The sequence below is a fragment of the Chelonoidis abingdonii genome, chromosome 2 (assembly GCF_003597395.2).
Source record: "Chelonoidis abingdonii isolate Lonesome George chromosome 2, CheloAbing_2.0, whole genome shotgun sequence".
In the NCBI taxonomy this organism is placed as follows: Eukaryota; Metazoa; Chordata; order Testudines; family Testudinidae; genus Chelonoidis; species Chelonoidis abingdonii.
Window position 1 is genome coordinate 131,571,904 of NC_133770.1, and position 56,336 is coordinate 131,628,239.

Consider the following 56,336-nt stretch of genomic DNA (forward strand, 5'->3'; position numbering starts at 1 on the left):
TTAAACTCTCCTCATACAGAAGCTGTTCCATACCCCTAATCATTTTTATTGCCCTTTTCTGAACCTTTTCCAGTTCCAATATATCTTTTTTGACCTAGGGCAACCACATCTGCACACAGTATTCAAGATGTGGGCATACCATGGATTTATATAAAGGCAATATGATAGTTTCTGTCTTATTATCTATCTCTTCCTTAATAATCTCAACATTCTCTTTCCTTTTTGACTGCCGCTGCACCCTGTGTGGACATGTTCAGAGAACTATCCACAATGACCCCAAGAGCTCTTTCTTGAGTGGTAACAGCTAACTTAGATCCCATAATTTTCTATGTATAGTTGGGATTGTGTTTTTTCAGTGTGCATTACTTTGCATTTATCAACAATGAATTTCATCTGCCATTTCGTTGCCCACTCACCCAGTTTTGAGAGATCCATTTGTAGCTCTTCACAGTCTGCTTGAGACGTAACTATCTTGAGTAGTTTTGTATCATCTGCAAATTTTGCCATCTCATTGTTTACCCCTTTTTCCAAATGGAACACTCACAGGGCCCCAAACTTCACTAGCTGCTCAGGTAAACAAGCGACAACAGCATGTTTGTGAAGTGCTTTGAGAAGGTGCGAATGTTATTTTATTATTAATTTATTATTATTATTATCATTATTTCCTTAATATAGAGAACACCTGTCCCTAGGTCAGCTATGCCCTTATTACTAAACTAGGAAAACAGTTACACACAGTGAGCAGCTCTGAAGAACCACTGCTGTTGTCATCAGAGGTGGTAGCAACTACAGTGTGATTTTTGTAGGAAAAAAACAAACAAACAAACAAAAGCTAAAACAAACAAATACCATGCACCATGCTCTGAAGTATGCTAGTCTTATGCTCTGCCAAAGGGAATGAATTCTAAAGGCAAGGCTCCTCAGTAAGTCCAAACAATAATTAATTCATTATTATTATTATTATTATTATTATTAATTTTCATTATTGTTTCTTGCAAGGGCAGATATCATGGCCTTCACAGTACAGTGCTTAGATGTTTCATTTCACTCTAAACTCTTGGAGCATTTATATAATACTAACTTCTAATAAAGTATGTCTCTCTCAAAGCTTGCTACAATTCCCATAAGTAAAGCTTTAAATGAGCTAGTTATTAGATGAGGGACTTGAATGAGCTCTGAAGTGAATTTCCCTGAACATTCAAATGGTATTTTAGATGTAGGGAGCAGTATAGCTTCATCCCCAGTATGAAGTATAGAAATGGTTATTCTTCCTTTAACAGTACTGGTGTTAATATTACTCATACATTTCTATGCTTTATCTTTATCTTCCTCTTCCCCAACCCAGGGAGCATCAATGTCACCTAAAATGATCTTTTTTGTTCCACAACAAAGTCATCATTCTATAAAGAAAACTAAAGGTGAATTGAAAAATTGTGTTTTGTTTTCATTAGTCCAATATTGAAGGACCAAGATCAGTAATATGATATATGTCCAGAAGTGTATTATTTTCACAGAGATAAGCCACATCTGGAATACTCTCATGGGCCATCCAGAACAAGCCAAGCACATGACTGGAATCACAATCCCCTCTAACAGTTAGGGTCATTCACTCAGGAGGTCATGGAAGCTTTGACAGTAGTAAAAGCCTCTGACTGACACATCCCTTTTTGTATAAAAGAGAGTAGATAACACCTGGGACTCCTACTAACACCGCCTTTGAAGAGAAGGTTTTACCACTACTCTAAAACATATAATAGTGCAACCAGAACTAAAGAAACCATCATTCATCACTCAAGACTCACAGACTATCCCTCAGTGTCTAATCTGCCTGTCAGAAGCAAGCTAATAGAGATACCAGCAAACAACTGCTTCCTTTACCACGTCAGCTACCAGATTTGTAGATCCCTATGAGTCAGGGTTTATGTCAGCGAATGGTAAAGAAACAGCCCTCATTCTGGTGGCTGACCTCCTCCTGGCTATGGACAAAGGAAGTATATTCATACTCATCCTACTGGAGCTCTCTGTGCCATTAGATACCGTTAGTCATAGATTATTCCTGTCCTGCCTCCAAGAGGCTGCAGGGGTAAAAGGGGGTACCTCTCAGTTTGAATCCAAAAAGTCATTATGAAAAACTGTTCCTCCACCTCCAGACATCTCACTTTCAGAGGCCTACAAGGCTCAGAACTCTACCTCATATTATACAACATCTGTGTGGAATTGCTGAGACGCTGGTGAGACAACATGGGCTGAAGGATAAGCAGAACACCCAGCATTACATCTCCTTACCAAGTCATGGTCCTGAAAGTGTTCCAAGCCAATAAGACGGAAGCTTCATGGGAGGGGCCGTTTATAATCTGAGAGCTCCTGGGAGCTGTTAATTACCCCCATAGCATTCCCATACCCTACCCTAGAACCTAAAGTATATCTTATTAATTCTCTAAATCCCTTTTATTCCTGAGAAATCAAGGTTCACCAGTTTACAGCCCAAGAGAGAGATGACGCTGAGTGACCTGAAGGAGTCTACCATGAAGGAAAAAGCAATGGTGGCATAGAAGATATGAGCCTTTCCATCACCTTGGGCATAAGCAGTAGCAAATCCAGGAGCTGTGCACCAGCTTCGCAGCAATGTTTTCAGCCACTCCAGGACGGACCCCAGAACAGGCATACCACTCCATTGACACAGGTGATGCTCACTCAATTAGAGCCCAACCCTCCCAGATGGCTCCACAAGCCAAAACTACAATAGAAAGAGAAATCAAGGACATGTTGCAGATGGGTGTAATCTGCCTCTCTGAGAGTGCTTGGGCCTCTCCAATGGTTCTGGGTCGCAAACCAGATGGGGAAATCCCCTTTTGTGTGAACTACAGCAAGCTAAATGCTGTGACTCACCCAGAAAACTATCCAATACCACATACAAATGAGCTATTGGAGAAACTGGGACATGATAGTTCATCTCCACCTTAGACTTAACTAAGGAGTACTGGCAAGTGCCACTAGAAGACCCAGCCAAGGAAAGGTCAGCCTTCATCACCCATGTACGGCTGTGAATTTAATGTGCTCTCTTTTGGACTGTGAAATGCACCCGCCACCTTCCAGAGACTGGTCGATAACCTTCTGGCTGGATCTGGGGAATTTGCAGTCACCTACCTTGACAATGTGGCCATATTCTCAGATTCATGGGCAGAACACCTGGAATGCCTCCAAGCAGTCTTCCAGCACATAAGGGAGGCAGGATTAACTGTTAAGGTCAAAAAATGTCAAATAAGCCTAAACAGGGTAATGTACCTTGGACACCAGGTGGGCTACAGGCTAAAGTAAATGTTATCCAAAATTGGCATGTCCCTAAGTTGAAGAAGCAGGTGCAATCCTTCTTGGGCTTGGCTGAATATTACCTATGATTTGTACCACACTACAGACAAATCGCCACCCCACTGACTGACTTGACCAGGAAAAAACAGCCAAATGCAGTTCAGTGGACTGAGAAGTTTCAGAAAGCCTTTAGCCAGCTCAAGGCAGCCCTTACATCTGACCCTGTACTATGGGCCCTGAACTTCGACCAACCATTCGTCGTAACCACAAATGCATCTGAGCGTGGTGTAGGAGCAGTTTTAATGCAGGAAGGACCAGATCAACAATTCCATCCTATCATATTTCTCAGAAAAAAAACTTGCTGAGAGGGAAAGCCACTGGTCAGTCTCAGAAAAATAATGTTATGCCATTGTGTATGCTCTGGAGAAGCTACGCCCATACATTTGGGGACAGCAGTTCCACCTGCAAACTGAACATGCTGCACTAAAGTGGCTTCACATAGTCAAAGAGACTAACAAAAAAACCTTCTTCGGTGGAGTTGAGCTCTTCAAGTTTAATTAGCTGGTGGCAACAACTGATTTCCTTTGGGGGTTTTTTCTCAGCTATTCCCTGGAGGGGGCTTGAAAGGGCTTGAGGGCACCCCACAGGGAGGAATACGCAAGTGCGCCATTCTGGTTTCAAAGGGTTTTTTTGCATTTGGGTGGTGGCAGTATCTACCCATCCAAGGTCAGAGAGAAGCTGTGACCTTGGGAGTTTAATACCAGCCTGGAGTGGCCAGTATTAATTTTTAAAATCCTTGTGGGCCCCCACCTTCTGCACTCGAAGTGCCAGAGTGAGGAATCAGCCTTGATGCTTGTGTTATGAGAAGGAGTAAATAACAGGTCCCTGTTTACTTTTTCCACACCAGTCATGATTGTATAGACCTCTATCATATCCCCCCTTAGTTGTCTCTTTTCCAAGCTGAAAAGACCCAGTCTTATTAATCTCTCCTCACATGGAAGCTGCTCCATATCCCTAATCATTTTTGTTGCCCTTTTCTGTACTTTTTCCAATTCCAATGTTTCTTTTTTGAGATGGGGCAATCACATCTGCATGCAGTATTCAAGATGTGGGCATAACATGGATTTATATAGAGGCAATATGATATTCCCTGCGAATGTATTGCTTCTATTCCAGTACACAAAAAAAGATACAATTTTTTTCTAGAGTGAAATTTTTTGTTTTGGAAGGTTTTTGAATTTTGTGTGTTTTTCCCCAAACAAGTATATAACTGATTCTCCAGTTATGGGAGATAGATAAATAGGACCTGGAAAAGTAATTTTATTGAAAACTTGTCATCCAAACTTATTAGCAATTCAAATTGAATATATTTTATTTTTTGGCTTTTTTCTGGGAAGTAATTTCTAAATAGAAATTAGAGAGAGAGAAGCTGATCTAGTGATCAGCGCACCAGGTTTGAAAGCCAGAAACTCTTTGAGTTCTAATCCCACTGCTCTCAGGCCACATCTATACGACGCGCCATATCGGCGCGTTACAATCGATTGCTCGGGGATCGATATATCGCTTCTCATCTAGACGTGATATATCGATCCCTGAGCTCGCTTACATCGATTCCTGAACTCCACCAAAACCAACGGAGTTCTGGAATCGACATGGCGAGCCGCGCACATCGATCCTGCGCGGTGAAGACGGGTGAGTAGATCGATTTTAGATAATCGATTTCAGCTACGCTATTCTCGTAGCTGAAATTGCGTATCTAAAATTGACTTTCGCGTGTCGTGTAGACCTGGCCTCATACACTCACTCCTACCTCTTATGTAGCAGCAGCCCCTATTAGTTGCAAGAAAAGCTTTTTCCTCCTTGCTTCTAGCTGCTTTAACTGGCTTACAGGCTCTTAGGAAGCAGCTGGAAACAAGTCAGAACCTGTGATCAACCAGCTCAGGGAAAACCCGCTTCTTCCCCTCCCCCTTCCCCGGAAGTGACCAGAAACCACAATTTGGGAGCTACTGCTTTAGCATATGAAAAATGAGGAGTGCTAAATAAATGTTAATAATTATCTTGAAACGTATCTTAACCAAACCTTATCGGAAGGTTGTTGCTTAATGTGTGTTTGTGTGGGGCTCCCAGTAAAGGTGGCTTCTAGTAAACATAATATTTAGTTAGGGCATCTCTGAAGACAGTTGGTTGGATAATAGAAAAGTGATCTCTAGTACAATGAAAACCATACATTTTATTCATATTTCAAAATCAGGTTCAGTGAAGAGTGTGATATGATTGAAATAATTTCTATTTAAGGATCTTTTTACAGTAAGGAATATTTCTATTTACACTATGTCTGAGTTAAATCCCAACACAACTGGGAAAACATCTTTTGTTAAAAAAATATAAAACAGCATTTCCAGAAATTCTCTTGTACTTCTAAAAAAGTTGTTGAAGTGATTTAAACTCAATGGCAGTGAAGCCCACTGGCAAACTTGAACAAGCTTCTGGCACCTGCCAAGAAAAATTATACATCAACTCCATCTTTATTACCTAAAATCTGTAGTAAATTGAGCCAATAGACAGCAGTCACTGAATAGTTTACTGATAATAACCATTCTTTATTAGCTGTCTTGCTCAGAAAGCAAAGCAGCAGACCTTGTCCAGAGGGGGCAGTAATGTAGAACAGGCTTCTGATTAAGACAATCCAAATTTGTTGAAGGGGAGTAGGCAGTTCCCTGACAAGTTAATGGCATTGTGGAAACAAAGTCATCTTAGCCACAGGGTGCGGTTAGACTACTACAGTGACTGAAAGTCTGAATCTTGGTCTCTGTGGCCTGAGAGCTAAGGAAAGTTTATACTTTCTGTCCTTTGCTCTCAGATGACAGAGACTAAGATTTTAGGCCTTCAGTCCCTGTAGTATGCTAATAACAAACCTGGCTTGGGGGACTGAGGTTCAAGTTCCTGCTGTAGAGCAAAGACTTGAACCTGGATCTTCCACATCCTGAACTATTCTGGGCTTCCTATCCTGAGAAATCTTCCTGATAGAAACTTGGCTCAAAACCAACAACTCTTTTGTTGAACATTTTAGTTTAAATGAAAAAGTGGCATTTTCTGATGGTCAAAAGTTTGCTCAAACAATTTCAACCAGCTTGAAAGCAGCACAATGTACCCTTTAACAGTATGTTGTGTACACTCACTGCCTCTCATCTGGCTCAGCTCTGTGAGCCCGTGCAAAAAGAAAGTGGAACTCTGTCATGTTGGGGTTTCTGGAAACACCACTGGCACTGGGCCTTTCAAATCCTTGCATTCAGAAAGCTAGGCTTTGAGACAGCTAGGAAATGGTGTGTGCCACAATTCACTTCAACTGCAACTCTATTTCCCCTTACTGGCCCAGCAAGGACACGCACTCTCGGGGTTTCAGTTCCTCAGCTGTTGCTACTCTTGAGTGGAGATATGTATCCCTTTCCCAGGCTGCTCTCTTCCCTGCCTTCCCTATGTATTTCTAAGCATATGCAGGTTGCCCAAGGACACCTGCTTGCTTTCTCTTCAGAGATGTTTAACAGGTGTTATAAGGTACCACACAGTTCTTTCTAAACAAGACTACTTTAGTCTTAAAGTAAAAAGCATTACAGAGACAACCTATTAAAACAATGATAGAATGTGTGCTAGTAAGCTTAACAGAGTTAGCCCTAACCCTAACATGGATTCTGGCAGGAACAGTCCTTCAAACCCCCACCCAAGAGGAGTCCTTGTGGTAACAACTTCATCACAGTTTCAGCTCAGAACAAGCATCCAGTCTTATGAAGCTTAAGTAGGCCAAGTCCTTCCAAACTTCCCATAAGGATTAGGGCCCTCTGTGGACCAGAAGTCCTATCTATTTGATGGATTAGAAAGAAGGGCCTGAATCAGCTTAAAACCAGGCTAATTATCCAAAAACCCTTTCTGTGGATAGTGGTCCCTGGGGAATCCTATTTGAACTAGTATAGCCATATCTTTCCAGGAAGGTGGCTTCAAAGTGCTGATAATGAAGGAAATACATTAGCATCCCCCCTCCCTCCTAGAGAAGGTACCTACAATAACACAATTGCATTTTAATTCGATGTACCACAAGGGTATCAACCCTAATTTGATAAAGTTTAACTTAATTCTATAAAGTTCATCTTATTTTCATAAGGTTTGTTCAGGATATTACAGGATAGTGTGCAATGTTTATTATACCAGGCCTTTTGCTCTTGTTAAGCATTCTGTAGGTTTTCTCAAGCAAGGGCTAGAGAGTCCCTGAGGGTGTTTTGCAGGTTGGTTACAAAGTCCAAAATGTTAGTTCCTGGAGAAGATGTAACCCCCTCCCATAGCTGTTTCACCAACTGTAATGTTCCCTTAACTTCATGGCCATAAACGAGTTCAAAGGATGAGAATCCCAGACTGAGATGTGGTACAGCCCTGTAGGCAAAAAGCAACTGCTGCAACACTAGGTCCAAATCATTGGTGTGCTCATTCAAGAATTTACATATCATAGCCCCAAATTCCCATTAAACATCTCCACTGGGCCATTCATTCGATGATAGTAAGGGGTGGCAACCAAGTAGTTCACCCCATAAGGTTCCCAAAGATGTTTCATGATCCCTGCCAGGAAGTTAGTTCTCTAGTCTGTAAAGATGTCAGAGGGCCAACTTACCCTGGCAAAAATGTCTGCCAATGCCTGGCTCATGCTTTTAGCCTTGGTGTTGCTTAGAGCTATTGCTTCTGTGCATCGGATGGAAAAATCTATGAAAGTCAATATGTACAGCTTTCCTCTGAGTGTCTTCTTAGGGAAATGACCCAGAATACCCACAGTTACATGCTGAAATGGAACCTCAATGATGGGAAGTGGCTGGAGAGGGGCCTTGACCCAGTCTTGAGGTTTTCTCACCCTCTGGCACACCTCACAAGACCGGACATAGGCAGAAACATCCTTGCCTATTCCATCCCAGTGAAATGACTTCCCCAAATGGTCCTTGGTTCTGTTCACCCCAGCATGGCCACTAGGGTGATCATGGACTAAGCTCAAGAGCTTTTCCCTATACTTAGTTGGAACTACCAGCTGTCTCTGAGGATGCTAGTCCTCCTTGTGCCCACCAGAAAGGGTTTCCTTGTATAATATTCCTCTTTCTACAACAAACCTGGATCTATTGGACGAGCTGAAAGGTGGTGGGTCACTCTGTTCTGCCATCCAAGCTTCGCTGAGGCTTTCATCTGCTTCCTGCTCTGCCTGGAACTGCTCCCTTGATGCTGGAGACATTAGTTCCTTGCTTGGTTGTGGACTTGGGCTGGGTCCCGTGGAAGTTCATGGAGCATAGCCATCCATTAGCCAGGACGGGCAGGGATGGTGTCCCTAGCCTCTGTTTGCTAGAAGCTGGGAATGGGTGACAGAGATGGATCATTTGATTACCTGTTCTGTTCATTCCCTCTGGGGAACCTGGCATTGGCCACTGTTGGAAGACAGAATACTGGACTAGATGGACATTTTGTCTCACCTGGTATGGTCATTCTTATGTTCTTATTGCTTCTCTGTTGGTATGGATGGAACTAGGAGAGTAGATCTGGCAGTGGGCAGACTTTCTATTTCTATGTTTCTTCTCAATACTCAGCGTACAGCACAAGTCCTTTCTTTCTTTCTTTCTTTCTTTCTTTCAAAATGTGCTTTAATGTGAAGACAGGATATTATGCAGAAAAGGCAGAAGGATGTTAAACCACAGCTACTAAAGTTAGACATTTTTAAATCAACAGGTCTGGATAATTTGAATCTGTGAGTTTTTAAAGAGCTGACTAAGGAACTCACTGGACCATTGATGTTGATTTTCAATAAGTCTTGGAGCACTGGAGGCGGGGGGGTTCCAGAAGACTGGCTGAAAACTAATGTTGTGCCAATATTTAAAAAGGGTAAATGGGATGACCCAGGTATTTATAGTCCTGTCAGTCTGACATAGATCCTGAGCAAGATAATGGAGCAGCTGATACAAGATGTGACGGAGTGTACCAACCCCCCACTAGGCCTATGGAAGCTGACCAATTGTGGGCCCAGGAGACCACCCCCTTGTCCCTGCTGTTCATGCTCCAGGTGGAAGGAACAGACAAAGGGAGGCAGCCTAGCTTAGTCTGGGCTGGCTGAGGAGGAGGAAGGATGTGTGCTACAGGCTCCTGCAGAGGTGCCTGTGACTCTCCAAGCAATGGGAACCGTGGATCTAGATGATGCTGCAGACAACCAAACCACCTGACTGAGTTGCTGAGCCGCTGCCAGCTGAGATGCCTAAGGAAGATACCAAGGGAATGTAGTAGAAGCTGATGCTTAAACCATTAATGGGGAATTTCCTGGCTTCCTAGGGCCCTAGGTCGGAACAGGTGGAGTTACGTGGGCCCAGGTTCCTCTACCCACTCCCACTTGTCACTAGGTGTGACTACTGTTTGTTTGCTCTGCTCTGCCCTGGGACTACAAACAAACTGGTTGTTCTGCCCTGCTCTGAGGGTCAGAATCCCAATTCCTATTGCCTGCCCCATCCAGGAGGCTCAGCGACTGCAGATTGATTGTTTGCTCAGCCCCACCAGGGGTCCTGAGCCCTCCTTGTTGCAATTATCTAATCCCACAGGGATTCCAGACAGCTGCGTGACAGGGTGTAACAACTCCATACTGGGCCAATGGGGTCAGCCCCCACTTGACATGCAGGGCAACCCCTCCCCATGCCAATAAATAATTAAAGGAAGATAATTTAATTAATGGCAATCAACAAAGGTTTATGGGAAATAGATCTTGTCAAACTATCTTTTTTGATGAGATTACAACTTTGGTTGATAATGATAATAGTGCGGATGTAATAGACTTCTGTAAGGCATTTTGACTCGGTACTGCATGACATCTTGATTACAAAAATAGGAAGATATAAAATTAATTTGACACACATTAAATGAATTAAAAGCTAGGAACTGATAGGTCTCAAAACGTACTTGTAAATGGAGAATCATCATCAAACAGGTATGTTTGCAGTGGAGTCCTACAGGGGTCAGCTCTTGGCCCTATGCTATTTTACATTTTTATCAATGACCTGGACGAAAACACCAAATCATCACTGATGACATTTGCAGATTACACAAAAATTATGAAGACGACAGGTCACTGATATAGAGGAAGCTGGATCTCTTAGTAAACTGGGCACAAGTGAACAATATGCATTTTACTATGGCAAAATGTAAGTGTATACTTCTAGGAACAAAGACTCTAGGTCATGCTTCCAGGATGGGGGACTCTAGTCTGAGAAACAGTGACTTTGAAAAAGATTTCGGATGTGTGGTGGATAACCAGATGAATTTCAGCACTCCGTGCAACACTGCAGCCGAAGGGGCTAATGTATAACAAGGGAATCTTGAGTAAGAGTATACAGGTTATTTTACATCTGTATTTGGCATTGGTGCAACTGCTGCTGGAATACTGTATCCAGTTTGGTGGTCCACAATTCAAGAAAGATGTTGATAAATTGCAGAGGGTTCAGAGAAGAGTCACAGGAATGATTAAAGGATTAGAAAATATGCCTTATAGTGGCAGATTTAAAAAGCCTAATCTAGTTATCTTAACAAAGAGAAGGTTAAGGGTGCTTTGCTTTCAGTCTGTAAGTATCTACAAGAGGAACAAAATATTTAATAATGGGCTCTTCAACCTACTAGAGAAAGGTATAACATTAGACAATGGCTGGAATTTGAAGCTAGACAAATTCAGACTGGAAATAAGGTGTACATTTTTAACAGTGGGGATAATTAACCATTGATCCAATTTACCAAGGGTTGTAGTGGATTGTCCATCACTGAGAATTATTAAATCAAGATGGGATGTTTTTCTAAAAGCTCTGCTCTGGGAATTATTCTGGGCAAGATCTGTGGCCTGTGTTATACCGGAGGCCAGACTAGATGATGGCAATAATCGGTTGCGGCCTTGGAATCCATGTATCTATTCATCTATTCTCTAGTACACATAAAATTATACTGGCCCTAACACACCAGTAAACTGACTGAGGATGGCTTTATGGAAGCAATACAACATTTACCGCTGAAACTGTAGGCTCCAAACCACTTACCCAACACAGAAGAATGTGATATGTATAAAATTTGCTATCATTTCTCATATCCTATGCATAATTGATGCAATCACAAATTTTACATATATCAGCAATATTATATACTTTATTCATATGTACAACAACACTATGCAGTTTGTAATGCGACATTTCATGCTGCACAGCACATATCTCTGTAAAATGAAAGGCAAGTCACATATGCATTTTTGACTGGCACCTATGACATTTTTATCAATAATTCCAACTCACTAGTTTCTACACACACACACCTCTACCCCGATATAACGTGACCCGATATAACACGGATTAGGAAATAACACAGTAAAGCTGCGCTCTGGAGGGGCGGGGCTGCACACTCTGGCAGATCAATGCAAGTTTGATATAACGCGGTTTCACCTATAACGCAGTAAGATTTTTTGGCTCCCGAGGATAGTGTTATATTGGGGTAGAGGTGTACATGTTATGACATAGTTAAATTAGTATGAAGGCTGTTTCTAATTTAGTTTAGTGAATTGTATTTAATTTTACTTGGATTATATTAAAAGAAAATCAGTAGCAGTATTAAATCATATACAAAATATCTATATATAGATGATCCAGTCATTTATAGTCCTCCAGAGAGTATTATAAACCCACCTGCTGTCCCCGATTGCTAAATGCAACATTTAGATCTCTAAGTTAGCTAGAGGATGTATAAAGTTACAAGTAGGCAGAAAACTCCTTGCTGACTGTGCCTCAGGGGAGATCCTAGTGCATTGTTCTCACACACAAAAAACATCTTTTGCTTATGACATTTGAGATAGCAACACTTGTTTTCAGTGAGAATATGTAAATTACTGGTGCATCTGAAAGTTCCTGCTTATGCCTGCTTTTAGGAACTGTTTGAGCACAAGCACATTACACACACATATTCATCCTAATGTGCTTATGGGCGAGGAGGAGAAGCCCAGTGAAAACTTTGACAAGCACAAACTGCAGCAAGACCCTCAAGGGTTGTTCACTTTGTTTAGCTACCAGTTACACTCACATGAGGACCTCGGCTTTGAATCAAGTCCTTAATTTTTTTTCTCAGTTTACAAAAATTTCCTTACTATGAAATAATGATGCAGGCAATATTTATAGAATAAAGGACAGATATAGCTGGACTACTGTATAGATATTTTTAATCATTGATCTATGAATTCTCACAGGATTGTCTAATACCAGTTTTATTTTAGGAGGAGGAAGCAGCAGTAGCATAGACTCCCAACAACTGAAGAATAGTTGGGTTGTTTATATATGTATGAACATGAGTATGTGTGGGGAAGATGTTTGTGGGGAATGCCAGGCAGAAGGGAGTTGTGCAGAGAATTCATGTGAAGAAAATTAGGAAGAAAGTGGAAAGAAGTTGTTGGGGTTTGAGGCAGAAGAAGACAAAAGAAAAACCAAAGAAAGGAGGAAAATAACACAATGAAATAAAAAGAGAAAAGTGGGAATAAAGAGAGAAAGAGAACAGAAGCAGGAAATACAAAGGAAAGAGATAAAAAATGAAAAGGGAATAATAGAGGCTGGGAGGTAAAAAGAGCAGAAGCAAAAAGTACATTTTGGGGAATGGTGCAAAGGAGAGTGTGAGAGGAGAACAGAGATTGGGAGGGAGGGTTTCTGGGAGAGGGCTGGTGGGGAAAGAAAAATGGAAAACAGTCATTGAAATGGACTCAGGAAAAGAAATGAGTGAAGGAAAAGACAGAGAAGGGACAAAGAAAAGGGGAGATTTTGAACAGAAAGTTTGCTGGTAAAGTTATGATCAAACATATATTACTAGTGATCTGTAACACACACAGGCAGCTGCACATACTATATATGCACAATATTGAAATACATATTTTATTTTATCTGTGGAGGATAATACTGGGGACAGACATATCTGGAATGTTGCCTTGAAATGCAAAAGTAAATAACTTTTTCTGTTTGATATGGCAAGTCATGTCAATGCAAATGTTAAGTATGTAAAACATTTGGTATTATAGTGAACTATGTACCACACCTGTTCTATGTTTAATAGATGGTTTTGTTATTTTGGTATAAGTTATAAAATATGACATACATGTATTTTACTTCCAATATTTAATCTGTTTAGTGTTTCTTCACCTATCCTGTGCAATTTTCAGTAAGAAGCAGAAGAATCTTCTCAGGATACATACTTCAATCCCTGCAGTTAGACACTGAGATGAGTCAGTTTTGTGTTCCTACTCTCAGACATCAAGCCACCTCCTCTCTCCTTCTGGACTCTCTTTAGGCCTATATGTCTAATTCCAGGCTTTGCAATTATTGGCTGCTGCGACATTAATTAAAATAATATCTGTACATAATTATTAGATAAGTAGGTTTGCGCAAAAACACTGAAAATACTGCATTGTCCTTGCAGCATACAAGCTTCCCTACCAGGTTCAGTCAGTGCACAGATGAATGGGGATGTTTTTTTTTCTAACTTGGTTTTGAGTCACCATCATAAATCTCTCATTCTAAATCATACGACTCATTATACTGAATTCTTCTCTTCATATAGTCCATTATCCAAGGATATGTCTACATTATGAAATTACTCCAATTTTACAGAAGTCGATTTTTGGGAACAGATTGTACAAAGTCGAGTGCATGCGTCCATACTTAGCGCATTAATTCTGAGGTGTGCGTCCATAGTACAGGGGCAAGCATCGACATTCTGAGCAGTGCACTGTGGTAGCTATCCCACAGGTCCCACAGTCCCCACTGCCCATTGGAATTCTGGGTTGAGATCCCAATGCTTAATGGGGCCACAAATTTGTCACAGGTGGTTATGGGTAAATGTCATCAGTCAACCCTCCCTCCATGAAAGCAACGGCAGACAATCATTTCACACCCTTTTTCCTGGATTACCCGAGGAGACGCCATAGCGCCACAAGCATGGAGCCCGTTCAGCTCACCGCAGCAGTTACGAGCATTGTAAACACCTCGTGCATTATCGTGCAGTTTATGCAGAACCAGAAGCTGAAAATCCAGGCGAGGATGCGACGGCAGCGTGGTGACGAGAGTGATGAAGACATGGACACAGACTTCTTTCAAAGTACAGGCCCGGCAGTGCGGACATCATGGTGTTAATGGGGCAGGTATGCTGTGGAACACCAATTATGGGCCTGGGAAATGAGCACAGACTGGTGGGATTGCATAGCATTGCAGGTCTGGGATAATTCCCAATGGCTACAAAACTTTTGCATGCATAAGGGCACTTACATGGAACTTTGTGACTTGCTTTCCCCTGCCCTGAAGCACAAGAATACCAAGATGAGAGCAACCCTCACAGTTCACAAGTGAGTGGCGATAGTCCTCTGGAAGCTTGCAATGCAAGACAGCTACCGGTCAGTCAGGAATCAATTTGGAGTGGGCAAATCTACGTGGGGGTTGCTGTCATGTAAGTAGCCAACGCAATCGCTGAGCTTCTGCTATCAAAGGTAGTGACTCTGGGAAATGTGAAGGTCATAGTAGATAGCTTTGCTGCAATGGGATTTCCTAACTATAGTGGGGTGATAGACGGAATGCATACCCTTATCTTGTGACCAGACCACCAAGGCAGCCAGTACATAAACCAAAAGGGGTACTTTTCAATAGTGCTGCAAGCACTGGTGGATCACAAGGGACGTTTCACTAACATCAACATGGGATGGCCGGGAAAGGTTCATGTTGCTCATGTCTTCAGGAACTCTGGTCTGTTTAAATGGCTGCAGGAAGGGATTTACTTCCGAGACCAGAAAATAACTGTTGGGGATGTTGAAATGCCTATAGTTATTCTTGGGGACCCAGCCTACCCCTTAATGCCCAGGCACCCTGGACAGTAGTAAGGAGCTGTTCAACTATAGGCTGAGCAAGTGCAGAATGGTGGTAGAATGTGCATTTGAATGTTTGAAGGGTTACTGGCACAGTTTACTGACTTGCTCAGACCTCAGTGAAACCAATATCCCCATTGTTATTGCTGCTTGCTGTGTGCTCCACAATCTCTGTGAGAGTAAGGGGGGGATGTTTATGGTGGGGTGAGAGGTTGATGCAAATCGCCTGGATGCTGATTACATGCAGCCAGACACCAGGGCTGTTAGAAGAGCACATCAGGAAGCTCTGCACATCAAAGAAGCTTTGAAAATCAGTTTCATGACTGGCCAGGGTTCTGTGTGACAGTTCTATTTATTTCTCCTTGATGAAAACCCACCCCGTTGGTTGAGTCTAATTCCCTGTAAGTCAACCGCCCTCCCCTCTTCGATCACAGCTTGGAAATAAAGTCACTATGATTTAAAAACCATGTATTCTTTATTAATTTATTATAAAAATAGGGAGATAACTCACAAGGTAGCCCGGGTGGGGTGTGGGAGGAGGGGAGGAGGGAAGGAAAAGGCCACTTCAATACTTGTTGAATGACAGCCTTCTGTCCACTGGGGTGAAGTGGTTGGGTGCCCGGAGCCTCCCTGCGTTCTTGGGCATCTGAGTGAGGACACGGCTATGGAACTTGGGGAGAAAGGAGGGCAGTTAAACAGAGGCTGCACAGGCAGTATCTCCAGCTGACGTTCTTGAACCTCCATCAGACACCAGATCATGTCCGTTTGTTCCCACAGTAGCCCCAAAGTTGCATACTGCCTCCTCTGATCTTCCTGCCCCCCACCTCTCTTCACGTTATTTGGCCACTTTCCTGTCCTATGCTATTGAGTCCCTCCCCACTTTCTGCTGAGCTCTTTCAGTGCAGGACGCCTGCATGAGCTCAGAGAACATTTCGTTGCACATGCGTTTTTTTTGCCGCCTTATCTGAGATAGCCTTTGGGACGGAGGAGGGAGGCTTGAAACATTTGCAGCTGCGGGAGGAAAAAAAGGGAGAGAAGTATTTAAAAAGATACATTTTACAGAACAATGGGTAGACTCTTTCATGGTGAGCCACACTATTCACATTACATAGCACATGTGATTTTGATACAAGGTCATTTCTTGCATCATATATTGAGTGTCTGCAGCTTTGGTGTTAGAGATCAAACACACTAGGCAACAGAATTTGGCTTGCAGGCAGCCATGGTAAGCCATAGTCTTTCGGCTTCTGCAACCTTCATAACAGCAAGCACCTTCTTTTCCCATTACCAAGCAAAGCCCGTTGAGTGTCCATTTAGAGCTGCGGTTTCATGTTAACATGCAGCACAGAAACCAAAACTAACCCCTTTTCTCTGGAACTGCTTTAACCCTCCCGCACTGAACACATGCTGATATCAGGGAGCATCCCTGCTAGCAAACGCAAACTGCTCAGCGTCAATGCCCCCCCCCCACCCTGGTAACTGCAGGGAGGATTTTATTTTCAGCCAAAGTCAAACAGCCCAGTAGGAACGGCACCTGATGAATGTCCCCTTAATTAAATTCTGTATTTCAAACAGGTTATCCATGAATGATATCACTCTCCTAAGAATAACACAGAAAGATAAAGAACGATTTTACCTTAATGCCACCATACGCTGCCAGACTTTGTCATGCCAAGGATACCAGTTACTTGCTACTAGCATGCATGGTAAAGTGTCCTGCCATGGCGGACGAATAAGGCTGCCTACCAGAAACCTTCTGCCAAGGCTTTTAAGTACTTCAGGAGAGCTTCATGGAGATGTTCCTGGAGGATTTCCGCTCCATCCCCAGACACATCAACAGACTTTTCCAGTAGCTGTACTGGCCACGAATGCATCCCAAGTCCTAAGGGCAAATTAATCATTAAAAAACACTTGCTTTTAAACCACGTTTTATATTTACAAAGGTACACTCACCAGAGGTCGCTTCTACAGCTTCATGGTCCTGGATAATGCCTTGGGAGGGTTGGGAAGGTATTTCAGTCAGGATAAGAAAAAGATCCTGGCTGTCGGGGAGAACGGTGTGCTGTGTGCTCTCCTCAACCTCATCCTCCTCCTTCTCATCATCATCTTCCCCATCTGCAAAATCCTCAGGCATGGTGACTGAGAGTACCCCATCATCGGACTCCATGGACAGGGGTGGGGTAGTGGTGGCAGCCCACCCTAGAATTGCTTGCACCTCTCTGTAGAAGCAGCATGTCTGCAGCCCGGAGGGTCTGTTTGATTCTTTGGCTTTCTGGTACACTTGTCTCAGCTCCTTAAGTTTCACTCAACGCTGTGTGGAGTCCCTGTTGAGGCCTCTGTCCATCATGGCCTTGGAGATTTTTTCAAATGTTTTGGCATTTCGTCTTCTGGAACGGAGTTCAGATAGCAAGGATTTGTCTCCCCATACAGCGATCAGATCCAGTACCTCATGTACGGTCCATGCTGAAGCTCTTTTTCTATTCTGGGACTGCATGGTTACCTATGCTGATCAGCTCTCCACGCTGGGCAAACAGGAAATGAAATGCAAAAGTTTGCGGGGCTTTTCCTGTCTACATGGCCAGTGCATCCGAGTTCAGATTGCTGTCCAGAGTGGTCACAATGGTGCACTGGGGGATAGCACCCAGAGGCCAATACCATTGAATTGCATCCACACTAACCCTAATTCGAACCGGCAATGTCGATTTCAGCAGTAATCTCCTCATCAGGGAGGAGTATAGAAATCGATTTCAAGAGACCTTTATGTCAACAAAAATGGCTTCGTTGTGTGGACGGGTGCAGGGTTAATTCAATTTAACGCTGCTAAATTCGACAAACTCATAGTGTAGACCAGGCCTAAGAGATGGGGGAAGGATTTGGGGTTTGCACAGAGACTGTGGTATGAACACTGCTCTCTGTGCATCAGTGTAGTGTTGGGCTTCCAGGAGTGGCTGGGGAGGTTACCACAATATGGAGATTTTTGTGCTTGCTCCTGCTGCTTCAAGAATATGTTTGGCTGTAAAGTGCTACTTCATTTTTCGGGATGAGTTAACCTTCATGGAACAGCTATGTCACTGGCCTGCACCTTGAGAGTATGTTTCCTTCTATCACACGTCTTCCTACCTCTCTGCCCAACACCTCAAGATGACCGGAGAGCTGATGATTTGGATCCTGATAAATGTGTAGGTGCAGTGAGGGTGGTTACAATAATAAATAATAGTAATGATAATTCAGCTGTGACATAGCTTCTTGGTACACATTTATTTTAGTTTCTCATGAGTGATAAGACTGTTATGCGAAATCAAATGCTAGTCATGCACTGGGATTCTAAAGATATACTAAGTTATGATCATCATGACTTCACTATCTGGCTTCTCTGGCCTGAAGGATTCAAAGAGCAAGTGCCTCTCTTTTTTGTTACTAGGTCACAATGTTACTGAGAACATTGGAAGCTGAAAGACCAAGGCTATTCATAGGTATTAAACATTGCTGGCTTATACATATTTAACTCATAGGCAGCACTTTTCATCCATAGACCTCAAGTGCTTTATAAAGAGCAGGGTTAGCCCCATTTTACAGATGGGCAAGTGACACTCAGAGAAGTGAAGTAACTTGCTTGATGTCAAGCTGCAGGTCAGTGGCAGAACCAGCGATAGCACATGATATCCCTTTTCTCTCAAGTTGTTGCTTGATCTATGGGACCACAGTGTCCTAAACAATTTGAATTAACAGCGGAAGGTGAGTACTAACTATTTTCTTAGCCCTAGAGCTCCCTTTAGGTCAGGGCTCAGGCCAACTGCAGGATAAGGAAGCTTCCACTGCTGATACTTGTGCTTTAGCTATTCTGTACATAAACAGGATTCCAGGCCCCAGTCAGCCCTAGACAAAGGAATGTGTATCTGTTTTTCTAACCAGCATGGTTGTCAAGCAGAGAAAATTAAGGTGCATTTGCATAAAAAATTAACAAAGCCATCAACCTGTTGAATGGGGAAAGATAGCCTCTTGCCTGGTCTGAACCACAAATGATAAGAAATTGAATCAACTGATTGTATATGCTTAGTGTATTATAAATAGGGTATAGAGTAATGTCTTTTATGAAAGCTAATGGCACACTGGTGATTAATATCACTGTTAAATGTATGCATTAACGCTATATGAGGAATTATGGATAATCACTAATATTATGTTTTAAAGTCTGTGATCAAACACAGAGAGAAACAGGTTTTCCCCCAGACAGGAGCAGTAGCTAGAAGTGGAAATTTGTGTGGGCCACGACTTTTGGGTGGACGGGCAATGACAGACTGCATTAGTTCAGCTTCTTCCCCGATGCCATACCCTCTTCCTAGCCCTGGTGCCCCCAGACACAGGGATTCACCTGCCAAGCTGGGTATGCACATGCCTTACGTTGGGCAATCACCACGATCAGCTCCTTCGCCGTGGGGATCAGCTCACCTCTCCTGGGGGGAGCCATGGCGCCTTCTCCTTGCCCCACACTTGCAGTGCTGCACATTGTTGAACCTGGCAGAGACCTGGTGCAGCACCCCCAGGTGTCCGCTATCCTTCTCATCTCAGAGCAGCTGCTGGTGGGGGCCCAACCATTCCCCCTCGAGCGGTGGGGAGGGGAGATGCAGCGACCAACCCACACCACACACTGGGTTGATTTCACTGCAAATGGCCCATGCTGCGTTCTGCATGGGGAAAGGCTCAGGCCTCACACTCTGTATGTGGGGTAGTGGTTCCTGTTGCCTCCTTTCCAATGCCAATCCTTCCTCCCTCCCACTGCCCTATATTAACAGCCCAATGGTATGGCCAGGCGGAGGGGGCAGGGCAGCAGAACAGCTGGCGTGCTAATGTGTCTCTGTGGCATTGTCCTTCGCCGCTTCATTGTGTGTAGCTACTGCATGCTGGATTGTGCTCCTGCAGCCGGGCAGCCTGAGATAGGGGAACCAGGTGTCCGGTTTTGGACCGGAACACCTGGTCGAAAAGGAATCCTGATTGGCCATTGAATGTCTGGTTCATGGCACAGCAGCTGGGCTGGCAGTGTCCCTCGCAGGGCTGGCTTTAGGCCTATTCCACCAATTCTCCCGAATCAGGCCTCGAGCCTAAGAGGGCCCTGCGCCCAGTGAGAATCCCTTCCCTGGTTAGAGGTGTCTTTTTAATTTTTACTCACCCAGCGGCACTCCAGGTCTTCGGCGACAGGTACTTCGCTCGCTCCAGGTCTTCAGCAGCACTTCTGCGGCTGGTCCTTCAGTGCCGCCAAAGACCTGGAGTGAGTGAAGGACCCACCACCGAAATGCCACCGAAGTGCCTCCGAAGACTCGGAGCGCCGCGGGGTGAGTACAAGCCCCACATGTTTGTTTCTTTGTTTGTTTGTTTGTTTAGTCATTCCTGCCCCGTCAAAACTGTTTGAACTGGGCCTCGCACTTCCTAAAGCCGGCCCTGCCTGTATGATAGCGCGGTCCTTCTCTATATTAGCAATACCTCCCAGCTTTGTGTCTTCCACAAATTTTATTAGCACATTCCCACTTTTTGTGCCAAGGTCAGTAATAAAAAGATTAAATAAGATTCTTCCCAAAACCAATCCCTGAGGAACTCCACTAGTAACCTCCTTCCAGCCTGACAGTTCACCTTTCAGTATGACCCATTGTAGTCTCCCCTTTAACCAGTTCCTTATCTACCTTTCAATTTTCATATTGATCCCCATCTTTTACAATTTAGATAATAATTCCCCATATGGAACCATATCAAATGCCTTACTGAAATAGAGGTACATTAGATCCACTGCATTTCCTTTGTCTAAAAAATCTGTTATGTTCTCAAACAAGTTGATCAGGTTGGTTTGGCACGATCTACCTTTTGTAAAACCATGTTGTATTTTGTCCCAATTACCATTGACCTTAATGTCCTTAACTAATTTCTCCTTCAAAAAATTTTCCAAGACCTTGCATACTACAGATGTCAAACTAACGGGCCTATAGTTACTGGATCACATTTTTTCCCTTTCTTAAAAAAAGGAACTATGTTAGCCATTCTCCAGTCATACAGTACAACAAAAATTCTTGCTAATGGCCTTGCAATTTCATGTGCCAGTTCCTTTAATATTCTTGGATGAAGATTATCTGGGCCCCCCAGTTTAGTCCCATTAGGCTGTTCAAGTTTTGCTTCTACCTTGGATGTGGTAGTTTCTACCCCCATATCTATATCCTCATTTCCATTTGTCATCCTACCATTATCCCTAAGATCCTCATTAAAGACTGAGGCAAAGTATTTGTTTAGAAGTTGGGCCATGCCTAGATTATCCTTAACTTCCACTCCATCTTCAGTGTTTAGCGGTCCCACTTTTTCTTTCTTTGTTTTCTTCTTATTTATATGGCTGTAGAACCTTTTACTATTGGTTTTAATTCCCTTTGCAAGGTCCAACTCTACATGGCTTTTGACCTTTCTCACTTTATCCCTACATGTTCTGACCTCAATAAGGTAGCTTTCCTTGCTGATCACTCCCATCTTCCACTCCTTGTAGGCTTTATGCTTTTTCTTAATCACTGCTCTGAGATGCAGGAGTACTAGTGGCACCTTAGAGACTAACAAATTTATTTTAGCATAAGCTTATTATTCACTATTAGCATAAGCTTATGCTGAAATAAATTTGTTAGTCTCTAAGGTGCCACAAGAACTCCTGTTCTTTTTGCGGACACAGACTAACACGGCTGCTACTCTGAAACCTCTCTGAGATGCTGTCTTATCCAGCTTCATCTATAACTCCTGCCTATGAATTTTTTTCCCCTTTCTTGGGATGCAGGCTTCTGATAGTTTCTGCAACTTTGACCTGAAGTAATTCCAGGCCTTCTCCACCTTTAGAGCCACAAGTTCTTCAGTCCAATCCACTTCCCTAATTACTTTCCTTAATTTTTTAAAGTTAGCCTTTTTGAAATAAAAAACCCTAGTCACAGATCTATTTTTGTTTATCCTTCCATCTAGTTTGAATTGAATTAGCTCATGATCGCTCATACTCAGCAACTACTTGGTGAAGGAATCCACCAGCTATCGCATCCAGGAAAATCTGAGCCCTATTATTATTACTAGCACTTGTCCTCCAGTCTATATCTGGGAAATTAAAGTCTTCTATAATCACACAATTCCCATTAGTATTTACTTCATTAAAGAGGTCTCTATCCATATTCAAATCAATTCCCAGTGGCCTATAGCCAGGGCCAGCTCTACCATTTTTGCCTCCCCAAGCAAAAACATAAAACAAAAAAACGTCCGGACTGTGCCACCCCAAGAATGGACAGAATGCCACCCCTTAGCATGTGCCACCCCAGGCACGTGCTTCCTTCGCTGGTGCCTGGAATCAGCTCTGTCTATAGCATACCCCAAGCACTATCCCAGGGGAAGCTCTATTTGCTTTCTTCCCCAACGTGATTTTTGCCTAGATGACTCTGTCTTATCCATTTCATCACTCCTTAATTCTTTATAGTCTACCTCATCATTGATATGCATTTCTGTCTTTCCTAAACAGCACATACCCTTCAATACCTGTACTCCAGTCATGACTACTATTCTACTATCTTTCTGTTATCCCTATAATATCAGGTTTCACTTCCTGCACCAGTAACTCTAGTTCCTGCATTTTGTTACCTAGGCTGCTCGCATGGGTGTACAAAATCTGAATTTTTGCTGTTTGGCTTTGCTCACATTCTTTACAGATTAGGCCCAGACATTCTACCACCAGTATCACCTATTAGACTGGTATCTACACTACCCTTCCTCCTTATGTCCATTCTCCTACCCACAGCTGTATCCTTTCTTACTTTGTTTTCTGCCCTCTCAATGTTAAAGTCAGGCTTGGAGATTACCTGGACATCTCCCAACCATCTCCCCCAAATTCCTAGTTTAAAGCTCTCTTAATCAGTTGTGCCAGCCTCCATCCTAGAAGTCTATTTCCCTCCTGACTCAGGTGAAGTCCATCCCGAGAGAACAGTCCTCTGTCCATGAATGCTTCCCAGTGGCCATACATCCCAAAGCCCTCCTTATAGCACCACTGTCTGAGCCATCTGTTGATCATCATAATCTTGTCACACCTTTGTTGCCCTTTTCTAGGAACAGGCAGAATCCCACTGAAGATCACCTGAGCCTCGATTTCCTTAAGTGCCTTCCCCAGCCTGGCATAGTCTCCCTTGATACGTTCCAGCAAGAATCTAGCTGTATCATTTGTTCCCATATGAAGGACAATCAGTGGATTCTTCCCCGCTCCCATTAGGATCCTTTTCAGCTCGAGGTTCACATCCCATATCTTAGCACCCAGCAGACAGCACACCCTTCTATTCTCTGGATCAGCTCTGGTTACAGGCCTGTCTATTTTTCTCAGTAAGGAATCCCCAGTCAGGTAGACTTGCCTTTTCCTGGTGATAGCGTGATTCTCCGGTCTATCCCCTGTTGCCTCTGGCTGCAAGTCCTCTTGATTCCTATTCTCCCTTGCAATCTTCTGCAACCCATCCCATATCCTCCTGGGGCTCATATTTGGTGGTGGTATCTCCATTGACTCTTCCCCTCTTCCTATAGGATTACCTGTTCTTCTCTTCTTCCTTGCCCTCTCACCTTCAGCGACCACCTGCTGTGCCTCTTCTTCATTTTCCAACTCTGCAAACCTGTTCCTGAGCTCAATTTTTCCTTCACCAGCCCGTCTGTTCCTCTGCCTGCCTCTCTTAATCTTCCCCCCAAACTCCCCTTGCAAACTCCCACTCAAACTCCCCTGTTTACAGCTCTATTTGCTGGGTCCTGTGCCTCTGCCTGATTGGCTGGATTCCTTTATAGGACCCTTAATCAGAGAAGCCCCACCCCCTAATCAGGGCTCAGCTTCTCTCCCAGCACACTGCCCCTACCAGCCTCTACAAATGCCTTCTCTGTCAACAGAACTCCCACTCAAACTCCCCTATTTACAACTCTGTTTGCTGGCTCCTGTGCCGCTTTCCCTCTCCATTCTCTCTTCTCCACCCCCACCCCACCCCCATCTTTTCCCCTCCAGCCCACCCTCCTCCCTTCCTGGCTGGGTGATTTAGGTAGCCCCTGGAAAAGTGTATGAAAAAGTGTCTCTGTATAGGCAAAATGGATGCATGGATGCATTGTATGTGTGTAAGAGATGGTGTGTCTTTGTGCAGGGAGGTGTGTGTATTGCCTCATGTGTGTATACCTGTGTGAATACAATTTACAGCCTAACTTTTTGACTTTTAATTCTCTTGCTGGCATTCATACAAAAAACTGATGACATAAAATGTGTATTCATTTCATAACAAGTTTTTAAAAGAGAAGGGAACTCTAAAAGAAATGTATTATTTGTAAAAAAAAGTGAATGTTGTTGACTAGTAATTGCAGAAGAGCCAGTGTATCATCCATTTCTCCCTATCTTTGTTGTAACTACCACCCTGGAGCTCTGATCTTAGTTGAGGTCTCTAGGCACTAAACAACAATTGTAATATTAAATTATGTGGAAGTATATGTTTTAATGCACGCTAGATGTGTACACATGAATACACGTGTGTATCTGCATGTAGGTGTGGGAGTCAGTTTCTACAGATTTATTTATATAGGTATCTGGACAGATGTGCATTTCTGTGGTTGTGCTTTTTGGATTTTTATTTGGGCTTTGGGAGTGGGCCTTTAATGGACCCATTGCAGCTATGATAATGTGGATCCTAATTCCACACATAAAATTAAAACAATTTTAGTGAACAAAAAATATGGAGCTGGTTACAAAAAAAATGGGAAGAAGAGAGGAAAAGAATAATGAAAACCTTTGTGAAATTTCATTTTTTTTTAAAAATTACCTTTTTTGACTATTTGGCTGCCAGCTCTAGTGTCCTGTAACAAATAAAACCTGAATTTAGCATAATATATCTGTCAAAATAATAAATATGCCTGTTTGGGCCTTGTAGTGAAAATGAGCATGTGAGAGAGGGTGGCAGAGAACAAACGACAGAGGGAGGTGGGATGGAGTAGAGTGGGGGCGGGGCCTCAGGCAGGGGTAGGACCTCCGGGAAGGGGCAAGGCAGTGAGTGGGGCAGTGGGCGGGGCAAGGGTGTTCAGTTTTCTGGAATTAGAAAGTTGACAACCCTACCCTGAGAAATAAGGGCAGCAGGGACCCTCTGGCCTGCAGCTCAAAAAATGGCAAGGCAGAGCAGCCAAAGCATAGCTTTCTGAAGAGTGAACGCATAGCTCCGACCTGGATTTCAGGTGCCCAAGTGATGCTCTAGGCTGCTGTGGCAGCATTACACCCTGATCATATTTGGGTGGGCCTGGATGCTAAGCCAGGCCCATCCATGGTTACAGTCCTGGGCAGGAGGGAAGGCAGCTATCTACCTTTGTGCAATGAAATTAAGTAAACTGTGACCCAAAACAGTGGAAGTTCCATTTACATATGAATCTGCAGGGGGATAGGCGGTCCACCAACAAAGAAGAACGGCTTGAGGACATCCTGAGTCTGGGGACAAAATAGTGAGTTTGGCAGATATAAGAAGAGAGAAGAGGCCATCCTGTCATCCATCACTGGACAAACACAAGGGAACAAAGCTCTTTCAAGCAGAGAAAGATGGCTCCTTCAACCAAGGGGTTTGGAGACTCTGGGAAATGATTATAAGTGAAAAATCTTTCATCATGAAAGACAAGGGGAACCACCACCTTTGCACTTTTGTGGAAGGGCCATGACTGGAAAGAAAAAAATTGGCAAGAAATCTACCTTGAAGCAGGGGTGTAACTTGTTGAATGAAGTCTTAGCCTCTAGAAAGCATATTTTACTCTTTTTGCTTGTAACAATTTTGTCTTTAGTCCTTGTACTTTAACTTACTTAAAACCTCTCCTTTTTTGAATAAATGTGTTTTACTTTTATTCTAAATCAACCTACTACTTTGTTTGACTTGAAGTGATTATTAACTCCAGTTAAAACAACAAGCTCCTATGCTTTCGTCTCTTTAAAGGGCAACAAGCCTGTGATAGGGCATTCATTGGCAGGGCAGCCTAGCAGCTAGATTGTTGGTTAGATGCTGGAGTGGGGGACCTGCCGTCTTGTCCCTCGAGTCCTCGCTCAGAGTCTTGGGCCACTCACACTCCTAGACAGGGGAGATGGCTTTTCCTCTCAGCCATGAGGGGAGGGGGCCTCAGGACCTGTTGTCTGAGCTGCTCCCTATGTAAGTCCTTTAGTTTGGGGCGTAGCCCTGCTAGTCCAGTTTCCCCACAATTGGGGCTTGATGGTAGATTTCCCTTGGCAGGGGAAGACTTATTTGCTTCCAGTGGCTGCATTGGCAGGCAGGTTGCATCTGTGCCTTCAGGCAGATACACAGAGAGCTCCTGCTTCTTCACCAGTCAGCCCCTGACTCAGCCAGCTCCCTTCTTTTCTCTCCCTTCTGGGCCTGGCATTGGCTGCAGATTTAACAGGGTGGGGCTAGCTGAACCCCCAGGCATTCTTTAACTCCTGCTGTGCCTGGCAGCCATCTCTCTGCTCCTTTACACATCCTCCCCTCATGACCCCATTTGGGGTCTGCTCCCCCTCCAACTGTCCTCCACCATCCCATGAAAAGAAATCTGCATTCAAATGGGCTCTCCCAGCCTGGTGCTGGATGTGGAAGGAAAAAGCCTCGATAGAGAAGTACCATCTCATGATTCAGGGGTTTATGTCCTTCATGGCATGAAGCCAATGGAGGGGAGCATAGTCGGTAACTAGGGTGAAGTGCGTGCCCGGAAGATAATAATGGAGTGAGTCCATAGCCCATTTTACCACCAGGGCTTCTTTCTTGATTACAGAATAGGTCTTCTCTCGTGGGAATAGTTTCCTGCTAATATACAGGATGGGGGTGTTCATCCCCCCCTACTATGTGCAATAGAACTGCTCCTAGGTCCACATCTGAGGCATCCGTTTGCAACAAAAACTCCTTGGCAAAGTCCAGGTTGTACAAGATGAGTTCCTTCAGATTTTGAAATGCCTCCTCACACGCTAGGGTTCACTGGATCTTTTTAGGACTCTCATTCTTGAGAAGATTGGAAAACGGGGCTGTTATGGAGGAGAACCCTAGGATAAAGCAGCAGGAATATCCAGCTAGTCCCAGGAATCGATGTACCTGCCTCTTTGAGGACAGTGTGGGGCACAGTTGGAGGGCCTGGACTTTGCTAACCAAGGGTCAGATTATACTTCTTCCCAATGTGTACCTGAGGTAGGTGGTCTCATGCTTCCCAAGGTAACATTTGGTGAAGTTTGCTGTCAGGCTGGTCTCCTTGAGGGACTGTAGGACCACGGTCACATGTTTCAAATGGTGCTGCCAGTTATGACTATAGATCACCACATCATCTAAGTACGTAGATGCATATCTAGTGGGGGATAGATAATTTGGTCCATTAGTTGCTGAAATGTGACTGGGCCCCATGCAAGCCGAAGGGCATGGTCTGGAACTGGAAAAGCCCAAAGAGAAAGCAGCTTTTTCCCTGGACTCAGATGTGAGGGGGAATCTGTCAATAGCCCTTGTTAACTCTAAAGTGGTGATGTATTCCACCTTTCCCAGCCAGTCGATCAGCTCATCAATCCAAGGCATCGGTTAGGCATCGAACTTTGATACTGCATTGACCTTGCAGAAGCTCATGCAGAAGAAAGTACTTCCATCATGGTTAGGGACCAGTACCACAGGACTTTTCCAGTCGCTGAATGCCTTCTCAACACCCCTAATGCAAGCACTGAGCGGAATTCCTCTTTCATGGTCTCTCTAAGCTTCTGCGGAAGGAGCAAGGGGTTTTCTCTGTACTTAATGCCTGGGTCCATCTGAATATGATTGTGATGGGTTTGGTCACAGAGAAGCTTTGGAACTGTCACCTGATGTGCTGGAATTACCTCTGAACCCATTTTCCACTGCCAGCTTGGGACTCCAGAACCCTGCCTTGCTGAGCCAGCACGCTAGTCTGCTGCAACACAGACCCAGGTCTAAAGCCTCTGTAGGGTAAACACATAAATTGTCCACCCTCTATAACACTGACAGAGAGATATACACAACTGTTTGCTTCCCCCAGAAACTAATCACTTACTCTGGGTTAATTAATAAATAAAAGTGATTTTATTAAGTATAAAAAAGTAAGATTTAAGTGATTTCAAGTAATAACGGACAGAATAAAGTAAATTACCAAGCAAAATAAAACAAAACACATAAGTCTAGGCCTAATACATTTAAGAAACCGAAAACAGGTAAATCTCACCCTCAGAGATGTTCCAATAAGCTTCTTTCACAGAGTAGACTCCGTCTTAGTCTGGGCCCAATCCTTTACCCTTTACAGTTCTTGTTAGTTTCACCTCAGATGGTAACTAGGGCTTTTCTCATGATTGGCAGGGCCGTCCTTAGCCATAGGCAGAATAGGCAGCCGCGTAGGGCACCACTCTGCCTGGGGGCAGCACTCTGCCGGGAGCCCAGACAGACGGGAAGCAGTGGAGCATGTAAGAGCAGGGCTGCTGGGTCCTAGAGAGAGCCGAATGCAGCACAGTCTGAGGGAGGGGCTGCTGGGAAGTCTCTGGGAAGGGGTGATGGAAGGAACTCACCTGCAGGGGCTGGGCTCGAGGTGCTCAAGCACGAGGAATATTCAAGGCTGGGGGCTGTGCTCCACCAATATTTGGAGCTGGGTTTCTCCCCTGCCCCGCCTCGGAGCTGCCCTGCCTCAAAGAAAATAGCCAGTGCCTCTTTCCTTTTGTTTGTGCTGCTTTTGCCTAAGGCTATAGAGATCAGCGGCAGGCAGCCTCCTGGAGCACTGGAGGAGGGGAAGAGGGAGAGAGGAGGGGGAAGGAGGGGCACAGATGCTTGGGAGCTCTCTCTCGCGGCACCCAATGGCAGCAGCAGGGGTGGGGAGGTCACACATGATGGCAACCCCCTGCCCTGGTACCCATCACAGGGGAGGCGAGTGGGCTTTCTGGACCTGAGAGAGTCCCTAGGAGCATGTACAGTGACCATGGTTCAGAGTGAGTGTGCCACGGGTGGGGGGGAGGGGGGAGAGAAGGGGTCCCTCCCCTGGAGCTTGCTTCTGCCAGTAAGGAGGGGGGAGAGTCCTCTTTGGCCCTAGCCCTAGGGCAGCCTGTCTGCATCCCAGGTTCCTTATCCCCAGCCCTGCCCCACCCCAGAGCCTGCGCCCCCAGCACCCCAACCCTGAGCACCCTGCTGCAGTGTGAACCTCTCATCCCCAGCCCCATCCCAGAGCCCTCACTTGAGGGGAAAAACATGCAACTTAAATTTGGTGGTCAGTTGGAGTATCATTGTGTTTAGCACAATACTTGATTATTTTACACCCTTTAAAGTATACAGGTGTTATAAAGTGGGAATGTTCTTAATGTTTTCTCTGACTACTGTGTGGGTGCCTCAGTTTCCCCTATGCATTTCTCAAGGATCTAGATGGTGGGATAAGGGTGTGTGATTGTTGTAGAGCCCTAGAGTGCCAGTATGATGCTGTCTGCACAGAGAATGCCGAAACCCTGTCTCCAGGCAACTGATGGCCTGGGTCGCTCTCCTGCAAGGTGCCAACTGAAGGTGTTGGAGAACAAAGAGATCAGGTGGCCTCCTAATGCCTGGAAAAGAGACAAAGGCCAGAGGAGAGAGTGTCAGTGCCTGTTTGGACTTCCGGGAAGTGCATGGTGTGGAAGAGGATGCTGGGATGCTTTGGAACTACTCCATACAAAGCCAGTCAGGACTCTGGGGAGCCTCCTCTCTCTGAGCATACTGTCTCCGGAGCAAGACGCTTACACCTTCCTGGGTCTGACCTCAGAGCATTCAGCATGCCCTTCCACACTGTGCGCTTTCCGCAGCGAGTGTGCCCAGGCAGGTCTGGGGCAACCAGAGGTCCCTGCACCCCACTTCTGCAGTCAGACTCTCAGCCATAAAACAGAAGGTTTATTAGACGACAGGATCACAGTCTAAAACAAAGCTTGTAGGTACAGAAAACAGGACCCTCAGTCAGGTCCATCTTGGAGGGTGGGGAGCCTAGACCCAAGTTCTGGGCCTCTCCCATTTCCCAGCCAGCTCCAAACTGACACTCCTCCTCTAGCCTTTGTGTCTCTTCTGGATCTCTTCTGATCTCTTTGTCCTCAGCACCTTCAATTGGCACCTTGCAGGGGAAACTGAGGCACCCACACAGTATTCAGAGAAAACATTAAGAACATTCCCACTTTTCACAACAAGTGCAACAAAATATAATACCGTATATTGAAGCAGGCAAGTGCTGCTTCTGACTTTACACTTTTAATTGACCCTTGTAATCTTGTGGTGCCGACGCATTGTAGCTTCATTTTATATTGGGCTTACAGGGCGACAGCAGGGGTGGGGTGGGGCGGGCACCAACATTTTGGGCACCACCAAAATTATACAAACCTGCCGCCTATGCTTACCTGTGAGTGTGACTCTTTCCCCTGGCGTGAGGGCTGTCAGGGCTGTGTTGGGTGAGTGCTGTGGGGGAGGTGAGGCTGGCTGCCTACCTGCTGAGGAATGACAGTGAAAGTAACTCACTTCCTCGCAGGCAGCCAGGATTGGAATGGTCACACACGGCTGGGCTGGGGATAGCCAGATAGCATGTGCGAAAAATCAGGACAGGGGGTTGGGTAGGGTGAGCAGATGTCCCACTTTTATAGGGACAGTCCAATTTTTGGGTCTTTTTCTTATATAGGCTCCTATTGCCCCCACCTCCCGTCCTGATTTTCACACTTGCTGTCTGGTCACCCTAGGTGGGGGTAATTGGTGCCTATATAAGACAAAGCCCCAAATATCGAGACTGGCCTATAAAATCAGGACATCTGGATCTGGTCACCCTAGCTGGGGAGCGCATCTCTCCCCGGACTGGCAGTGATCCATCTATCCGGGGGAGCTGCACAGGCAGGATGAGCTGCTGTGGCTCCATGGGTGCCCGTCCCTGAGATCAGATGCTGTGCTAACTTCACCATGGTCCGTTGAGCTGGCGGTGGTGCCATTGGCGTGTGATCGGACCTGAGGGTTTGCTGCTGCTGTTGCCACTCTGCACCCCAAGACGTGCAGTTTTTCCACCTATCTCCTCTTCTACTGCAGCTGTTGAACCAGCAGGCTGGGGGGGGGGGTGAGCCAAGCATGAAAGCAGTACTGTGTTGCCATTTTGATTGTCATTGAGCAATTTGTTTGCCAAAATGCTTGCTAAGAATCCTGAATTCAATTTCATATATTTTTTTAAAATCAATATCTTAGCCAAAAACAAAATTAAGTTGTTGACAATTATTTGTGACAAGTTTGGTATGGGGAAGGGAGTGGACCAGTTTTCATCAGAGAAACAAAAAATGTTGACTGACTTTCCTATAGCCCTGTTACTGCTAAATAGAGCCCTCCAACAAACTGTAATATGCTCATCTCCTTACTAGTGTATAGAGCAGGGGTCGGCAACCTATGGCACATGTGCCAAAGGTGGCACGCGAGCTGATTTTTGATGACACGCAGGGGTGGTGGGCTGAATGGCTCAGCCCACCGCTGCTCTGGGATTTCCGGCTGCTGCCCATTGCCACTCGGGGTCCCAGCTGCCAGTCCCACTCAGCACCCGCTGCTGGCCTGGAGACCCCCAAGGAACCCCAGCTGGCAGCAGGCTGAGCAGGCCGGCGGCTGAGACCCCAGCTGAGCCACTCAACCCGCTGTTGGCCTGGGGTTCCATTCACTCAGCTGGCAACGGGCTGAGCGGGATTAAATTCAACGAAATAGGAAAACAAGAGCAACTAATGACAAAGTGCAAGAACCGAGAGCAGTGGTTCCCAATCTTTTTCGTCTGGCGGGCACCAGACGAAGGACTGTGGTGGTGGATGAGCATCCGCCGAAATGCTGCCAAAATTCGGCAGCAAGCAGTGTCAGCCAGAGGCATTGGCGCCAGAATGCCGCCAAATTTCAGCGACATTTTGGCAGATGCGCGTCCTTCAGCCAGTATGCGGGTGCACTGTCCACGTTGTGGACCCCTGACCTACAGAGCCTCCTGAAGCACAGTGATCATTTTGATTTAAATGGACTTGAACTGTACGAAGAATTGAGTTGTTGTCACATGCAAAATCAATGATGGACATTGTACAGTTTATTCATACCAGCAAACATGCCACCCATATTCTACTGACAATTCCTGTAACTGTAGCATCAGGAGAACGGAGTTTCTCAAAACTAAAGCTCATTAAAAACCATCTGTGCTCTACAATGAGTCAGGAACACTTGACTGGTCTTGCTATTCTTACAATCGAACAAGACATCACTTTGTCTTTGTCATAAGATGACATTATTACTGATTTTGCAGCCAAAAAAGCCAGAAAGATTGCTTTTAATTAAAAACTAATCCTTGTTTCAATACCTCTTCATATAAATTTCCAATAAAATGTTGACAAATTTAAAAAATTATATTATTTGCATCATTCAGTCAAATCAGAATTTTTCTATAGTGCTAGTTTTTAGTGCTAGTTCATCAGCATTACAGTGTGCTTAATTAAGTTAAACTGGTTTTAGTAATATGCCTGTGGCAAGTTTTCCAATACTGTAAGCTTATGTTTGTGTTGCGAAGAGCAAGATAGGCACAGGGGCACCAGTTTAATAATCTCGCCTAGGGCACCATAAATCCTAAGGACGGCCCTGATGACTGGCAGCCCACTTTGTTCTGTTCCACCCCCTTTTGGCACAAGGCAGGAATCTTTTGTCTCTCTGGGTCCCCGCCTCTCCTTCTAAATGGAAAAGCATCAGGTTTAAGACAGATTCCAGTACCAGGTGACATGGTCACATGTCCTGTGAGACCCCAAGCCTCCATTCTTTCCAGGCTGACTCACACGAACACAGGAAGGCTTACAAGTAAACAGAGCCATTTACAACCAATTGTCCTTGTCAATGGGAGCCATCAAGATTCTAAAGCATCATTAATGGCCCACACTTTGCACAATTACGATAGGACTGCAGAGTAATACTTCATATTTATAGCTTCAGGTACAAGAATGATACATTCATACAAATAGCATGACCATACTCAGTAGATTATAATTTTTGTAATGATACCTTGCAAGAGACCTTTTGCGTAAAGTATATTCCAGTTACATTATATTCATACTCATAAGAATATTTCCATAAACATATGGAGTGCAACATTACAAAGATGAGTGATCAGGTGAGTCCGCCCTGGTTGGGTTGAGAAAATGGAAGAGAAGGCAGAGATCAGTTCTTGTGCCTGACCTCTCTGCTCAGGGTTAAGATTGTCCCCAATCTTTACCACCCCAACTTGGGTGAAGATGTTCATGCGTTCCTTTGCCACCTCCTTTGCATTCATGGAGTGTAACAGCAGTGCTTCAGGGTACCAAGTCACATAGTCCACCACAACAAGGATGAACCAGTATCCGGGCGGTGCTTTTCTCAAAAGGGATAACTGTGTCAACTCCAATTCACTCAAAGGTACACCTACAACTGGGAAGGGGATCAACGGGGCTCTCTCAGCTTGCCGCGGTGGGGTGAGCTGACACTCTGGGCATGAGGCACAGAAATCGGCTTCATCTCGGTAGATCTTTGGCCAAAAGAACTGGCCTAAAATCTGGGCCAGTGTCTTTTCCGTTCCAAGGTGCCCAGCCATGAATATGGCATGGGTGAGCCACATAACTTCCTTCCAGTAAGGCCAGGGCACTAAGAGCTTATGTTGAACCTCTTTGTTTGGTTAATCTTTCTCTATGCAGGACAGACGGTCACCTTGAATCTCAAAAAGTGTGAACTGTCCTGCTTGGTGGGGTTCAACAGTCTCCCCATTCACCACTGCAACTTGGGCATATGCCCAGCTTAGGGTGTCATCAGCCCATTGTTCCTCCACAATGTCAGGATCTCTGATTTGGGTAACGGGGCGAGTTCCCCTGCTGTCTGGGGGGGGGCCTGGTGGGTCTGAGTTGGCCCTGAGGCCTGTGATGCCCCTTCACCAGGGTCAGTAACCTCCCCCAAGCCCACAAGGGTCACCACTTCAGGACGTCCAGTGGCCTGAGGTAGGGGTCCTTGACCATTGGATGGGGGCCTCACAAGATCTGCTAAAAATCCCCCAAAATAGTCCCAGTTCCAGCCTAAAATAACTGGATAGGCCAGTGTCAGGGCCAGATGGACCATCAGGGGCTCTTCGCATTTCCCTGTGGTTAAAGTCACTTCTGTGCAGGGGCAGCCCCTCACATCCCCATGCACACACTGCAACATGATGGTCCCCTGAGTTGGGCCGGGATTAGGCACTACTGTACTTCATGCCAGAATCTGGGCACACCCTGAGTCCACAAGTCCCATTACTTCTTTCTCATTTACCCACAGCAGGATGGTCAGTTTTGCTGGGTCCTTGGGGCACACTCGTGCCTGAGGAGTCCAGATTTTCCGTAAGCTACATTCTATGTAGGGGCAGTCTCTGGATCAGTGCCCAGAACGGCCACACGTGAAACACCAGTCCTGTTCTTGGGTGGTATGAGCGGTTTCCTGCCTGGGTAGCTGGGTGGTCAGGTCGCAAAGAGCCTAGCCAAGTTCTGGAACAAGCAAGGATCCTGGCTGGGCTGCTAATGGGGCTGTGGTCTCCTAAACTGTGGGACAGGTATCCAGCTCTGGGCCTCTGGATTGGGGGGCCCTGGCACCTCTAGATCCTCTAGCCCTCCAGAGTTCTGGTAGGGGGAGTGGAGGCCATTATTCCTCAAGATCCGGGGATCTCTGTGTGATTTCATCCTTCAGGCGCTTGGGACTGTTGGCTCCAGCCAACCCTGAACGAGTTGTCATCTTGGGGAACTTGACAGCTAGGTAGTTCTCCATGAGCTGAATGGCCTCCATCACGGTGGCAGGGTGATGCCACAACACCACTCTTTCCCCCCAGGGAGCAGGATATGGACACACTGCTCTAGTAGAACCCATTCAGCAACCTGCACCGTCATCTTTGCTTCTGGTCTGAGCCATCTCCAGCACAAGTCACGCAGCTTCTGGGTGACCAGGAGGGGCCAGGCTTCCGGCAGGTACCACTCCCCCTGGAAACATTGCCGGAATTGGGTAACGGAATTGGGTAACGGAATTGGATATCCTCTGTGATATCTAGGGCGTCGAGAATCACTGTCTTGACCTGAGCATAGTCCTGGGCAGTGGTGGGGTCTAAAGTGCGGTATGCGATCTGTGCTACTCCAGTTAAGTACAGCACTGCAGCCCATTGGTCTCAGAATCACCTGTGTCTGATGTGAGAGAGCACTGTTTTTGCTGTGTTGGTGGAGAAGGAATGTCATGTATGCAAGTGACTAGCAAGCTATTTGTTTTACTAATGAATACGTATAAACACTGATAACGAAATAAGAAATAAGACTTTACAGAAGTCTGAAGACAGTTTTTAAATTGAAATGGAAATTACTAAGTCATGTCACAGTTACACTCAGTTCGTTCTGCTGCCTGTGGGACAGGGTGAGGGTGCTATAGACCATAACATAAATGGCTGCGTGAGCTAATTTAACATTTTTATTGGATGGCATATAATTAGATTTCCTTGCCTCTGGTCTGCAGCTGCCTATGAGCTATAACAAATAGACAGATCTAATGGGAAAGCTGTTTGTTATTGCTAGGGCCCTACTTCAAACTTTATACAGACTGTACTATTTTGGCTTTCTAGAAGCCACCTGTTAGTGGTTTGAATACAGAGCAATACAGATTAACTTGCTGGCTTGCTGCAAGGTACCAGAGAACATCAGAAGGAACAGAATTCTATGATGACCTTCAACCCCTTTCAGGGCTTGCTAGCACCTGTGTTCTTGGAGGTGTTGGCAAACCTGAAAAGGTCAGTGAGTGAGTGGACAGAAGGATGGATCCTGTAGAGTTCATGCCCTGGGGTAGGCAATGAACCCACCCTGCAGGTTCAGATTCTAAGGAAACCAAATCTTTAAAAAAATCATTTTCCTCTGGCAACTCTCCCTTTATCAGCCTCTGTTGTCTTTTTTGAGCAGGGGGAAGAAAGTGGCTTGACCCCACAATCTGCTTTCAGATGCTTTCCTTCCCAGAGTCTTCATGAGGTGCCAGTTGGCCACATTCCCCACTTGCAGATTCAGGAGGCCTGCTGTGTAAGCACAGATCTCTGCTCTAAATCCAATAAGGGTCTCAGCTGGGAGATGGAAAGCAGTTTGACTCCCTCCCCATCCATCAGTAAGAGCTGAAAAACACATCTCCTGCCACTACAGCCAGAATGACCACAAATTCCCCATAATTCTAGGGTAACCTAGCAACCATGTGCATAGATTATGAGGCATTCTAGTGAGTGCCCAGGACATCTGTGTTTGTCCTTTATTAGTGCTGAAGCTGGTGCAACAGGTGCAGAGATGTTTCCCAGCTTCTACATTAACAGTGTGGCGGGGGGAGATGAGGTCAGGGTGCTTTCTTGCTCACCACAGATGACCCTTTTGACTATAGCCTTTACCTGATAACTCTCATGATGCTCGGAGAAACAACCAGCTGCTTCCTTGGAGACTGTTATGAGGAGACACTCAGCAATAGCAAAGAATAGGAGAAAGAAGTCAGGATTCCATTCTCATGACACACTTAGGATATGTCTACACTACAAAATTAGGTTGAATTTATAGAAGTTGGTTTTTTAGAAATCATACAGTCGATTGTGTATGTCCCCACACAAAAAGCTGTAAGTGCATTAAGTTGGCAGACTGCGTCCACAGTACTGAGGCTGATGTCGACTTCTGGAGCGTTGCACTGTGGGTAGCTGTGAGTACCTATCTCACAGTTCCCGCAGTCTCTGCTGCCCATTGGGATTCTGGGTTGAGATCCCAATGCCTGATGGGGCAAAAACAGTGTCGCGGGTGGTTCTGGGTACATGTCATCAGGCCCCCCCTACCTCTCTCCCTCCCTTCCTCAGTGAAAGCAATGGCAGACAATCGTTTTGTGCCTTTTTTCCTGGGTTACCTGAGCAGACGCCATACCACAGCAAGCATGGAGCCCGCGCAGCTCACTGTCACTGTATGTCTCCTGGATACTGGCAGACATGGGACTGCATTGCGACACAGCAGCAGCTCATTGCCTTTTGTCATCGTATTCCTGGGTGCTCTTTTAGCTGACCTTGGTAAGGTCTGTCAGGGGCACCTGGGCAGACATGGGAGTGACTCAGCAAGGTCATTCCCATCTTCTGCTGAGCACCCAGGAGATGATGATGGCTAGCACTCGTACTGCACCATCTTCTGGCAAGCAGCCAGGAGATGATAACGGCTAGCAGTCATAATGCAGCATCGTCTGCCGAGCACCCAAGAGCTGACGATGGCTTGCAGTAGTATTGCACCGTCTACTGCCACCCTAAAGATGTAAAAGATAGATGGAGTGGATTATAACAAGAAATATACCCAATTTGTTTTGTATTCATTTACTTCCTCCTTCCCTCTGTGAAATCAATGACCTGCGAAAGCCAGGGTTTTGAGTTCGATCCTTAAGGGGGCCATTCTGTGTGACAGCTGTTTGTGTTTCTCCTTGATGCAAAGCCACCTCAATTTGTGGACTGTAATTCCCTGTAAGCCATGCTGTCAGAAGCACCTCTCTCCTTCAGAGTAGACAATCATTTTGTGCCTCTTTTCGGCCCAGATGCCGTTGCACTGGGATCATGGAGCCCGCTCAGATCACCGCAGCAATTATGAGCACTGTAAACACCATGTGCATTATCCTGGAGTATATGCAGAACCAGAACCTACCAAGGCAAAACCAGGTGAGGAGGCGATGGCAGCGCAGTGATAAGAGTGATGAGGACATAGACATGGACATAGACCTCTCACAAAGTACGAGCCCCAGCAATGTGTACATCATGGTGTTAATGGGGCAGGTTCATGCTGTGGAATGCCACTTCTGGGCTCGGGAAACAAACACAGACTGGTGGGACGGCATAGTGTTGCAGGTCTGGGACGATTCCCAGTGGCTGCAAAACTTTCGCATGCATAAGGGCACTTTCATGGAACTTTGTGACTTGCTTTCCCTGCCCAGGAAGCGCCAGAATACCAAGATGAGAGCAGCCCTCACAGTTCACAAGCTATTGGCAATAGCCCTCTGGAAGCTTGCAACGCCAGACAGCTAACAGTCAGTCGGGAATCAATTTGGAGTGGGCAAATCTACTGTGGGGGCTGCTGTGATGCAAGTAGCACATGCAATAAAAGATCTACTGATATTTTAGGGTAGTGACTCTGGGAAATGTATACATCAGAGTAGATGGCTTTGCTGCAATGAGATTCCCTAACTGTGGTGGGGCGATAGACGAAACCCATATCTCTATCGTGGCACTGGAGCACCAAGCCAGCAAGTACATAAACCGAAAAGGGTACTTTTCAATGGTGTTGCAAGCACTGGTGGATCACAAGGGACGTTTCACCAACATCAACATGGGATGGCCGGGAAAGGTACATGATGCTTGCGTCTTCAGGAACTCTGGTCTGTTTCAAAAGCTGCAGGAAGGGACTTTCTTCCCAGACCAGAAAATAACCACTGGAGATGTTGAAATGGCTATAGTTATCCTTGGGGACCCAGCCTACCCCTTAATGCCATGGCTCATGAAGCCACACACAGGCAGCCTGGACAGTAGTCAGGAACTGTTCAACTATAGGCTGAGCAAGTGCAGAATGGTGGTAGAAAGTGCATATGGACATTTAAAAGTGTGATGGCGCCGTTTACTGACTAGGTTAGACCTCAGCAAAACCAATATTCCCATTGTTATTACTATTTGCTGTGCGCTCCACAATATCTGTGAGAGTAAGGGGGAGATGTTTATGGTGGGGTGGGAGGTTGAGGCAAATCTCCTGGCTGCTGATTACACACAGCCAGACACCAGGGTGGTTAGATGAGTACAGGAGGTCATGGTGCGCATCAGAGAAGCTTTGAAAACCAGTTTCATGACTGGCCAGGCTACGATGTGAAAATTCTGTTTGTTTCTCCTTGATTAACCCCCTGACCCTCTCGGTTCACTCTACTTCCCTGTAAGCTAGCTACCCTCCCCTCCCACCTTCAATCACTGCTTGCAGAGGCAATAAAGTCATTGTTACTTCACATTCATGCATTCTTTATTAATTCCTCACACAAATAGAGGGATAACTGCCAAGGTAGCCCAGGAGGGGTGGGGGCGGAGGGAAACACGGGGTGGGGTGGGGGAGGAGGGAAGGACACGGCTACAGTGCATTTTAAAACTTAAAAACTTTAAAACTTATTGAAGGCCAGCCTTCTGTTGCTTGGGCAATCCTCTGGGGTGGAGTGGCTGGGTGGCCAGAGGTCCCTACACCACGTTCTTGGGCATCTGAGTGAGGAGGCTATGGACCTTGGGTAGGAGGGTGGTTGGTTACACAGGGGCTGTAGCGGCAGTCTGTGCTCCTGCAGCCTTTCCTGCAGCTCAGCCTTATGCTGGAGTATATCAGTTTGATGCTCCAGCAGTTGGAGCATCGACTCTTGCCTTCTGTCAGCAAGCTGAAGTCACCTATCCTCTTCAGCCTGCCACCTCTCCTCGTGTTCCTGTTGTGCTTTCCTGCACTCTGACATCATCTGCCTCCATGCATTCTGGTGTGCTCTGTCAGTGTGGGAAGACAGCAGTAGCTCTGAGAACATCTCATCCCAAGTGCATTTTTTTTGCCTTCTAATTTTCGCTAGCCTCTGTGAAGGAGAAACATTTGCAGCTGGTGGGGGAAAAGGGAGATTGGTAGTGAAAAAGACACATTTTAGGGAACAATAGGATCACTCTTTCCCATTAAACCTTGCTGTTCACATCACACAGCACATGTGCTTTCATTACAAGGTTGCATTTTACCTCTTATATTGAGGGCCTGCCAGTGTGGTGTGAGAGATCACTCACGCAGTGCCAGGCAACAGAATTTGGCTTGCAGACATGGTAAGCCACAGTCTTTTGGCTTCTTTAACCTTCATAATATGTGGGAATGGTTTCAAACATTTCCCATACCAAGAGGCCGTTGGGTTGGCCATTTAAAATGGTTTTGCAATTTAAAAGGAGGGGCTACTGGCCTAGCGTACTAAAGTGTCCTGCCATGGCAGACGGAATAAGGCAGCTCTCCCCAGAAACCTTTTGCAAAGCCTTTGGGAATATATCCAGGAGAGCTTTTTGGAGATGTCCTTGGAGGATTTCCGCTCCATCCCCATACATGTTAATAGACTTTTCCAGTACCTGTACTTGCCATGAATGCTAGTGCAGATTAATCATTAAACACTCTTGCTTTTAAACCTTGTGAATATTTACAAAGATACACTCACGAGAGGTCCCTTGTCTGCCCTCAGGGTCTGGGAGCCCGCCTTGGGTGGATTTGCAGGGTACTGGCTCCAGGTCCAGGGTAAAAAACATACCTTGGCTGTTGAGGAAACCGGTTTCTCTGCTTCCTTGCTGTGAGCTATCTTCAGTCTCTTCATCATCCTCTTCCTCATCCCCCAAACCCGCTTCGGTGTTGTGTGAGTCTCCATTGACAGAGTCAAAGCAAAGGTTGGGGTAGTGGTGGCTGAACCCCCTAGTATGGCATGCATCTCAGCGTAGAAGTGGCATGTCTGTGGCACTGCCCCGGACCTTCCGTTTGCCTCTCTGGTTTTGTGGTAGGCTTGCCTTTATTCCTTAATTTTCACGCGGCACTGCTGTGCGTCCCTATTATGGCCTCTGTTCTTCATGTCCTTTGACATTTTTTCTAACGTTTTGGCATTTTGTTTACTGGAACGGAGTTCAGCTAGCACAGATTCATCTCCCCATATGGAGAGCAGATCCCGTACCTCCTGTTCGGTCCATGCTGGAGCCCTTTTGCGATCCTGGGACTCCATCATGGTTACCTGTGCTGATGAGATCTGCACTCACCTGCACCTTGCCACACTGGCCAAACAGGAAATGAAATTCAAAAGCTCATGGGCCTTTTCCTGTGTACCTGGCCAGTGCATCTGAGTTGAGAGCGCTGTCCAGAGCGGTCACAGTGGAGTACTCTGGGATAGCTCCCGGAGGCCAATACCATTGAATTGCATCCACACTACCCCATATTCGACCCGGCAAGGCTGATTTCAGTGCTAATCCCCTCGTTGGATGTGGAGTAAAGAAATAGATTTAAAGAGTCCTTTAAGTAAAAAAAAAGGGCCTAGTTGTGTGGCTGGGTCCAGGTTTAAATGAAGGTAACACTGCTAAATTTGACCTAAAAGTGTAGTGTAGACCAGGCCTCAGATATACAGGGAAGACAACAGAAGTAAGGCTGGAGACAGGTAGAATATCCCTTAGACAGGGTAAGGAAGATGGAGTAAGGGCTGTGCAACAGCATCAGCCCCATTTTTGCAAATGGTTAGGGAGTGATGTTTGTGGGTATTGCTAGGACCTGAACCCATGCTGGTTTCAGGAGGGTTCAGAAAACGAGTCACAGTTTTTACACTGTCCATGGTGTTGAAAAAGATACAAACTCAGAAGGAACTGCGATATGCTCTAGGGTTGGCTTTGTCAATGCAATTCAATGTGTTTACCTTAGCCTTTTCAGTATGTCAACACAGTGCAGTTAACTGCTGCAGCCATACAGAGAACAAGCATAACACACCTGAGACACTCCTGCATGGCCCATATTTCACATATGATCTTTACATTCATGATTGGTCTCCAACTGTAGTGGCCGTCTCCTGCTGTGGTCCATTGCTCAGCTTGTAATAGTTCTGGAACATAAATAGTTCTTTGTAAATAAATAGCTTATGTTTTATATTCAAATACTAGTAATAATTATTTGCATTGGTGGGCACAATATTGCACAAGCCCCTGCCTCAAAGAGCTTCCAATCTATATTCAATATGAATAATGACAATATTTATTAACTGTTATTCAATATATTTTCTTGATACATCTATAAGCATTATCTTGACTTTTGTTTTAAACTGTTGGTTTATACAATCCTTTCTCAAGCCTTGAAGTGCTTGACAAGAGTTACAGCTCCAATTCTGCAAACACTTGGCACATGTAAATAGCCCATTGAAATCAATGTGAGTGTGTGTGTGTGTGTGTGTGTGTGTGTGTGTGTGTGTGTGTGTGTGTGTGTGTGTGTGTGTAAAAAAGTATTTGAAGAATGACGACCTTTTATATCTTAGAGTAACTTTGTAGACCACAAAACTGCAGCTATGGCTGAAGTGACAACCACTGGGATGCTCCCACAGCACTACATAACAATTGGGGAAGTGCAGCCTTCTGTTTAAAGAACTGAATTGGGGCTAAGGAGACTGGGGTTCGGTTGCTGCATTTGTCACAGACTTCTTCTGTGACTTTAATTTTTCTTCGTCTCAGCTCCCTGCCTACAAAATGAGGAGGATGATAAAAACTACCTATTATACAGAGGGGCTGAGAGAAGAAATATATTGTTTATGAGAGGCTCAGATACTACAGTGATGGGAGATTTAACAGTATCTAGTTAGACAGATCTCACCCAGTGAAGGGAAAAGGGAGAATTTACACAAACAGAAATGTAATTGCACATCAGAAAAATAATCCCAACTACACATATATAATGATGGGGTCTAGATTTGCTGTTATCATCCAAGAAAGATCTTGGAGTCACCATGGATAGTTGGCTCTGAAAACTTCGGCTCAATATGCAGCCATGGTCGAAAAGGCTAACAGTATGTTTAAAAGTATTAGGAAAGGGATTAAAAATAAGATAGAAAATATCACGCCAGTATATAAATTCATGGTGAGTCCACACCTTGAATACTGTCGTCCAGTTCTAGTCACCCTATCTCAAAAAGGATATTGTGGAACAGAGAAAGGCAACAAAAATGATAAATGGCTTCAATAAGAGAAAAGACTAAAAAAATATTAGAACTGTTCATCTTAGAAAAGAGATGACTAAGGGGGCATACAATAGGTCTATAAAATCATGAATGATGTGGAAAAAGTGAATAGAGAAGTGTTATTTACCCTTTCTTAAAATACAAAAATCAGAGGTCACCCGCTGAAATAAATAATACAAACAAGAGGAAGTAGTTTTTCACACAATCCACCACAAACTTGTGGAACTCATTGCCATGGGATGTTTTGAAGGCCAAAAGTATAACTGGGTTAAAAAAAGGACTGGATAAGTTAATGGAGGATAAGTCCATCAATGGCTATAAGCCAATATGGTCAGGGACATAATTCCATGCTTGGGCAACCTGAAACCTTTGGCTACCAGAAGACAGCAAAGGATCATTCCATAATTGCTTGGATCTGTACACACCCCCTGAAACTCCAGTATGGGCTACTGTCAGAAAAAGGATAATAATATATGGAGATATACCCATCTCATAGAACTGGAAGGGACCCTGAAAGGTCATTGAGTCCAGCCCCCTGCCTTCACTAGTAGGACCAAATACTGATTTTGCCCAAGATCCCTAAGTAGCCCCCTCAAGGACTGAGCTCACAACTCTGGGTTTAGCAGGCTAATACTCAGACCACTGAGCTATCCCTCCTCCTGATACTTGACAAGATGGACCATGGTCTGGCCCAGTATGTTAGCTCTTATCTTCTTATATAATTCTGGAAGGCAGGATGTTCTACTGGATAGGACATCAGACTGGAAGTCATGAGACTAGATTCTATTCCTGGTTCTGCCCGTGAGCTGCTGTGTAACCCTGGAAAAATCACTCTACTTCTGTGTCCCAATTTTCCCAATGGAAAAATGGAGCTATTTACCTTCATTAACAAAGCACTTCAAAATCATCTGATGAGAAGTGTTATATATGACTAATTATTAATTACCCCCATAGGAATTTGGCCAGGAAATCAGAGTTATTTCTATTGTGAAACCTAAAGTAATGATTAACTCTTTCGTAAATTGCTCTGAGATCCTCATACAAAAAGTATTATATAAGTAAGTGCTAGATAAGGAAATATAGGGAAAGAGGTTACATTTGCCCAAAGCCCCACAGTGAGGTAGTAACAGAGCTGAAAATAAAATCAATGTGCCACAGATATTCAGTGACCAGAAGTAAACAAGAATTGTATAAAATATCTTCTAAAATAATGACAAAAGATGTCCATATTAGTATTTGGACAATTTTATTAAATTCAGTAAAATAAAGGCATAAAGGTCACTCTTTTCCTTCCCCAAATTGTTGTGTAGTGTTGCTGGAGCTATCGCAATAATTGTAACATCAGCTGTAGCTGTGCAGTGCAGTGGTCTGTGGGGTGATTTTAGCATGTATAACAAATAATAATAGTAAAAATAATGCTGAAAAATAGTCTGAAGAGTGATTTTTTTTAAATCGCTCTTTTTCCTTTAACATAGTGATATGTACTTTTAACTTTCATGTCAGCTGAGCATATGCACATATTTATAGAGAGAGTTTGTAATTCAGTCTGACAGATTTGCAGCTTGGCATCTTTGGTTGAAGAGTACTATGTAAATGTCAGTCATTATTAGACAGACATTTACACAGCACCATACAAAATTATGGCAAGAGAGAAAATACACTGGCACTTGGAGTGGCATTAATTTGCAACCTGACTGTCATACTGTTGTTCCTTTTCCCATTTTCCACCCCCAAGCAGCGATTCTAATTTCCACAAGGAAATACATTTCACCTGTGAACTGTTCTCTTTAGAAAATATTGTTTTAATTGAGTTACTCTTATTGGAGCCATCTTTCTAATGTTAACAGATTCAGAAAGATGTCTAATTACCCATATCATTCATCAAACAGCAATTTGCTATGGTTCTGAACAAAATAGGTCAGCTTACTTAATATAAATAGCGACTTCTGCCACCATTTCATACCTTCTCAGGTTCTAACCAGTGGGAACTGACTATAATGTTATGTAAATAACAGTAACCTGAAGTACAGTATAAAATAAACTTTTTAAACAAACAGTGGAGAAAACCTAAAATCACTAGAACAAAGATTACAGAAAAAAAAATCTCAATTTTTTTTACTTTGTGCACTTTACTATACTTTGCACAAATCTAGTTTCACTGTTTCCCCTATATAACAAGTTAATCACTTTCCTGAGTTTGTGTGTGTCTTTCACACAGCAATAGAGAAGTTTAAAAGAATAAAATAGGTAAATATAGTTGTAAACCAAGCAAACTTGATAGGAAGATTCAGGGGGAGGTGCAGCACCTTAAACTATTTGAAATCTTGATGATTTGAAAAATAAAAAATAAATTGAAGTTGACAGTATCTTTTAACATTAAAAAAAAAATCTTACCCAAACATTGCAGTTATTAAAACAAGCAGCCATGAGAAAACCAGGAAAGTCAGAGTTAACATTAAATTTAAAAGAAACCAAAACATATGAAAGCATGGAAATTCACAACTTTATCCACCATAACACTTTCACCCCATCGGGACCCCAAAAATAGAAAGACGTGTGTGTTACACAATTCTATAACTGGACATCTAATGTGCCAAAGGCATGGGAGGCTACTCATCCAGCAAAAGGAGAGGGAGGGCTGAAAAAAGGAGCAGAATCAGCCTCATGAAAGAAGATGAACGGAAGAGGATTATCACATGGCATATCAATGTTAGCTGAAGGGGGTGGGGTGGAGGACCAGTCTTCCAAAACAGGTGATGGGGGTGTGATAATCTGTGCCTCAAAGCAGCACCCTGAAACCTCCAGATTCACCACTGTGATTATGATTAAGTATGCCTTGTGAGATATCATTTTGCAAGTCTTGATTTGTTGAAGAATAATATCCTGTTGGATTGTATGTGGAGTTACGAGGTATTGTTACTGAAATATATTGTGAGGTACTCTCAGATAGTAAATGTGTGGAACTTGCAAGATTGCTTGCCCTTAATGGAAACTCTCTCTGTAACTTTGAAAACAGTTCCTGAGCATGTCTAGTAACTACCACTTCCCACTTCTAGATGTCTTGGGACCCTTCTGACTAAGGTCATGTCTACACTATGGGTGCAAGAGTGGTATAGCTACAGAACCATGGATATGCTGCTGTAGCGCTATAGCGTAGACATTTCCTATAGCAATAGACAGGGGTTTTCCATCACTGTAGAAATTCTACCTCCCTGAGCAACAGTAACTAGGTTAATGTTATAGACCTAGCTGCATCTATAACAGAGATTGATATAGCTTCAGCACTCAGGATGTGATTTTTTTTCACATCTCTGAGCTCCGTAGGTATGTCAACTTAACTTTTAAGTGTAGATCAGGCCTAAGGTGTCCAACATAGAGGATAAAACTGAAATCCATGGCCTGGTCTGCACTACTAAGTTAGATTAATGTAAGTAACCTTGCATTGATCTATTTGTGCATATGCTTACATTCAGTTTTGTCTCTGGTGGACATAAAAACTCCATTACAGTGACACAGTAAAATCACCTACCCGAATGGAGTAGAGCCCTGGCTGACCTACTGAGGTGGACAGAGTGTGAGTGTAGACATTGCTTGACGTATATTGACCCTAACAGTGTTCTGGCAACTGTCCCACAATGCCCCATTCCCTGTGACAATGATGGCTCTGATAACAATTTTAAACGCATGGGTCACAGAGACTGGAAGCCACCCTTCCCAATCTTTAAACACTTGCATGATTTTTAAATGCCTTTTCCTGATTGCCTACCTTGGGAAGCACACTTAGCAGCTCACATTTTTTTGTATGCAACTGCCCTATTGACCGTGCCAGGTCTACACACTAGACACATTCCTTCCTGGAGTAGACAGGAAGTACTGGATTTTGTGGACCTGTGGGAGAATATGCTGTACAAGCATAGCTATGGATCAGCTATACATAAGTGGACATTTACAATCAAATAGCATGGTTGATTCAGGCAAAGGGAAATGACAGCAGTGCTGCATGAAAGCAAAGGAACTTCACCAGGGATACCACAAGACCAGGAAGTGCAATAATAGATCAAATTGCATGCCATGGACAGCAAGGAAGATGAGGAGTGAGACATGACAGGGGACTTCAGCCAACATTTGAGACTCCACTAAGGTCCAGCCAGCCCTGCCAGAGAAGCACCGATGATCCTGATGAAGGGGAAGGGACTCAGATAAGTGAGTGGATGCATTTTTTCCTTACATTTTTTACATTTAAAGATGACACCCAACCCATCCTCAAGTTAACAAGACAAAGGTTTTGATTTTTCATTCTTTTGCATTTATGAGATGAGGTTGAGGACCACAAACAGAAAACTGTTATCTGCTTTTTATTCCCCTGGTGAGTTGGAACGGGTGGCAGAGCAGATAGAGGGCTTTATGTGCATAGGGATTTTATCTTCCTTTATTCTCTTTTATTCTCCTGAGAGAGCTTGATGAAACTTTCATGTAGGTACCCTGCAACCCTTTCTGAAGGTTTCTAGGAGTGGCAGCCTTAGTTCTTCCACTGCAGTAGGACACTTTCCCATGCCTCTCCGCAATGAGTTTGGCTGGCACCATTGCTGTAAGCAGGTTCAGAAGACTTTGGGACATACGTGTAACAGCTGTGTCTTTGTGACCCTCAGGAGTGAAATATCAGCTAAAACCACCAGCTGTCACCCTTCAGGTATCACCACCACCTGTGGAAAATAGTGCCAGTATTCAGTGCTATTGCCTTATACTCATACCCATGAGTTGGGATTAAAATTGTATAGCTTCATGCAATAGAAAATCCATCCCCCTTCCAACTTGTACCTGGTAGGCCAAACTCACCATTGCTGGGGCGAGAGAGTGTTGCTAGCTGAGGTGTGAATAAGCATTTCTTAGTAAAAGTGTTGATTGGAAGAAGGGAAGGAAGTTTTGAAATTTATCTTTTCCTTGTGACTGTAAATCCAATGGTAAGGGCCCAAAAGCAAGCTATTCTGCTGGGTAGGAAAGATAGAAAATGTGGCAAAAGACTAGCTTGGCTTAACCACGAGATCTTGCATGATCTAAAAAATAAAAAGGAGTCATATAAAAAATGGAAACTAGCACAAATTACAAAGGATGAATATAGGCAAACAACACAGGAATGCAGGGGCAAGATTAGAAAGGCAAAGGCACAAAATGTGCTCAAACTAGCTACAGGAGTAAAGGGAAAGAAGACGACTTTTTATCAATACGTTAGAAGCAAAAGGAAGACCAAGGACAGGGTAGGCCAACTGCTCAGTGAAGAGGGAGAAACAGTAACAGGAAACTTGGAAAAGGCAGAGATGCTCAATGACTGTTTTGTTTCGGTCTTCACCGAGAAGTCTGAAGGAATGCCTAACATAGTGAATGTTTATGGGAAAGGGGTAGGTTTGGAAGATAAAATAAAAAAAGAACAAGTTAAAAATTACTTAGAAAAGTTAGATGCCTGCAAGTCACCAGGACCTGATGAAATGCATCCTAGAATACTCAAGTAGCTAATAGAGGAGGTATCTGAGCCTCTAGCTATTATCTTTGGAAAATCATGGCAGACAGGAGAGATTCCAAAAGACTGGAAAAGGGCAAATATTGTGCCCATCTATAAAAAGGGAAATAAAAACAACCCAGGAAACTACAGACCAGTTAGTTTAACTTCTGTGCCAGGGAAGATAATGGGCAAGTAATTAAGGAAATCATCTGCAAACACTTGGAAGGTGGTAAGGTGATAGGGAATAGCCAGCATGGATTTGTAAAGAACAAATCATGTTCAAACCAATCTGATCGCTTTCTTTGATAGGATAAGGAGTCTTGTGGATAAGGGAGAAGCGGTGGATGTGGTATACCTAGACTTTAGTAAGGCATTTGATACGGTCTCGCATGATATTCTTATCATAAACTAGGCAAATACAACTTAGATGGGGCTACTATAAGGTGGGTGCATAACTGGCTGGATAACCGTACTCAGAGAGTAGTTATTAATGGTTCCAATCCTGCTGGAAAGGTATAACAAGTGGGGTTCCACAGGGGTCTGTTTTTGGGACCGGCTCTGTTCAATATCTTCATCAACGACTTAGATATGGCATAGAAAGTACGCTTATTAAGTTTGCAGATGATACCAAACTGGGAGGGATTGCAACTGCTTTGGAGGACAGGGTCAAAATTCAAAATGATCTGGACAAATTGGAGAAATGGTCTGAGGTAAACAGGATGAAGTTTAATAAAGACAAATGCAAAGTGCTCCACTTAGGAAGGAACAATCAGTTTCACACATACAGAATGGGAAGAGACTGTCTAGGAAGGAGTATGGCAGAAAGGATCTAGGGGTTAGTGGACCACAAGCTAAATATGAGTCAACAGTGTGATGCAAGGAGCAAGTAATTAACAAAACATCTGCAAACACTTGAAGTGGTAAGGGATAGGAAAGCCATCAGATTTGAAAAGAACAAATCATGATCAACCAATCTGATCGCTTTCTTGATAGGATAAGGATCTGTGGGTAAGGGAACGGTGGATTGGTATACTAGACTTTAGTAAGGCTTGATACGGTCTCGCAGAATATTCATCATAAACTAGGCAAATACAACTTAGATGGCTATTAAGTGGGTCAGAACTGGCTGGATCACCATACCAGGATGTTATTAATGGTGTTCATCCTGCGGAAATAGAATAATATAGGGTCCCAGGGGTCCTGTTTTAGGCCGGCCTTTGTTCAATATTCATCCAACACGACGTAAGAGCAATGGGCTTAAACTGCAGCAAAGGAGGTTTAGGTTGGACATTAGGAAAAAGTTCCTAACTGTCAGGGTGGTTAAACACTGGAATAAATTGCCTAGGGAAGTTGCAGAATCTCCATCTCTGGAGATATTTATGAGTAGGTTAGATAAATGTCTATCAAGGATGTTCTAGACAATATTTGGTCCTGCCATGAGGGCAGGGGACTGGACTCGATGACCTCTCGAGGTCCCTTCCAGCCCTACAATCTATGAATCTATGAATCTGTCTGTTTTTATCAGGAGCTTCTGACATGGTGGCCTTAACGGGGTGCTGTTCCCCCCGCTCCCCTTCCCCCCCACACACACTCACAGAATGCCTGACCCTTATGAGGAGGAGAAAGAAGAGAACTAGGGAGGAGATGTTCAGTGAGATCCTGCAAGCCAGTGCTGCATCAGACCATGAACAAATAGCATGAAGAGTCAATATGACCAACAGCATAGAGAAAGACAGAGAGGACAGGAAAAATGCCTAGCAGTCCCAGGAAGACAACGAGTGAGAAATGCAGCAGGATATGATGGGTCTTCTCAGACTGCAAACCCAAATGCTGCAGATATACTGGTCCAAAAGCCCAGACTCTCCACCTTTTGCAGTCCTTGGAAAACTCCATGATTGCTGCTCCACACACCCTACAACATACCATGGGGCATCATGGGGCACATCTTTCATTACCCCTCCCATTCTATGCCGGGAGACAGCAAGGAAAACCACAGCTTCATATGCATTGACTTGTGAGAAGCACTGTTGGGGTATGTGTGCCACAATGGACTACATTTGTACTGAAATAGACTGAATTGTTTACTTTCTAATTTTAAATTTTCATCCTGTTATGTTAAAAGTTTGTATAACATTGCCTATAGAGCTATTTTGCACATTGATTTTCTGCACTGTTTTTTTCCACCCAGTACAAGTTCTATTTTTGGAGAATCAAATCATCTTTATTAGTTCACAGCAAACATTTCAGACTGCATAGTGGTTGTCAAAGCAAACAGTACTTGTAAATGCACACCAAGCACCACAGAACTTATGACTTCAGGAAAACACCCAGTCATATTTATCAATTTACCACTGACACTACACAGTTCTTAGAAGCACCCAAACTCCACACCCAGAGAGCATCCCAGTACAGAACACTGCTGGGGTTGACCATTAGAGTACTGTTTCAAAGCCTCCTTCAACCACATAGCTCCACAATGGGCTCTTGTAATAGGCCTTGTGTCTGGCTGTTCAAAGTCAACAGACAGCCCTTCCACCCTGGCGACAGCTTTTCCAATTCTCCCTCACAGATATGATGCAAGATACAACAGGCAGCTATAACCATTGGGTTATTTTTCTCACAGAGATCCCAATCTAGTGAGTAAACATCACCAGTGTCCCTTCAATCTACCAAAAGCAATTTTAACAGCCATTCTATACAGGCTGAGCCATAGTTGAATCTTTGCTTGGTTTTGTTGAGGTGGCCAGTGTACAGCCTCATGAGCCAGGGGAGTAAGGGCCAGAATCACGACTAGCATTTCAATATCAGCAATGGTAATCCATCCTGCACTTTGACAAGTCAGAAATGCAACATTTCCTACAGAACAGAAATGTTTCAAAGAAATCCATTTTGAAAGACCCAAAACAGAATTTTTCAAATATTTCTGACCCTCTCACTAGCTCCCGATCTTGATAGCCTGGGAGGCAGCTAGCCTACTACATGGACAGCCATGTGGCATGGAGCCAGAGAGCCTTAGCAGCCTACCAGGCAATCAACCTGGAGTCCCATACCGTGGAAGCACTGGTATCCCATACCCAGCTCTGCAGCTGCCTGACTGGTGACCAACCAGGGAGGAGCTGGGAGCCCGGGGAATGCAGAATCTGTGAGTCCAAGCTGATGAGGGGCTCTAATGCTGCTGTTGTAGGTTAAATATATGATTTTGTATTAGAGAGAAAATATTGATATCGTCTTGGATTATTCAGGAGCTGCTCTCCCATGGTTTTGTGCTGATGAAACAATCAGGATTTCCTCAACTCTCTATTGTTCAAGCCAAGGTTCAGATAACAGACCAAAGCAGGGTCTGACTCAGTTGCGGTGCTATCAATGGCTGCTGTTTTAGGAGTTAAGCCCCCAATAGTGTCTTATTTTTAATTTCCCTCTTATGCCCTATCGTAACACACCTCATGTGAAAACTGCCTAGGGATGTCTAATGGAGATTGGGACTACAAAAGGGAATTTATTTTAAAGTGAATTTAATGCTAATAATAGATGATAGCTTAAGAACCCTAGAGACCAAATGCTTCTCATTACTCACAGAAAACCTGTAACATGGCAACAGCAGTGCAGGTTTCCCCACACTGTTTTCCACCCCACTGCCAATAAATTTCAACCTGCTCTGAAGAGATTATCTTTAGTCATGAGTAGAGCTGGGTGAATAATTGATTTTTTCGTTCAACTAGCAAACCAAAAAAATAGAACAAATATTAGATTCAGTTCCAAAAATATTTGGAATTTGTCATCAAATTGGAAAAATTCAGAAAGCTATGTGTGTTTTCTCCCCCATTACTTTCACCACAGAGGTTAGGTCATTTGTCTGGCCTGTGGTTTGAATCTCACCCTGGAGCAGGGATTTGAACTCAGATCTCTCCTCCGCACCACCCCAAACAGCCTTACCACTAAGTTATAGGCTACTTTGCTCTCAATTTCCCCTATAGATAACCTTTAGCTCAGCTTTACTCCTGGAGGTTGCATGGCAGGCCACTGTGTGCATACAGGTCCCAACCAGTTGGACATTCATTTCCTTATAAGTAAAAGGACTGTGGCAAAGGGGTGGATAGAGGATTCATACCTAGCCAGCATCACCATAGGGATACTCAGGATCTCTTTTACTGTAAACAATATCAGGTATCCTGGCACACAAGTGAATTCTTCCTGCTCCTGGGTAACCCAGGAAGGAAGAGAGAAGGGGGTTACATATAAATACTAAATTACCAATTGGGCCAGAAATCCTGCTGATTTTGGCCAGGGCTGGTGGGTATCACAGGCCAGGGGAGGCATAGCCTCCCCAAACAGCCAGGTGTGGTCCCACCGGCAATCCACGCCGAGTCTCCCTACTGGGTCCTGCTCTTCCCACATTGCCCCAGCCAAGGCTGCTCACTCCTCCTCCTGCCCTTGCTCAGCCCCTCTCCCAAAGCAGGCGCATGTTGGTGCTGGTGCTAGGGCCAGGCAGCTGGCAGCTCAGGACTCAGGGCAGCCAGTGGCCAGGGCCAGCCAGTGAGCTGGGACTCCGGCCTAACAGGATGCCAGGACTCAGGCTGGCTGGGATGGGGATCCTCCATCAGTGATGGGGACTCGGGGATTCTGCAGGGGAGGGGGCGGAAGGGCAGGGGAGGTTTGGGGCCTCAGGTGGAAGGAGTGGTGCCAGCGGCTAACCTCCCTGAAGGGGGGTTTCACATGCTGCCCATGATTGAGGCACTCATCTGGGAGGTAGGAGGAATGGATTCAAATCTTCTCTCTGCCTGAGTGAAAGTAGGGAATCTATAAATCTAAATTTGCAGACTCAATTTGTTATAATATTTCTCTTCACTTCTTGTATAGTTGTATAGTGTTGCATTCCCAGAGGCATTGTGATATTCAGCTATTATGTTTACAATGCTTTGAGAGCCTCAGATGAAAAGTGCTTTAGAAGTACCTTCCCCCATACGCTCACTCATAGATAAAGAGCACCACCATCAAGATCTGTGCACAGAATGTGCTCCAGACTATGTGAGTTGCCAGAATGAGATTCTGTTCACAATGCAGCTCTGTGACCATCCCTCTCCTTTCCTGCATGAGGAATGAAATAGTTCATAATGTTGACATTTAAATCATCGTCACCAGGCATCTGAGCTCACACCACCCAGGATTAATGGGGAAGTTCACACATCTCAGTGCTATTGTTCTTGGTTCTCTGCAGACTCTCAGATAGCCCTGTATTGGTTACATTTGGTTTGCATTTTTCTGGTTTTCTTTGCAACCGTACGAGCTTTTCTTTTTTTAAAGTGAGATTCTGTAGAAGAAAGTAATATCTTCAGGCATGCGCCAGTATAAGTTGCCACCATGCGTTGGCTATTTCTGAGCCCGGTCTACATGATTTAAAGATTTAAAGTCAGCATATACATTACTGAAAATTCATGATCCACCATGTATCAATTTTATGGTATTCACCCAACAGTTCTGAAGGAACTCAAATGTGAATTGCAAAACCACTAACTGTAGTCTGTAACCTATCATTTAAATCAGCTTCTGTATCAAATGACTTGAGGAAAGCTAATGTGATGACAATTTTAAAAAGGGCTCCAGAGGTGATCCTGGCAGTTACAGGATGATAAATCTGACTTCCATATTGGACAAAGTGGTTGAAACGATAGTAAAGAACAGAATTATCAGACACATAGATGAACATAATTTGTTGGGGAAGAGGAGTCAACATAGTTTTTGTAAAGGGAAATCATGCCTCACCAATCTACTAGAATTCTTTGTGGGGGTCAACAAGCATGTGCACAAGGGAGATCCAGTGGATACAGTGTATTTAGATTTTCAAAAAGCATTTGACAAGGTCCTTCACAAAGGGCTCTTAAGGAAACTAAGCTGTCGTGGATTAAGAGGGAAGGTCCTCTCCTGGATCAGTAACTGGTTAAAAGATAGGAAACAAAGGGTAGGAACAAATGTTCAGTTTTCAGAATGGAGAGAGGTTAATAGTGGTGTCTCCCAGAGGTCTATAATGGGATCAGTCCTATTCAACATATTCATAAATGATCTGGAAAAAGGAGTAAACAGTGAGGTGGCAAAATCTGCAGATGATACAAAAATACTCAAGATAGTTAAGATCCAGGCAGACCGCGAAGAGCTACATAAGGATCTCTCAAAACTAGGTACTTGGGCAACAAAATGGCAGATGAAATTCAATGTTGATAAAGGCAAAGTAATGCACATTGGAAAACATAATCCAAACTTTACAAAGAAAATGATAGGATCTAAGTTAGCTGTTACCACTCAAGAAAGACATTCTGGAGTCATTGTGGCTAGTTCTCTGAAAACATCTACACCATGTGCAGTGGCAGTCAAAATGTCAAAAATGCATTGATCGTCCAGATGATCATTTGCCCCACCTTGGACTTTTGCCCCCCACCCTCAAGGCTGACCTTATCATGTTTAGGGAGCTCGCAGAGCTGTGTGCTTGCCAAGGAAGAGTGAGAAAGAGGTGTATTTAACTATTATGATTTGATACTGTGAGTTCACTCACAATACTGCTTCTGTGCTCTGTTTATTGTTTCTTGAGCTTCTGCAGATGTGCCCTGGAGGTGAACCCCCTATACACTGGCTGAGTGCCTCTGTCAGGTAAGGAAGCGACCCAGGAGTAGTAAGAAGGACATGTTTAGGGAGGTGCTCCAGTTGTCTGATGCCACAGATAATGATCATAGGGTGTGGAGATAGATAATTACAAAAAATTGAAAATAGCCTGGAAACGAAGCAAAGTCAGAAGCATATTTTAGTGAGCTAGGAGCAAATGATAAAACTGATGGAGGACCAGAGATGCTGAAGTCTCTGATTGCACTGCAGTCAAAACACAGGCAGCTCATACAGAACTGTGTGCCATGCCCTCCCCAAACTCCCCACCTGCACTCCTTGTGTGTTCTTGGCCCATCACAATACCCCTTTCACTCCACTCCTTTGGATTGGTTCCCTAATTACTGCTGGATTTACACACAGCTATGAGAGTGCTCCTCAGTGTCATGTCCCTTGTAAGACATCAAACTCTGTGTATTGGTTATTGCTGTTTAATAAAAATGTACTCATAGAAAGAAAAAGAATCTTTATTTTTCTCCTACATACAGTGGTTGCTGCCGGAAATCCTACACAGTGGTAATAGGCACATTTGCAGACTACAAATCATGCTCAGGAAGCAGTCATCACAAGGGTCATTCCAGGTGGCAAGTAAACAAATCCTGGCTGAATGCAATCCAGAAAGACACAACTGGGGCTCATTGTCAAAATGCTGCTTCAAAGCATCCCTGATTCTAATAGCCCCCATTGAGCCCCTCTAATAGCCCTGGTATCTGGCTGCTCAAAATCAGCCACCAGTCTATCCACCATTCGATGCTTCACCCCTGGGAAACTTTTTCCCTTAGCTTTACAAATGTTATGCAGAGCACAGCAGGCTGCTATGGCCATAGGAATGTTTTCCTTTTTGGAGTCTAACCTGCCATAAAGGCAGTGCCAGCAAGCCCTTAATCTTCCAAATGCACATTCAGTGGTCATTCTGCTCTTGCTGAGCCTGTCTAAGAACTCCTTGCTGCTGTCCAGGTTCCCTGTATAAGGCTTCATGAGCCAAGGGAGTAAGGGATAGGCTGGGTCTCCCTGGATCACAGTGGGCATTTCAACATCCCCCATTGGAATCTTCTGGTCTAGAAAGAAAGTCCATGTTCTTCTTCGAGTGCTTGCTCATATCCATTCCAGTTAGGTGTGTGCGCGCCGTGTGCACGTTCGTCGGAAGATTTTTACCCTAGCAACACTCGGTGGGTCGGCAGGGCGCCCCCTGGAG

General features: G+C 44.5%; 1 pseudogene; it reads right to left on the reverse strand.

The window, feature by feature from the left end:
• Positions 1-16,055: 16,055 nt before the first annotated feature.
• LOC142046349 (uncharacterized) lies at positions 16,056-41,247 on the reverse strand (annotated as a pseudogene).
• Between the last annotated feature and the right edge of the window lie 15,089 nt (positions 41,248-56,336).